Source organism: Pogona vitticeps, chromosome 1 (genome assembly GCF_051106095.1).
Source record: "Pogona vitticeps strain Pit_001003342236 chromosome 1, PviZW2.1, whole genome shotgun sequence".
Taxonomy (NCBI): Eukaryota; Metazoa; Chordata; class Lepidosauria; order Squamata; family Agamidae; genus Pogona; species Pogona vitticeps.
Window position 1 is genome coordinate 48,193,135 of NC_135783.1, and position 72,089 is coordinate 48,265,223.

At 41.9% G+C, this 72,089-nt stretch overlaps 1 long non-coding RNA gene and 1 pseudogene across 1 annotated transcript in view; both read left to right on the forward strand.

The window, feature by feature from the left end:
- Positions 1-36,349: 36,349 nt before the first annotated feature.
- Positions 36,350-42,253, forward strand: LOC140705839 (formin-binding protein 1-like; annotated as a pseudogene).
- A 27,400-nt stretch (positions 42,254-69,653) lies between these two features.
- Positions 69,654-72,089, forward strand: part of LOC144585849 (uncharacterized) — an 8,708-nt gene continuing 6,272 nt past the window's right edge. Inside the window, exon 1 of the long non-coding RNA XR_013540434.1 lies at positions 69,654-69,804. This is a non-coding gene — a long non-coding RNA (uncharacterized LOC144585849). The remainder of the gene's footprint in view (positions 69,805-72,089) is intronic.

Sequence of the window (72,089 nt, forward strand, 5' to 3'; positions counted from 1 at the left end):
ATGTAAATATATAGGTGAACAGATCTCCACATCCATCCATAAAGATCACTTGAAGTAACAACAAATTTGAATAATAAACAGAGATAGAAAATTTTGCTTTTTTGGACACATCTCCCAGAATTTCATAGCCAGCATTTCGCACTGTTGAACACTTATTTTGTCATACTAGAAATGCAGAGCCCTCTCTGTGGGCACGTGAGCCATGCCAATACCGCAAGGCCCCTGTCTAAATTGGGGGGAGGGGAAAAAGGCACCCCCTGACCGCCCTCCAGAGGACACCCACTGATTTGGGCAGTTGGGCTCAAAAAGGTTTGCCATCACTGGACTATAGTAATGTGTTCTGAATAGAGGTCTTGGAACGAAATCTGGTGTGGCTGAGAACGCCACTTCAAGAGTGACTATCCCTTCCACACTGAAGACAAATACAATCTGTCCCCTGTCCAGCTCCCTGATTTTGCTGGCTTCAGGACTGCCTCTTTGCCTTGGCCTGCTGAACAAGTGTCTTCAAATTGGGAGAGCCCATGCTGCACCGCCTGTCTCCAGGCTGAATGTTCAGATGTCAAAATTTCCAATCTGTTGAGGTCCATTCCTAAGGCCTTCAGATCCCGCTTGCAGATATCCTTGTATCGCAACTGTGGTCTCCCTCTGGGGTACTCTCTCTGCACTAAGGGTCCAGGACACACTGCAGTACATGAGTGTGCTCAGGATACAGGTTCTATAGACCTGGATCCTGGTATATGCCGTCAGCTTCTTATTAACCCATACTCTCTTTGTGAGACTAGAGAACATGGTAGCTGCTTTGCCAATGCGTTTATCCAGCTCGACATCTAGGGAAAGCGTGTCAAAAGATCACTGAGACAAGGTACACAAAGTCATGAACAACCTCCAATTCTTGTGTGGAGATGGTAATAGAGGGAGATGAGTCCACGCCCTGGCTTGTGTTTCTTCAGGCTGATGGTTAATCTTGGCAGGCCTTGTTAAAGCGATTCATAAGTTGTTGGAGCTCTTCAGCAGAATGGATGACAACAGCTTTGGTTAAGTCCCGCATGCATCTCAGCTGGACTTTGGTCTTCACTCTCAATCTAGAGAGATTAAAGAGCTTCCTATTTTATCTAGTCCAGAGATAGACACCTTCTGTTGTAGTTCCAAAGGCGTACTTCAGCATGACAGCAAAAAAGATACCAAACAGCAAGGACACAGACCTGTTTCACTCTGCTTCGGATGTCAAAGGGATCTGATGTTGAGCCATCAAAAACTACAGTGCCCTTCATTTCCTCATGAAAGGACCAGATGATGTTAAGGAGTCAAGGTGGACATCAAATCTTGGGAAGGATTTTAAAAAGGCCGTCCCTGCTAACCAAATCAAAGGCCTTTGTGAGATCTATGAAGGCCACAAAGAGTGGCTGTTGTTGTTTCCTACATTTCTCCTGCAACTGTCTGAGGGAAAATACCATGCCAGTGGTGGATCTATTAGTTCGGAATCCACACTGTGATTCTGGATAGACACTGTCTGCAAGCACCTGGAGTCTCTCCAGTACAACACGGGCAAGCAGCTTTACTACAACGCTAAGAAGAGAGATGGCACGGTAATTATTGCAATCGCCCCTGTCTCCTTTGTTCTTATGCAATGTGACGATATTTGTGGTCATGTCCTGTGGTACTCCATCTTCATGTCCTGTGGTACTCCACCTTCTCTCCAGCAAAGACAAAAGATTTCATAGAGCTCAGTGGTGGTGATCTAACTTCTATGCCAGGACAATAAGATGAAATCCAGGGAAAGCAGCCATCATCTGGAAACAGTGGAAATGAAACAGGGAATTTGAGAAACAAATGCATGAAGACTTCAAATATGGTGACTTTGAGCAGAGAGGAAGTTGTGTCGGTGACACTGAATACACAACTTTATCTCCAGATGGTCATTCTGTCCTACAACCATAAATTTAAAAATGAAAGAAAATAATCAGATACATTTAACATATCAAATGTGTTCCTTGATCATCATTCTTCTTTTTCTTTTAGCCTCAATTCTTTATTTTATTTGCTTTTTTCTTTTGTATGTTTTTAGTACATAGATACAGTGCCTGATTATCCATTGCTACCTCACTTAGTCTACCACCTGGATGTGGAAATCTGTTCTCCATCTATATCTTTCCAAGTTTTTAAAAAAGGGAGAAAATCTGTGATTTTACTCTTCTTTTCACAATGAGTGGAGGCAAGTTTTCCAACGAACACAGGTCATCTTGAGAATTAAGAGACTGTGCAATGAAAGAAAAGAAAATCTTCTGTGTATCATATTCATAAGCAGCATATACTTGTAGATCATGTGACAAATGTGCATGCATAAGATGGGGAGAACGAGTAGAGTGGCCTCACCCAATTAGTGATGTGGGCCAAACAACATTGGTGTACAATGCACATGCTATCCAGCATCTTTCCAAAGGTGAAAGATGCTGGGTGTGAGCATGCCTTACAGCAGGGCCCTACCTGCCTACTTGGAAGGCATGCTCACATTGACATTCCCTCCATACACAAACAACTTGAGTTATGCCATCTTTCAGCTTTCTTCCTTTGTTATATCACCTGTAATAAGAATTAATGGACGAAGTGCTAGTTATTTCCACTTTTGTGCTTCTGAGCTGTGTCTGCAGTTCCAAAGCTGAACCTCATGGCTATTCATTAATAATGAATTACACATAGTACAAATCACACTTTGAAATTGGAAGGACTTCCTTTCCATAAATGCCTTGAAATTCACTTGAACTATTACATCATGATGATTTGCACAAAAAGAAAAATATATTCACCCATCAAGCTGTGTTCCCAGCCAACATCCTCTGTGGTCAGATTTTGTTTCCTATTACATGCTACAGTGAGGTGAGTCACAGGCCCAAGAAGCTGTCAGAGAGACCTGAACTTTCATCATCTTCCCCTCCCACTTGCTCTTTAAGAAGTCACAGAGTCTTGGCTCCTGCTTAAATTGTCTTGTTTGAAAACTGAGTAGCACTGGCAGTGCCTAGCATCAGACCAGGAAGGAAGGGAAAGGTTAATGACATGTGCAATCACAGAAACACATTCCCAGTCATTGCTTACAGAGAAATGGTGGTGGTGGTGATAAGCATGCTAGTCTGGAACAATCTATACTTCTTCTTTTAACTTAGTTTTCCATATTCTAATATCTCTTAAAACTTTTTGACCATCAGGAACATGGCAGTCAGATATAAATTACCAACATAGGAATGGCTATTGACTGCAATAAGAAACAGATTTATTTTTGTTTGTTTAATTGGTTGGTTGGAGATGTTCACATTTTTCATAGATGGCCTTACTTTTTTACCCTAATATCCTGCCCATGCTCAATCCTGTTGAGTCAATTGTTCTGAAAAAAATAGGCCATGAGTACTCCCATTCCCTATAGTCCCAGCACTTTAATTCTAACACTTTAAACGGCGCACATTGTTTGAATGCATTCTGCTCCATTGATTAAAGCAAAGGAGGGAACTGCAAGGCATGTGGGTCATCAGTGTGCCTCCACACACAGACCCCAAACCTCTCCACCATCAGGAAAATATTGGCTTAAAAAATAGGTAATCGTGCCACCAGAATCCTGTAACAGAATTTTTTTTAACTTTCATTCTAAGTTGCTGGCACGCACCAAAAACTGGATCCAGTATGTGGTGGTTTCTAGGTATATATCCTTGAATGCTATGAAAGGAATCTTCTTGGTTTTCCATCTTTCAGTGGTGTGATTCAGTATGTGGCCCAACTCCTCCCACCCATGATTATAGACGGGCATGAATTAAAAAATGAATTGCCAAATTTGTTCAAAAATAACTAATTTGTACTCATAGAAATCAATGCCCAACAAATCATAAATCAATGAATTTTAGTGATTTTTTAAAAATTTGTTGATTTGTTTGGCTACAAAACAACCCCTCACGCACCAATATTGCAGGAAACTTTCCTCTGAGTCTCTTCTACAATCCTTCCAAGTTTGCTGAAAATTGGTTTCAGATGTCTGAGTTATACACTCACAAGGAGGACCCCCCAGGAAACTTCACCCCAGGAACCTAGATACACCAATGCTACAGAGAAGCTTCTCATGGCTCTCCTCTACAATCCCTCCAAATTTGGAGAACATTGGGTTTCCCCAATCCAGCTGCTAAAGGGCACTTTCCTGTGGGGGTCGACTTTGTGGGTGTATACCTTGGATGTCTGAAACCCAATCTTTACCAAACGCCGAGGGATTGTAGAGGAGAGTCAGTAGAACTATGTGATATTGGTGTACCTATGTCCCTGTGGGGAACATTCCTGGGGGTGGATCTTTGTTGGTTTTTCACTCGGGCATCTGAAATTTAAACTTCACTAAACTTGCAGTGCTAGTAGAGTCGAGTCGGGGGAAGCTTCCCTGTGAATTTGGTGTCTCTAGGTGCTTGGAGGGACATTTTATAGGGTTTTAAAGTAAAAAAAAATGGCAAATTGATTCATCAATTTATCAGAAACAAAAATCATAAATTTGTAATCCATGAATGATCCATCAACCTTGACAAATCACAAATCAAAACAAACCACATTTTTTCTGATTTGTTACCATCTCTATCCATGATCCTTCTTTGAACGCTGCTTCTCTCCTGGTCTAATAATTTCTTTTTGGCCTTCTTCAGTGGTTGTATGAAAGGCCTACCACAAGATGCACACACTGGATGGTTGTGAAGCCTCACCTCATTTAAAAACTAAATGTGGTTGTAATGTTTTGGCTTATGGAGGGAGTGACTGTCTGCTGTGTAAATGGGATATGTCTGATGCAAGTGTCTCCTCTCCATCAACTCTCAGTATGCATTCCTCTTTCACACACACAGGTAGCTAAAAGGTGGATACAATGTACAGGTGAAAACTTATACAGAAAGGATAGCAGGGTTTTAGGAGGATGCTGAGCACTAGCTAGCTAGATAACTTATACACATATGTGGTAAGTATCTAATGCCACAGAATTTTACCTGTGTCACCCGTGCGAGCCAGGAGGTGAGGCTGAGGAGCCCGACGCTGAGGGAGGCCCGGAAAGAAAGAACTAGAAAATGGGCTTTCTCGGCGGTGGCTCCTCGTCTCTGGAATAACCTACCTCCGGAGATTCGCGCTGCACCCTCGCTGGGTACTTTTAAGAACCAACTAAAAATATGGATATATAGGCAGGCCTTCCCTTCCTGTTAATTCCTGTCCTCTTTCCTTTTTTTTCCTCTTTATTTGATTTATTTTTATTCTTCCCATCTTATAGAATCATTTAATTAATTAATTGTTATAATTTTTTTTAGAACTTATCCTTATGTTGTAAGCCACCTAGAGTGGTCGAAATGACTAGATAGGCGGGGTATAAATACAGTAAATAAATAAATAAAATAAAAATTTATTTAGCTCCATTAAAACCATTAATACTTGCATTTAAAGAAAAATCCCAATGACACAAAATAGAAACGCTGTCTAAGAAGAACAGACAAATAAAGAAAAAATGATAGATAAAATTCTTTGGACCTGTTTCAGAACTGGCCTTGAGATGCTAGGCCTTTTCAAATATATTTCTGTTTAGCAGCTGAAGTCTGAATTCTATCATGCTTTCAGTGACGTCACTGGAGCCTCCCTTATAATCTTCTCATCTCATCCACTGCTAAAAACTACCTGTATCCTATTCACTATTTCCTTCATCTGGACTAATGCAAGTGTCAATGGCAGAAGAGGAAGCCCTACTCAAGGTCTCTCTGTGAAAAGACTCAATTCCTCCTTAGTATATTGAAAGCTGCATGTGAAGTAATCTGGGCACCACAAATCCTGGGAAATACAATGTTCCTAAGGTATTTGCCAGTGTAGATATTTGGATGCTCTGGAAGTTACAAGTCCAGGATTCCTTGAACCTACTATGCTTCTGAGCAAACAGACCAAACTATGATTGTCCATCTATTGCTTTACTATTGTGAGAAAGGGGGGTGGAAAGGCAACATCTTCCACCCAAGTGCTGTCTCCTCTCCCATGGAAAGTGGAGGGAGCCCAAGCCAACAATCTGGTAGTAAGAGAAAGGGAAGAAAGGGGGAATCTCCCTGTTGAAAGTGAGGAGAAAAGGCAGGAAAAGAGAGGGAGAGGAAAGATGAAAGGGAGACTGATATAAATGGGGGGGGGGAGGAACAGAGGAGAGAGAAGGGAGAAAGACAAGAGAGCTAGAAGCCAGGATAGTTGAAATGAGAAAGGAGGAACCTGTTTTGCCAGAGAGATGGGAATAGATTTGGATGGAAAACCTCTGTATTCATGAGTGGGAAAAGCTGATGTTGCCAAGAAAAGAAACAGAGAGCAGAATACATTATTGCCCACTTAGAAAACCTTCATGCGGGGGGGGGGGAGCATGAAAAAAGAAAATGGAAGAGAGGAATAAGATAATAAAGAGATCACAGAAATACAGAGGAGGGAAAGGGCAGAATGGAAAACCCTCACCCAAGGGTGATCACTCTCCCACAAGATGGTGGGGAGTCAGACAGACTCAGAAGAGGGAAAGAGACACAGTAGAGAGGCAGGGCTCTCTTTGAATTCAGAGGCAGGGAAGGAACAATTGGTTAGTGCTAGATAGACTGACAGTCACCACACCCAGAAAGGTCCCTCACAGCGAAACCTTCTAAAGGCAGCAGCATGTGAGGCTGCAAAAACTCCCAACATATTGCATACCAACTATGAAAGAAATTGTCAGCCACTTTTAAGTATTTTAAAGGGCACATGTCTAATATTATATGAATGTGCCCTTCAAAAGTGACGCAACACTTTTGTACTCAAATGTCAGCTGTGAATCGCCCCTAAGATTAAAATTTATTATACCAGCATCTGGGCCATACAGATCTTTTGAACTTGAAGGCCAACTAGCCCAACAGTAATCATGCCACCTTTTAAGGACACTTAACATGATTAATCTATCTTCATCCCATATATTCCGACTTCCCTTTGAGCAGAAAATAGATTTACAGAAAAAGTAAATAAATTTTTAGTTAACATTATGTACTATTGTTTCCCATGAAAGCAATTTCCAACTATTTGTTACTACAGCCATAATGTCTAAAGACAAAGAATAAGAGCATCAACTGACATAGAGTCCATATGTTTCATATATATTCGATTTTAAATTCACTGCAATTGATTTGCACAACTTTTTCAAAAAGCACACAGAAGTTCACATTTATTTAGATATATAACTTCCCCAAACATACACAATTTGTACACAATAGATGCTTGCTTGTGTGCAGCTTTCCCTATATGCTCCTATCTCTCTTTTTTTGGTGAGAATTTATCTACTATTAGCATTTGTATATATGCCGAGATGTGCTTTGCAAAATTCAGGGAAGTGCAGAACCTGAACAATACTCATATTCTTAAGTGCATATTACTCTAGGAACTACACGCTGAGTTGGCTCACTCAAAAAAGTGTTTCCCCCCCCCCAAAAAAATTCTCTTCTGTCCCTAGGTAAGGGGCACATAGATAAGAGAATAGGAAAGGGGATGGCATGTTAGGCATAAGCAGACCTTGGAAAAATCAGTTTTTGGAGTGACAACTCCTAGGATCCTTCCTCCCAAGCAACATGGCACCCATTCTGACTGGTAAGCTCCAGAAGCTGGGTTTGAAGACCATGAACAGTTCTGAAATTCCAAGGAGTTCCTTTGTGCCTGTTTTGCTTATGTTGTGGCTGTGATCTTAGCCTTTCACCTTTATGAGTAAGAGACTCATTCAGTCATTTCCATCTCAAGAATAATTATAAGGCAGCTGAGAAACCTGAGGCAATGGAGCGGGGCAACCATAGTAGCTTCCCTCATGTGCTCTGTAAAATAAGGAGCCAGGATATGCACCTTTCAACTTTCTGGACATGTTGCATCAGGTTATGCAAAGTTCAGTTGCATCATCTTCTTTATAACAATTAAACAATTTTATTCCACACCCTGATGCAATGCCAGAATATGCATGCATCCATAAAATCTCATCAAAGAAGAATCATAGTGCCAAAAAATCTCTATATAAAGCAGAAAGGGATCACAGGCAGAAGAAAGTATCAGTAGATGGTGACCTGTATAGTTATCAGAGGAAAGCAGTTTATTTGAAAGCCCACATGGCTGAACTGCCAACAAGTATCTGCCACATTTACCACAAATGTACTATTAACCCACAGCTTATTCTCAGGTATGAGCAGAGGAAGACCAGTAGACCCAGTATATTCCAACCTAGTTTTCCCATGTGGAAAGCTAAAGAGGAAGTCAGACTATATTTATGGCCAGTTGTGTGGAGGTTCCCCTTTCATGCAGACTGCTCTTTGCTTCAGCTTTAGCTCTCCACACAAAAAAGTGCAGTTGAAGTGGTCGGGCTAGTATGCCTCCTCTGCCAGCTGGTCAAATAGCCCATTTACTAAAAGCCTGAACAGGCATCTGTTACAGTAAAAAGTTAGAATAGGTTATTCTTAGGTTATTAATCATTATGGTGTATTTTCATCAAAAATTGTATGAGGTGGATGGAGAAGCACCCCAGCAACTGGATAACAAGGGACAAGTGGTCATGCTGGCTTGATTTGGAAAACTATAATTGAAAAAGTAATTTTCTCAAGCTTTTTTATGTGACTAGTATGAGACTAGTATGAGAACAAGGTCTTACACAGAGGTGACTCCATACAACTGTAGGAGCACTTCAGAGTCCAGTTGTGAAATAATGCCACCATATATGTGTTGTCTCCCCCAATATCCATCATCCACCCATGACTGCAGCAGCACCAAAAATGTCAAATTGATAGCAACTTTCAATCTGTACCACCCACATGAAGGTGCTGGTTCATGTCAATGCCGTCGCAAGCATAGTGTAAAATATTTCAGGGAGATGATGTTAAAATGAAGCATGCAACCAGCATCTTATTAGCTGAAATTTGCTACCATGATATTTGAAATTTTACTTACTATGAAGTAAAATCGAATCTGATTCTGGCTTGGGATGTCAACAATAATCCTTACTCCATCCAAACTCTGTACCTGAATTCTGGTTGTGTATCTGGGCTGTTGGAGGTTTGGGTCTCATATTGGTTGGGTCCTCTCTTGCTCTTCTTCTGCAACACCTTTCTGGCTTTTATGGTGGCAGATCTTAGCCAGCAAAACAGTTCTGCCAGAAGACTGTTCTCAGAAATGAAGCAACAGAGGAAGGATTTCTGCTGCCAGAAGAGGTTTGTGCCAAATCCTAACACCTATGGCCAATGCATCTTTGACTCGGGATTACAATGTTAGTGATATATAAAGTGGAAATACTTTGATCCAGGTTGTCTATTCATGCCTTACCTGTAGCATAAGAAATTCAGAGATGCTTCATTCATCTTTTTCCTTTAAAGAGAATTTTTGTAAAAAGGATTTCTTCTATTTTTGCTGCTCTTTTCTTCATCATGGTTTGTTTTGTATTGTTTACATCCTTTATACTATAATAATCCTCAAATGCCATATGATTAGTATTGTAGTTAACAGATGCTGGAGATTATAATTCCTCACAAGGACGTTTATTTTTAGTCAGTGTGTACTCCCTTCTGTAATCAGTTTAAATGTTAGTTATTACCCCTGAAATTTCATCAGCTAATTTCATCTAGGTAATTAGTACCCGGAGGTATATGTCATCAACTGCTATCAGATTTGCATCTCCTTTACTGTCACAGACTCCTGATTTACACAAGTTATCTAAATAGCTTTTTCATTCTTCTTCTAATTTATGCCATACTCTTCTTTTTGTTAGTACTAATTATGGTAACAATGTGGCCAACACCAATTTCCTGAAGAATGAGGCACTGTTTTCCACTAACAAATTCTGCCTTCTCTGTACCCGTCAGTTCCATTTAGACCTTGGAAAACTTATATTTTGGACTACGATTCTCAAAATGTCCAAGGCTTTGAACCATGTTGATTGGAGAATTCAGTGACTTTGATTCTAAAATGTCACTTTTCCAAGCTCTCCAAAACAGACAATTGCTCTACTATCCCACCTAATTTTGTTCATTTTAAAACTCAAAATCTCTGCTTCTGTTGTTGTGGTTGTTTTAATGTGCTGTATCAATATACTGTATCTGTGAAGATTCTCAGTTATCCAGGTGAGGTTATCTAGAAGTTGAGTCACGGCAACTGGACTTGTTTCTTATTAGATTGAATCGTGTTGCTACTCATCCAAGTAGCTTCTTCAGTCAGAGGAGAGTAGGTAGGAGACCCTTGATATATCCTCCACATTGGTTTCACTTCCCCCTGGCCTTAATAGGCTTGTTAGATGGACAAAGTACTGGGGGTGAGGGATAATCCCACCTCTCTACTCTTTCTCCAACTATTATCATGGGTCGTTAACAGTAGTAATACTGGTGTGAGGTCCTGATCTTTCTCATCATGGATGAAAGGGCAGCATGATAGATAGGAGATAGATTGTATCTAAGGCCATCACCCCTGTTGAGTGAGGGATTTTCTGTATGCTCATGTATGGCCCTCCTGACCCCTCTCTCAAACCACCTATCTTCTTGGTCCAAAATGAGTATAACTTGGTCATCAAATGAGTTTGTCCTTCAAATGAAGGAACACTGCTGATTGTGATCCTGAGCCTCCTCTACTAGGCCATTCTCCTGTTTAGTGGCTGTTTGGTTTCTCCAATGTAGAGCTCCGAACACTCCTCTTTGCATTGGACCACATATACTACTATTGCTCCTATTGTGTTTTGGTGTCCAGTCTTTTGGGTGGACGGGTCTCTGCTTTAGTGTGTTTGTGGGTTTGAAGTGTTCGGGTATGTGGTGTTTACCAAAAAACCTTTAGAGTTTTTCAGATATACCTGCCATGTAAGGAATGACCAGGTTCTCAGGCTGTTCTATTGTCCTGCTGGGACACTGTCCTTGTAAAGGCCCATTTTGGATATCTACAGGTCTTAAGGGCTGTCTTCAATGTCCACAGTGGGTGGAGAAGGATTGCAGAAGTGGGATTGTCACTCACCCTCAGTCCTTTTTCCATCTAATAACCTTATTCAGACCAGGAGGAAGTAAAACCAGTGTGGAGGATATATCAGGAATCTCCTACCAACTCTCCTCAGACTGAAGAAGCTACTTGGATGAGTAGTGAAACGGTTCAACCCAATAAGAAAGAACTCCACTTGCTGTGCTGTGTGAAGTTTTATCTTTCAATGCAGCAGCTGATGGCAGATTTGGGGAATGTACTCTTAAGAAGAATGAATATATTCTCAAGCTAAACCCATCCTTAACTCAGTCCCAGAGAATCATCTTGCCACTGCTCAGTGATGGATGGATGGCCATGCTCAAGTGTTGTTGAGACAGTCCAAGGAGTAAAATTTAATCCATTGTTTTTCAATGTTCCTCACAAGTCATGCTGAATAAAAATATCTGCTCAATTTGGCACCTGCTCAATTTGGGCAAGAACAGTACCCCTTTGGCTGATCCTTCGACTCCATAAGCACCATTGGTTTGATTCAGACCTGAATGAAGAAGAATTTTTTGCTGCCTCCTGTCATCCACTATTTGCCCACCACAACATTTTTTCACATAGCATCATCCCCTGAGGTATTTGGACGGAAAACAGTACTATTAGGAGTACAAGAGGAAGAGGAGGAGAGGGGGCTACCATCACCAGTGTAATCCCATAAACAGGCCTGGCCCATAGGATACATTTGCTCATTGCTGAAATCATCCTTCCAAATCCCCACTTCCAATCTGCCTATCTCTAGACCTTAGGACTGAGAAAAATTTGACAATGTTTATGACATAAACATTTAGAGCATAACAATGGATACCTATATCAAAATGTATTGTAGAGCACTCCAGTTTCACCTGGCCAACCATTGAATATTCTAGGATACTCCATTGCACTACCTCCATTCCACCCCCACATAATTCATAAGACATTTTTTGCCCAACCACACAGACAACAATCAATAAGCACTCATGTCAGCTGATGATGCTAAATCTTCATTGGGGCATTGGCCGTCTCTTAGTGATGTTGGCCAGCATCTAGATTTTATTCCAGATTAAGAGAAATCATGAAAGTCACAGCAGCAAGTCCAGCTAGTTAACAAGGCGTCAGTCCTATGCCAGTTGTGTGACTCACACATAGCCAAATACGTGACTAAACACACAACTACTGCTTTGACTTACACAATTACTGTATGTCTAATCCACAGTACCATGCTGATAGGATCATGAGCAGCAACTAGACATGCAGGTGCACTGGGAAATTCTCCTGTCAAATTTGAACTTCCTTCCAAGTCTGGTGATGCCTTCCTTTTGAGGCTAGTGCTGTTTGTGTAAATAAGCATCCAAGCATGTAGAATGAGTAAGCTACACTGGATCAGAGCAATTATATATTCTAGAGCACTGGATTATAAGATTTTCTTAATTCTCAAAACGTCCAACACTCATTCCCCTTTTCCCTTAGTCCTCCACCCCAATAACAAATTAAGCAGAGCAATACACTGCCTAGAATGCACAAACTACTACTACTATTACTACATTTACCACTGCTGCTGTTGCTCCTGTACTATTGGTACTAGCAATTTGATTAGAAATTCTGCTCAGTAGCACCTTCAGTTTTTATTTCTCCAGCTTTCCCTACATGTTTTGCGTGTTCTGTTTGTGGTCCTAGGGGCTAGAACCATGGACTTAAAAAAACAAAACACGAAAGTGCATGTTCTCCAGATCCTAAATCCTGCTCTCAAGCAAACTCTCCCAAGACTGACCTTATTACAAACATTCAAACTGGAAACAGCTCTGCCTGACTCGACATTGCATGCCCTTTCAAGAATAACTAATTTCTGCAAAAACAAACCTTGCCATCAGAACCAATTATAAAATACAGTATTTCATAAGTGGATGTCTGAATTTGTGTGCACGTGTGTGTGTGTCTACGTGCGTGTGTACATGCACGTGCACGCACACAGCTGGCATAATTTATTCTCACTGTTGAAAATGATCTGAGATGGTACCGTTTTCTGGAGCCCCGCTGTCTAGCTGCAAAGTAGATACTTAGCAGAAGCCCCTCACAGTAGCCAGGTCCTAAATCAGCAGCACTAAAGCATTCACAAGCCTTCCTGTCTTCTTTTAGAAAAAGAAAGAAAGTACCCAGGGCCAGGGAGGAGGAGGGAGGGTTTGACTGACTTATGATTCTTAAGTTAACTATCTGTGGGAAGTCATTTGGAAGCTAGTCAAACAGTGGCAATACACTTAGCATATGAAAAAAGATGCCTGTGTTATAAGGATGGCACCAGGATTTTGTCAGAGATAGAATGACCTCTACTGGCCATCTGTAAAGTGGTGTGTATGCTACTATCTGTCATTTGTTCTCCCGATCCCTCTGCATAAATATAAGAAAAATGGCAAAACAAACAAACAAACTTGTGACACCTTAAAGATTATTACACTTTGTTTGACCTGAGGTTTCATAGACTGTAGCCCACTTATCAAAGGCAAGAGTTCCACCTGGTGAAGTGGGCTGCAGTCTACAAAAGCTAAATTATGCTAAATAAAAGCTCTCAGTCTTTGTGAAGCCACAAGGTTCTTAGTTGGTTTTGCTACAACAGACTAATCCGGCTACCACTCCCCACCCACCCCCCAGGCATTTCTTCAAAGATAACAGCAACCAGATCTTTACAAAGAACTAGCCATGTGGCTGGAGATTGTGGATGCTATTGGACTGTCAAGAGTAGTTCACATCTGCAGTCTGTGTGCTTGTGAACAGATTTCTACTATAAGGGTTGGTTCTCATTTCATTCAAGAAAATGTGGCAATGTATGCCTATCTCCTTCTTTCCCCATCTGTGAGGATGGACAAAGACTCTTCTGTAATGATGACGATCTCTTGACGTGTCTCGTTAATCATTGTAGTCAAAACCAACACTGCAAAAAGATTTAACTTCCCAGGAAGATATGATATTTGAACAACAGACCTTCAGAGCTGCCTGGTGTTCTGTGGGAAATGATTTTGGATCAATAGTTTGAATGGCATATTATTAATCTTAATGTCCTTGTGAATCCAAAGGGTGCATCCATGGAATTTTGGAAGGTACAAACAACATTCGTTGTTAAAGCTCCACAACAAATGTTTCCCAATAACCTACAGAGAAAGATGTCAAGAACACATATCTATTGACAAGAAACTCTGCAGACAGGTCTGGCATCAGCTTCTTGTTTTCTTCAGACAGCCTTGGCATCAGCAGCCTCTGATATTTTGAGGCATCTACCAAGACCCACATACCCTGGCCAGAATAGCCACATCGCCCGCCTTTTAAAAAAAACAAAAAGAGGTCAAAACAGGATACTGGTTTGCATACAATTGTGTGCACTGATTTATATGTTTAAAGATATAACATTTAACAAAATATTTTTATTTAACACAAGCACTTGTGACTGAGATCAGGGGATAACATTAAACTGCCTGCTGTATCTGCTGCTCCGATGTTAAACTGGTGATGGGTAAGATTTCCTCTGAGTGTTTAGTATTATATTAAAGTTCTTTTATACATATGGTAACTACGTGGATCTGACCCTAATGTTCCAGAGGCAGAGGAAAAACCTGGGAGGACTGCTCAGAATGGAGGGAGGTGAGTTCTCAGCAAACAGGTTCGTGACCAGGAAAAAAAAAATACAGATCAGCTAAAAAGTCTATTGCCCTCAGAGAAGAACTCCTACCCCTAGTAATGACAGTAATACCCCCCACACACTCCATGATAAACATTCCCCACATGGAGATGGTTTGGGGTAGTATCTTTACAATGGGTTTAATATGCACAAACAGAGAGGTGCCTTAACTCACATCAGTTCAGTTCCATGACAATTCACCACATGTGGGGAACAGAACCGGAAACTGTGTTGACAGAACCAGAAATAATGCTAAGAGTTTAGTCATTTAGTTCACTGATTACATCTTGTTACTTCAGTCTTCATCCCAAACATTCTATAAAAATTGATAACCAAGTCCTGATCCTCAGACTTACAATGTAAAAGAGATGGCACAAGGATGGGAGGGAGGACAGAGAGAAAAATCAGACTCATGGTCTGAGCACAGGAAGGCACCTCAAACCACAATTTTGGTTATTTCAGGCACTTTCTAATGATGGCTGATATTGGATTGAGTGATACAGTCACCACAGATGGCAGACTTGGAGTGCTGTGAATAGATATCAGATTGCTAGTTGTTTAATTATTTATTGTATTTTTGCAGCCTTGGTTAGGAAAATGTGGTCATGGGGTTTTCCACCTCATAAACCAAAATAGCTTGGCTGCTTTGGATACTATACATGACTGACTCAGCTGGGGTGGTGCCATTTGTTGCTCTGCTTCAGGAAGCAAAATCTCTTAGGTTGTCCCTACACCAGAATGTGCCACCCTCCAGAATATTCTGAAATCCCATGGCAACTCCAGAAGACATTCTCCAACAGTGTGCATTCTAAGACTGTATACTTCTGTTATTTTTTTTTTAAAAATCTAGACTTGAATGAAAGCACATAGAGAAAACTATCATGTCTGGGAGAAGGGAGTGGGAGGAGGGAGAAATGGTGACAGTGATAGATTACAACACTACAAAAACAAATTGATAGAGCTCTCCATGTTACAAATGTAAAAATTTGAAAGTGGGAAACAAACTGAAAGAACCAGTAGAACTTTGGACCAAGAGTTTCAAAATAATTTGAGGAAAAGCAGAGAAAGGGAAGAAGCCATAGGCTTTAGCAAAGCCTACACAACTGACTCCCTTGGGTCTACATCATGGCTGGAAACTACCCTTTAATGTCCTGATAAATATTTTGGAAACTTATTTTTGAATCTGTGCTTGCTTTTCTACTTGAAATATATTTAGCTTGGCCCAATGAAAACATTACTTATGCAAACGGAGACGGTAGATGTTTCCCACACTGGGAAAAGTTTCCTTTGTGATTCTATAAAGAATAGGAAAAAGTCTGTTTTCTCCCAGAAGAACCCACCTCCCAGCCGAGTTTTTCATTTGATGTCCTTCTAAACTGATGGTGGTTGAGCAGGTGTGGCAACTGGGTGAGTTAGGGCCTCTTCTGTGGTTGCACCTTTTTCATGGAGCATTCCTGGGATAGTATAAGAATGTGCATTATCACAGTTGAGCTCATCACAAGCAGATAAGGAGCACTGCACAACAAACAGGGCAAGATTCACACCATTACCAAAATAAGGACTGGAATCCTGTTTGCACAGCTATGCCATGTAAGACTGATGGAGTTACCAGCTGAGATTTTTTTTTTCCAGAAAAAAGTATTTCTGATTTCACCCCAGCCCCAAAGGTCCCCGTCATCATGAGGAAGTCACTGGAAACTCTGAGATGGGGGGGGGAGTTTTCTTTTCCAAAAATCACCTTCACTGACATGACTTTACCACCAGTGATAATTTTTGGAATTTAAAGACTCCACACACATGGTCTCGAACAATTTTCCCATGATGAAAGGATTGTACAGGAGCCTTAGCATCTTCATGGGGCTGGAGGGAAGAGGGGTCATTTATTTCTGAAAAATCACTGCAGCTGATATCATCAGCCTTATGTGGCATAGCTGCACAAACAGGATTTCAGCCACTGTGTATTATGTCACATTTGAATTTGCACATGTGTGTGTGTGCCCATGCATTTAAACGTCTAGCATAACCTAAGCATGTGCATACATCCGGCACCAAGATGACAACATAAGTTTAATTGTTGTAAGCCACCCAGGGGCCCTTGGGTAGAGTGGGCAGCATATAAGTTAAATAAATAAATACAATAAATAAATAAATGATTGTGCTACAATTTATGACAGAGACTCCAAAAATTAGTGCAAACTACCACTGATGTTCAATAACAACAACAATAAAAAACATTACAATTTTGGTCTGCAACTCTCAGTGATCATGCTAGTTGGTGGAATCTTCCAGCAGCCATGCTGGCCTGGGGATTCTTGTAGTTGTAGTCTTAAAAGTTCTGTTTCTAAGCTGAGGTTGAAACATCAAGGGCTGGACAGAAATTGGAATATAACTGTTTGGCAAGCTGGAATGACAGCGTGACAGATTATCTAGATTCTCAGCAAAAAAAAAAAATGAATGGACAAAGACAAACAGACAGTATTAAGTGTGTTCATCTTTTCAGGCTATAATCTTGCCCAAAAAGCTCTTTTCAGACTAAAAAAGAAACACAAGACACATGGGCCATGACCAAGATCCAAGATCAAGCGTGGGTAATATTAGACCACTGGCAGCCCTCCCTCCATCTATAACTATGGAGGGAGTCTACTGATCTTATGTTCCCTGAGGTGAAGCTTGATACCATCACATCTCAGTCTGATTCTTCATGTTTGTTGTCTCCATCCTGGAACTTTAATTTGATTATACTGTAGTTCCTGTGGCCTCAAAATCTAGCCAAAGTGCTTTGGAGGCTTTTTTTTTCAGACACCCCCCCAAAAAAGCTCTCTAATTCCTAATCTAATGAAGTCCTGGAGAATTTGAAAACACTCCTTTTTAATAAGATCTTAGTGGTCTGACAAGGGTGTAACCAGTCCAGATTATGGTGTTTCCCTTGAAGGTATTACCAGACACAAAAGAGAGAAAGTGTTTAAAAAAACACACACACATCCCATCATGCAACAGTCCCAGTCTTGCCCCACACCAGTTCTAGCTTTGCTACATGCCTTTCTCAGAGCTTACACATACTTAGCATCACATGGTCTTCCTTCATTTCTTCCCAAATTCACTAGTAGTTCTGTGGGTTTTATGCAGACATGGAAAATAAGACCAATATTATACTTTCATTCTGAATAAACTTCCTGGAAATGATGCTATACAGTAATAATGACGAGTCATAAATCCTAGAATGTAATGCCTCAAGGGTCAGTTTTTGTCATCTTATCTCTTACACACCACAGGCCAACAGCCTTCAGTAAATACATATATTTTACTGATGTTCTCCTGAAGCAAGTAATGTTTTCCCTTTTCCCTTTGGATTGTAGCTTGTAGCTTGATTGAGTTTCTGGAAAGGTTTCTGAAGTCTTTCCACCACTGTCTGAGTGGCTGAAGTGGTTTTCTACTCAGTTCTAAGAAAAGGATGTCTGCCTAAATGTCCTTCCCAGAAAAAAATATCCCTGCCATTTCCCAGTCCTGCCTCACTCTGGATCTGCAGAAATTGTGTATGCTAGTTCAGAAATCTGACCTAGTGCTTTAACCTGTCCTATTCACAGGAGTTCTCAAGGGAACTGAAAATCATTTCAGAAGATACTTATAAATGTGACTTTAAGGTGTTTTTATGGGGAGAGGAGGGAACACTGCTACATCAGAGCATGGCTGGAGAAGCTGTGTCCCTCCAGTTGCAATTGGACTACAGCAGTGATGGTGAACCTTTTCGAGCCCGAGTGCCCACACTGCAACACAAAATCAGCTTATTTATTTCAAAGTGCCAATACTGCAATTAAAACCCGAATGCTGAGGTTTTAGTTTAGAAAAAACAACTGCTTCTGCACTGCAAGGGTTAAATGCTTGTTTCCTCCCCCCCATGGGCGGTATCAACAAATAAATACTTACTGGTCCTTCAATCCCCCATTGGGCTAGACCAGTAATGGTTGCCAGTGCACCCCTCTGCTGGACCACTGCACCAGCAGAGGGGAGTGCCGAAGTCCGGGATCGGAGGACGGGTAAGTATTTATACATGGCGACTTATGGCTCGTGTGCCCGCAGAGAGGTCTCAGTGTGCCAGCTGTGGCACGTGTGCCATGGGTTCGCCATCACTGGACTACAGCTTCCTTCCACTCAAGTCTTTGAGGGAAGGGAGCTAGTGTTAGTCAGGACAAACTGAAGGGCAAACATGGGAAGACAAAATAAGGCAGCATGCAGCTTCAGTTTCTCAGGCAACTGAATGTCCCCTAGGACCTTGCTTGCATCCATCGTTGAGGTAAGCCTTCCCCAGAGGACAAGACAAAGCTTTGGAGTTTTTTTGACTTTTTAAAATGGAGTACATCAGGTTGACTCCCTGTCAGTCTCAGCTTAAGACAGTTCGTTGCCTGAGGCAGAACAGCAAACAGTGCTCCCCCGGGCACCTACTACCCAAAGCCAGGCAAATAAATTATTTTGGCATGTGAGGCAAGAATTCCAAGAATAAACTTCTTCCTTCCCTCTTAGTTTTTTTTTAAACATCCAGTCAATAACCATTTGCTGCTGTTTCATTGCAGTCTAATGATAGAGCCAACTCTGATTCTAGTGCCCATTGCCCAAGCTGCTTTTTAAAAAATTGTACACAATGCGATATGCAGATCACCATGTCCTACAATGGAATATTAGCAAAAGGTACCATACAGGGGGAGAATTCCCACCAAGAAGATCGATGTTCAGTGGTATGATCCTCATGGAATGTGTCACCTTAAAGGCTAACTGCTATATTTTAATGTGAGCTTTTGTGGACAAGTCCACTTCTTCAGATGTCTTTACAGAGCCACAACAGTTTTGTCTTCTTCGTTTTTCATTTTGTTTTGTTTTTGCCTGCCATGCCAGACTAACACAGCTACTTCTTCTGAAACACAAATCACTGAGATTACATTGCCATGCATGTGTGCTGTAACCACCATTCAGACAGTACTTTGTGCAAAGGAGAAAGCAGAATTGCACACATGCATGCTTCCAACCCCATGCACTATTTGAAAACAGTGCAAAAAAGAACCTCTGTTGAGTGGATTGATCCACCTGATAGGAAACCTTTGAATTTTGGAATATAATTAGAAGGAGCCTGACCATGTAAGCATCCCGCACCTCTCCTACCTCTGCATAATCTCACTCTAGTATATGACTAATCCCACAAAGAGAAGCCTGCAGGACAGGAAAGAGACCTAATCAATTGTCCTTATGTACTCAGTTTTTCTCTGATTAGTTTTGGGGCATGGGTGCAGCATCAATACTCAAACGCTACCCTTAACAAAGTAGATAGCTTCATAAAGGGAACTAGTCACAGGTCTTAATCATATCATCTAGTTTGTTCTTCAGATCACCAACAAGTTTAAAAGCAAGACAATATGATGATAATAGGGTCATTCAGAGTTAATTGAGAAGGAGTATTATGTACTGTTATTGTGCTGGCAGAGCAAATCAACATTTTACAAAGCAGTTCTAAAAATGGGAGCAGCCCGAACAGGAAATTGTAATTTTGAAACTAGACTTTGGATCAGCACTGAATTTGGCACAAATGTAGCAGGCAGCCTGCTCTTGTGCAGAGCCAAATTTGGGGAAATTTGGGCAAAGGGTTTCAAGTTCTGATTTTTCAAAAGTATGACTACTCCCCCATTCAGAAACAAGTGACCTTGAATGTCCCCAGCTTTAAATGAGATCAAATAAATTGAAAAGATCAGTCTTGCTTATCTTGAAAGTAAATTACTGGCCCCCCACACACTATTTTTTTATTTGAAGGAATCCAGGCTGCAGGGGCTGATATGTTAATTCTCAAAAAAAGGCCTTTCAAAAGTGTGAAACTGTGACTTTCTTATAAACTGAGCATGCATGGAATGGACATATTCCCAAGACCATTCCACAGTAATACATTGTTGCAGTTTTGTGTCCCTGGAAAGATGTTTGGAGAGCAATGAAAGTTCAAGGAAACAATCAAAAGACAGTTCTCTTTTAAGAACAAAAAAAAGAGGTTTGCTTTAACGAAAGTAATAGAGTGACAGTCCTCCAGAAGGGGATATGTTGCCATGTATCTCCTGGGAATCAGCATACAATTTTAAAGGCATATTCAAAGTATTCCTGCACTACCTTTGGAAGGGTGCAGGGCCTGAAATAGTAATCCTCCAAAAGGACCTTTCAAAAGGGAAAAACAGCCACTTTGTTATAAACTGAGCATGTGTAGATCATGCTGTCCAGAAAGAGCACTGCAAATTAGATACAATGTTGCAGCTTTGTAGCTCAGGAAGGGAGATATTTGGAGGGCTATTAAAGGTGATAGAAATAGTCAAAAGACATATTTCTTTGAAGAGTAAAAAACCCAACTTTCTTTAAAGAAAGTGACACAGTGAAAGTCCTCTACAAAAGGGCATTTTGCCATGCATCTCCAGGGAGTTAGCAAAATATTTCTGCATTACAAAAACATAGAGCAGTCATGTTTTTCCAGTTCTGAGTGTTTTCAGTAAACATTTCTGAAGCCACGCTCCTGACAGCAGTCTTCAAAGGGGAACTTTTGACCCTGTCAATCAGGACACAATTAGTTGATTTTCAGAAGGATAACTTTTTAATTCCTTTCTGGCCAAACAGACATTGGTGTTGGGAAAGTGATTCTGTGTCTGGTTGTAAAAACATTATAAAAATAGAGAACAAATCTGCAAAAGCGCACTCATTTAAGCTGTGAAATTACAGTACTGCTTTTTGCTTTGTGGCTGGGGATGATCTTGCTTGATGCAGAGCTTTGATGCTGATATCCTGTCATATTTCAACCATTTCACCTATCTTGTCACTATACAATTGTCTGGTAATTAAGAAAAAAATTCTGTTGTTTTAAGTGACACCAGTGGATTTATATCAGCGTAGTTATTCAGTTCAGAAAACAAGATTTGCTGGAGGGGGCAGTAGTGCCAGGAAAAGCTGAGAGCAGCAGGAAGAGGTAAATTGTTTAATGATCATGATATTTTTATTGTATTTTATGATATTTTATGACATTTGCAAACCGACCCGAGTAGACGCTGTCTAGGGGGGTGGGGTAGAAATCTAATAGATAAATAAACAAACAAACCAACCAAATAGGAGATGGATTGACTCCATAAAGGAAGTAACAGCCTTGGGTTTACAGGGGCTGAACTGGACTGTTGAGGACAGTACATTGGAGGCCACTCATCCATAGGGTCACCATACATCAGAAGTGTCTTGACAGTACATAACAACAACAAAGGTTACTTAGTTGGATTCTGGCCAGCTGGGGTTTAAATAATTTACCAAAAATAAATAATTCTGTCTTGCATATTCAAGACAAAGAGCTTAAGGCTTCAAAAAATTACGTGTGAGAAAGCAAAAATGACAAAACTTTCCATCCCTCAGTACGAAATCTAGATGACTTCCAGAATTGTTGTGCTGCTGTTCACCACATAATTGCCAGGGTACAATATATCTCTCATGGATTGTCTATCTAATTAAGAACAGGGGGCACATGCAGTGCAGGAACAGCTTTAATTGGTCTCCTATTGCTTGAAAGTGCAAGTGAAATCTAAACCCAGGCAATTAACCACTAGGTTTCTAGTGGGCGCTGAAGCCAGCAGTTCTCTAGAGAAGGCGATTTACATGTGTACCCATGCCCTTGTCCTCCCATCCTTGTCTGTCTTGTTCCTTCTTTCAGAGAGCTGACTTTGTTTTCTCAATTTTTAAAAGTCACTCCCATTCAAAGCAAATATTTCTCTAATCCTTCATGAGATCCTCCACAGTGCTCATCCTTTTCCAGGGGAGCCATAATGGCAAGGAAGACAAACATTACTTCTGAATGAGGGTTGGGGTATAAATAGGCCCCATGCATTCCCCCCCAGCTTCCGCCCTTTCCTATAGCAACCCTGCTGGGTGCAAGCAGATCACACAGCCCTTCTGTTCTGTGATGCACCTTGTCACCTACCTTTCTTGGAATGGGGAGGAGGAAGGAAGAGTCTCCTAAAATGAGACTAATTGCTCATTTATTTAAAATATTGACAGTATTTAAGATTAGTAGCAATGAATATACAATACAAAAATGTTCTGTGAATATAATACTTAAAAATATAAAACACATTCAATGCAATAAGGTACAACAATCCATTTTAAAAATCCCATTTGGCAGCCAGTCACTGAAGGAAAGCTTGCCTGAAGAGAAAGGTTTTCACCTGCTTGCAGAAGGATAGTAAAGATGGGTCCCGTCTAGCCTTCTGTGCGAGAGAGTTCTAAAGTTTGGAAGCAGCAACAGAGAACACTCTCTCCTGTGGTGTGCTCCCCATTTCCCTAGCTGATGCAGAGATCTGATGGTTCAGCCTTTTCACAGAATTCAGTTCCTTAAGAAGGAGGGATACGCAGAAATGTGGAATATTTCTGTCATATTTGAGCTTATTGTCAAAATAGAGAAATTGACCGTAAGAGGAAGTAGTAGAGATATAGAAGTCTGTAAGTCTCATTTTTCTTGCATTGCTCAGTGTTTGCCTAGCTTGCCATGATGGATCGCTAAAAAGGTTGTGGAGGATCTCTTGAGGGGTCTATGTAAAGGTATGAACAGTGTTCCCCAACCGCTGCACATTTTTCTGCCCTCATTTGATTTTCTCCCACATTGCAATGTTTTCAGCCCAACACTTGTATTTTAAAATGTTTATTTATTTAATTCATCCATTACTTCTGTGTGTGTCCAAAAGCAAAGAGTGGTGATTTAGTGCTACGGTGTTTCTCTAGTCTATGGGGAGAAAGAACCCGAAAAACAAAACGGGAGAGAAGGTGCTAGGTGACAGTGGGGAAAGACAGAAAAGCTGTAGAAGCAGCTGGAGTGAGCGCACAGCCCCAGCGCTATCTGCCGATGAGGCAGCAAAGCACCCACACAAGAGGAGACGAGACGAGATTGTTTAAACTGACTTGGGAGCTAAAAGGCCCCCTTTCCCTCAAATTTGAGTTTAGCAAATCCTGGTAAATCTAGATATACTGTGGGCTCAGAGGGTTAGGGTGGGGGGAGAACAAAGCAGTAAAATGTTCCACCTGCAAGAGCCCTAAGAGAAGCAGGAGAATACACCACATTAAATTCTACACTGTGCTCATCGCTTCCTGTTTATTGTGCCCAAAGGAAGAGGGTATATATTATATTGGAATTGGTACCCTCGAAGTCTCTGCAATGTATCATTCTGTTTTGCTCTTAATAAATACTGTTTATTTTTTTTCATTACGACTAATGAAAAGATAGAAGAATATACTGTAGCATTTAATTAAATTAAATCTGTAAAAGAGATGGCAGGTCCATCTTTGTTAAAGGCCTCTTTTCACATATCTTCTTGTGCCAAGTCTGAGTTCCAGACAGCCTACTTCTGGATTAAGACAACCTGCTATTGTACTGGAGCCTGAAACCCCATCATTTCATATTACTTCGTATCCAGGGCACTCTTGGTGGTGTACTGGTGAAGTATTACAAGCCCAACTTTCTCTTTTATCTGTAACAATCTCTTCAGGTTTTTTTTTAAAAATCTGCTCTCATCACAGCTTGGAACTTTTTTTTTAACTACAACTCCCAAAATCCCCCAGCCAGCAAGGTCTGGCCACTTTGGCAGCAGGATTCTGAGAATTCTAGTCCAAGCAGATAACATTTCCAAGTTCCACATCTCAGAAAAAGAAAGGTCTGCGCAAAGGTCATGAGAAGAGAGAAATCACCAAGACCTCTTCTACGGACTGTACGGCTTAGCTCCTTTTCACCTTTCACCTCACCACTGGCAAAACAAATGAGGGATTTTCTTAACGTTATTCATCCCAGAAGGATGAGCCCTGTGTGCTGCCTGTCAAGTCTCCTTCTGAACTTTTTTGCCTCAGCAAGATCCAGACCTTATTTTCCTGTGGTGCATATCCAGTAACTGAACTTCAAGGACTCTTACAGTAAGAAAAACATGTCAGAGTGTTCCTCCCCGCTTTCAGAGGTTGTTGGGTTCTAAATCACAGCATGGACTTCATTTTTCTTAAATTCAACTTGATTTCTATTTCAGCTCATCAGATATATCTCAGATTGCGTTTTTTTTCCACAACAGATTTCAACTCAGGGCTCATCTGCACTAGCTCTTTTGGAGCGAGCTGGTGCTGTCTAAATGGGGTCACTTGAGGTCATTTAGTGCAATCCTCACATCCAAATGAGTCAATCATACCTCTGTTCACAGTCTGAATTCAATCCTGATGGGGTTCAAGTAGCCAGCTCAAGATTGACTCAGCTTTCTATCCTTCCAAGGTCACTAAAATTAGTATCCAGCTTTACAGGGGACAAGTTATTCTTTGTACAATTGTGTGGTAAATTGCCGAGAAAGTGCTCTAAGCGCTATGAGGCTGAATATAAGTCAAAAGAACAACAACAGAAATGACAACAAATGGCATATAGACCTCAAGCGACGTCTATATGCCATTTACTCTGGCTTCTTCCACTGTTAATTTCTAGTGTCATGAAGTGACTTAATAAGCAAGCCCCTTCAAGATATTGGCAAATTGAACCCTTACCCTTCTCTTTAATGGCGGGGCAGGGGAATTTTTTTAAAAAATGATTTCACTAGACCATCACTGATACACTGTGTCAGTTCAGAGAGATCCACACTAACTACTAAGTCACACTACCTTAATTTTCATGGTGTAGGTAAAATCCAGGAAGGCCAAATAGATGAGGGAAATCTTCCTGCCCAGTAGCTTCCCAATACCTTCGTCGTCTAGTCGTTTAGTCGTGTCCAACTCTTCATGACCCCATGGACCATAGCACGCCAGGCCCTCCTATCTTCCACTGCCTCCCGGAGTTCTGCCAATTTCATGTTGGTTGCTTCGCAGACACTGTCCAGCCATCTCATCCTCGGTCGTCCCCTTCTCCTCTTGCCTTCACATTTTCCCAACATCAAGGTCTTTTCCAGGGAGTCTTCTCTTCTCATGAGATGGCCAAAGTACTGGAGCCTCAGCTTCAGGATCTGTCCTTCCAGTGAGCACTCAGGGTTGATTTCCTTTAGAACTGATAGGTTTGTTCTCCTTGCAGTCCAGGGGACTCTCAAGAGCCTCCTCCAGCACCACAATTCAAAGGCATCAATTCTTCGGCGGTCTGCTTTCTTTATGGTCCAGCTCTCACTTCCATACATCACGACAGGAAAAACCATAGCTTTGACTATTCGGACTTTTGTTGGCAAGGTGATGTCTCTGCTTTTTAAGATGCTGTCAAGGTTTTTGATCGCTTTCCTCCCAAGGAGCAGGTGTCTTTTAATTTTGTGGCTGCTGTCTCCATCTGCAGTGATCATAGAGCCCAAGAAAGCAAAATCTGTCACTGCCTCGATATCTTCCCCTTCAATTTCCCAGGAGGTGATGGGACCAGTGGCTATGATCTTAGTTTTTTTGATGTTGAGTTTCAGGCCGTTTTTTGCACTCTCCTCTTTCACCCTCATTACAAGGTTCTTTAATTCCTCCTCACTTTCTGCCACCAGAGTGGTATCATCTGCATATTGGAGGCTGTTGATATTTCTTCCGGCAATCTTAATTCCAGTTTGGAATTCATCCAGTCCAGCCTTCCGCATGATGTATTCTGCATATAAATTAAATAAGCCGGGGGACAATATACAGCCTTGTCGTACTCCTTTCCCAATTTTGAACCAATCAGTTGTTCCATATCCCGTTCTAACTGTTGCTTCCTGTCCCACGTATAGGTTTTTCAGGAGATAGATAAGGTGGTCAGGCACTCCCATTTCTTTAAGGACTTGCCATAGTTTGCTGTGGTCGACACAGTCAAAGGCTTTTGCATAGTCAATGAAGCAGAAATAGATATTTTTCTGGAACTCTCTGGCTTTCTCCATAATCCAGCGCATATTAGCAATTTGGTCTCGAGTTCCTCTGCCCCTTCGGAATCCAGCTTGTACTTCTGGGAGTTCCCAATACCTTAGCCCACTTCAATTAAGCAGTGCTTCCAAGGTGTTACCACAATTTACAAGGTTAAGTTCTTTGACTCATAAGCTAACCCTGCAATATAGGAATATCAGGGAAAAAACTCCACAAATCATAGATAGATGGTTGAGGCAAACCTACTTTTAATACCTCCAAACCTCTTATTTCTAAATAACTATAATGTTATATTTTACTGAGGGTCATCTCAGTAAAGTCAAAAGAGCATAACTTCAAAAGCAATTTCAGTAATAACAGCATAGTTAAAGAATTGTGGAGCAGAAATAAGCAATGAAAACTTTGAGGCAAGAACAATTCCAGAACAATCCCACAAGAAAATAAGGAAGTCAGATGACCTATGGCAATTATTTCATTCTGACATAGCTTCAGCATAGTTCTAAAGCACATAAAGTGTGTAAGTAATGTAGCAAAGCAGCATATGAGCATAGCATTCTCATAAGAGATAACTATGATAAACTACTGTAAGTAACTCCTCTCTACAGAATCCAGAAAATTTCAGTTCCCAGCCTTGCCAGAAAATCCACCAATCAGGCATCAAGTTTCCCTTAATGTTCATGAATAAGAGACTAACTTTCCCCTGCTCCCATCACTGAGCTGAAACCATTCCTCCTAAATAATTTTGCACTAAGGACTGAGCTCAGTCTGGCCTTAAAGTTTCCATTGTCAAGGAAATAAGGCACAGATGGTTGCTGCCGTCCAATTGACAGAGGGCACTTTCTCCCTCTTCTCCCAGTCAGCTTGTCCTAGGCATGAATTACAAGACTCAATTTTCAGGAAGAGCAACAGAATCTCTGAGCCCTTGTTTTCCAATTTCTTGACATGAAAAAGCAAAAGCAAGCAAAAGCAAAGCGTGCTGCTTATATACCGCCCCATAGCGCTTCAAGCACTCTCTGGGCGGTTTACAATTTAATTATGCAGGCTACACATTGCCCCCCCAGTGAGCTGGGTACTCATTTTACCGACCTCGGAAGGATAGAAGGCTGAGTCAACCTTGAGCCGGCTACCTGGGATTTGAACCCCAGGTCGTGAGCACAGTTTTAGCTGCAGTACAGCGATTTCACCACTGCGCCACGAGGCTCATATCCAAAAGTTGGAAAACTAGAGATCTCTGGTATAAGATCCAACAAATCAAAATTTAAAATAAATCCACATTCAAGATGCTGAAAGATCAACAGGGGTATGTATTAACTGAAAAGAATAAAATGAAGAGAAGGTGGAAACAATATATTGAAGAACTGTACAAAACAGATGCAGATTATTTCACAGAAGAATCCTGTTATAAAGAACCTTGAATTTTAGAAAGCAAAGTGATAACTGTTTTCAGTGCACCTGAGAGAAATAAATCCCAGCACGCAGAAAGGATATTTCAAGCTATGAAGAACAAGAATATGCAAAGACATGGAAAACAAAATAGTGGCAATGAAGAAAGGAGATAGGAAAAATATATAATCATTTGAAACACTGTGTTAGAGGAAAGCTTTACAGATTCTATGCACCATCAAAAAGACAAATAAGTGGGTTCTAGTTCCAGTCAAACCTGAACACTCGTCAGAAGCTAAGATGACTAAACTGAAATGATTGTAATTTGGACTTCCTAGAAAAGACAATACAAATGGATGGCAAGAGGAAAAACATTAAGTCAGAAGTGACTTGATGCCATATAACAACATTGATACTCTGTGTGCTCTGGCCATCAAGCTGGAACTGACGGCCAAGTGGGGATTTGCACCCTATTCTCCAGAGTCCTAGTCTGTCACTCTATCCACTTACACCACACTGGGAATCCTAGTGTATTCTAGAGACCCTAATCTCCTGTTTCATTCTTCCTTTTCCCACATGGGTGTCTTTAGATTAAAAATCCTAGTACAACTGATGATCCTGACTGTTGGATTCTGGGAGTCGTAGACCAAAAAGTGACATGTTCAGAGCTGTCTTGGATGCCAATATTGGGGAAAGAGCAGGATAGAAATTAAATAAATACACACATGCTTCACGTACTCTGATTTCAGAGAGAAGTGGGTGTCTTCTTAATTGGAGAAAGTATTCACATTAGTAGCCTATGTAAAAAGTTATCTTTCTCTGCTATGCCAGACTGGAGATAGGTGAGTGGTAGAGAGGAAAAAGAAAAGTCATATTTTTGTTTATGTGAGCCTCAGCATGAGTGTGGTTTGAACAAAATGGATCAGAGTCACGGTGGGCCCCAGAATATTCCTCAAAAGACCCCCCTTTTTTCTGGCTGTTGTCCTGACTCTAAGTCCCTCTCTTGAGATGCGGTTTTGAGCTCCCCTCCATCCTTCTACAGATCCAAGCTGGCTTGGAATTCTCTCTGAATGACAGAGAAAAGGAAATGAATTCTCAAGACGCAAAGCTTTAGAAGAATCTAATCAGAGAACTTTATGAAAAAATAATAATGTTGATGAAAAAAGAAACACTTGGAGTCAGTTCAAACTGTGCAGGATAGCCACAGGAGACCCTTTCAAAAGCAAAGGAGAATAAGCTTTGTCTCAGGTCAGGCTCACAGTGCCTCAGGCGGCAGTAGATCATACCTAGTAATGCTGAGAGCCAGGTCCTAATTATTTATGAGGAAAGCCAAATTCTCGTTGGCTTAAAGAGAAAATGGGAGAGAGAGAGAGAGAGAGAGAGAGAGAGAGAGAGAGAGAGAGAGAGAGAGAGAGAGAACACCAGCAGTTCTTTCTCAGGATTGTTTCTCGTCTAGTGAAAATTTTACTCAGTTAGTTGTGCCTCTTTCCTGATAAGTACCGCCCAGGTGATTCCACTGAACTGTAAGAAGAGTTTCTCCTTTACCCCATTGCACAATCCTACGTGAAAAGAAGAACAAAAGATTTTGCTTGTTTTATCGGAACAGACATTCTGTCCATGGACCTAGGAAGAGAACACATGAACCTGTGTTCTCCAGATGTTACTAAACCTCTGGCAGTCCCATCCAGCATGTCAAAGAGAAAGGCAGTTGTATTCAAATATCTTTGGGAACCCCACAAGTATCCCTTGTTTGCTTCATGATTTATCTCAGTCATGTCCTACTACCAGACCTTTCTGTTTCTCCCTTCCCTGCTTCCTGTATCCTCTTCTCTCCTCTTCCCTCATATGGGGGAGCACACATTTGCTACCTTCTTTCTGCCCATGTTCTAGACTTCCTCATGTAGGAAGTCAATGACCTCATGTAGCATAGCAAGTCACAACTAGAGTAGGCCTGTTAAAATTAACAGAAGTTACAGAGGAGCTGACTTACTGATTCAGTGGGCCTACCCTAGTGTGACTTACTATGCTAAGCAACAAAATTGCTGGTAGTAAGTTATAAATGAATAGAGTAAGGAGATGAGAATATGAAAGAGGGAAAGAGGAATGAGTGAAGACGTAAGGGGAGGGATACGTTTTTCAAAAATTCATGTAGATATTGGTGCAATTTTCCTGATTTCTTGGGGTAAGGCTTTATTGTTGTCATCTAAAGACACTAAAAAAAGTTCTTATCTTTAGTGCAATCTATTTTATCTATCAATTGAGTGATCCTTCCATTGACAATAATCATTGTTTCCTCTATCACTTTAACAACTAAACCCTTAATATCAGGGCACTTGGATGGAATTTTATAATTTCCAGGGGTTGAAAAGATGCCAAAAGGACAAACTAAGCTACAGAATGTACTCCTTATGGGGTTTAGTTGTTAAGTTGTGTCCGACTCTTCATGACCCCATGGACCAGAGCACACCAGGCCTTCCTGTCTTCCACTGCCTCCCAGAGTTTGGTGAAATTCATGTTGGTAGCTTCATTGACACTGTCCAACCATCTTGTCCTCTGTCGTTCCCTTCTCCTCTTGTCTTCACACTTTCCCAACATCAGGGTCCTTTCCAGAGAGTCCTCATGAGATGGCCAAAGTATTGGAGCCCGAGCTTCAGAACCTGTCCTTCCAGCGAGCATTCAGGGTTGATTTCCTTCAGAACAGATAGGTTTGTTCTCTTTGCAGTCCAGGGGACTCTCAAGAGTTTCCTCCAGCACCACAATTCAAAAGCATCAAGTCTTCGGCGGTCAGCCCTCTTTATGGTCCAGCTCTCAGTTCCATACATCACTACTGGAAAAAACATAGCTTTGACTATGCGAACCTCTGTCGGCAAGGTGATGTCTCTGCTTTTTAAGATGCTGTCTAGGTTTGTCATCACTTTCCTCCCAAGAAGCAGGCATCTGCAGTGATCATGGAGTCCAAGAAAGTAAATGCTGTCACTGCCTCCTTTCTTCCAGCGACCTTAATTGGGATTCATCCAATCCTGCCTTTTACATGATGTATTCTGCATATAAGTTAAATAAGCAGGGGACAATATACAGCCTTGTCATACTCCTTTCCCAATTTTGAACCAATCAGTTGTTCCATATCCAGTTCTAACTGTTGCTTCCTGTCCCACATATAGATTTTTCAGGAGATAGATAAGCTGGTCAGGCGCTCCCATTTCTTTAAGAACTTGCCAACGTTTGCTGTGGTCCATACAGTCAAAGGCTTTTGCGTATTCAGTGAAGCAGAAGTAGATGTTTTGCTGAAACTCTCTGGCTTTCTCCATGATCCAGCGCATGTTAGCAATTTGGTCTCTAGTTCCTCTGCCCCTTTGAAATCCAGCTTATATTTCTGGGAGTTCTCAGCCCACATACTGCTGAAGCCTGCCTTGTAGGATTTTGAGCATGACTTTGCTAGCGCGTGAAATGAGTGCAATTGTATGGTAGTTGGAGCATTCTTTGGCACTGCCGTTCTTTGGGACTGGGATGTAGGCTGATCTTTTTCAGTCCTCTAGCCACTGCTGAGTTTTCCAAACTTGCTGGAATACTGAGTCTAGCACCTTAACAGCGTCATCTTTTAAGATTTTAAAGAGTTCAACTAGAATGCCGTCACCTCCACTGGCCTTGTTGTTAGCCATGCTTTCTAAGGCCCACTTGACTTCACTCTCCAGGATGTCTGGCTAAAGTCAGCAACCACACTATTTGGGTTGTCCTGGACATTCAGATCTTTCTGGTATAATTCCTCTGTGTATTCTTGCCACATCTTCTTGGTGTCTTCTGCTTCTGTGAGGTCCCTACCATTTTTGTCCTTTATCATGTCCATCTTTGCACAAAAGGGTCCTTTAATATCTCCAATTTTCTTGAACAGATCTCTGTTTTTTTCCTTTTCTATTATTTTCATGTATATCTTTTCACTGTTCATTTAAGAAGGCCCTCTTGTCTCTCCTTGCTATTCTTTGGAAGTCTGCGTTCAATTTTCTGTACCTTTCCCTATCTCCCTTGCATTTTGTTTCTCTTCTCTTCTCTGCTATTTGTAAGGCCTCATTGGACAGCCACTTTGCTTTCTTGCATGTCCTTTTTTGGGGAGATGGTTTTTGTTGCTGCCTCCTGTACAATGTTACGAACCTCCATCCATAGTTCTTCAGGCACTCTGACCACCAAATCTAGTTCCTTGAATCTGTTCTTCACTTGCACTGTGTATCCCTAAGGGATTTGGTTTAGATTATACCTGACTAGCCCAGTGGTTTTTCCTACTTTCTTCAGTTTAAACTTGAGTTTTGCTTCAAGAAGCTGATGATCAGAGCCACAATCAGCTCCAGGTCTTGTTTTTGCTGACTGTATAGAGCTTCTCCATCACCAGATGGGCAATACCGTTATCAGATTGCTTATATTCTCTGCAGCCAGAGAATATAAGCAATCTGATAACAGTATTGCCCATCTGGTGATGTCCATGTGTGGAGTTGCCTCTTGTGTTGTTGGATTATGGGGTATATACAGTATATTATGTCCTGTCTAAGAGGCGTGAAGGCTTTCTTTAATGGCAGGGCTATATTATTACTCAAATGAATGTGAGCAAGTATTCCTGAAGGGACACAGATCCTCTGAAGCATCTGAACTAGATCTTCAAAGTCTCAGGGAGATAGCTGGAATCTTTGGATTGATATACTTCTCTGGATCTCCAAGTAGTGAAACAAATTTCAGAGCAAGAAGCATTGGAGAAGAGAGAAAAAAGACAGATATTTGTATATGGTTGTTATAAAGCCTCTGCCTGCTAGCTGGCCCTAAGGTACATTTTCCCACTTATCTGGCAGCCCAACAGAAGTAGCTTATTTCCTCCTTGGCTTTAAGCAACCATGTGACCTCATTATCTGGATTTTATTGAGATTCTGGAACTCTGTACTTGGATTCCACCATAATTGGCTAGTCCATAACTAGTTCTGACCTCTTTCCTGCCCCACCCTGGGACACCACAAAGGCCTGCATTCTGGTCATGTGTTGGCCTTGACATTTCAGTGAATCAGATGCTGCTGATCTGGCAACACTATCTGATTTCTTGAATCTTATGCCAGGGATGTCCCATGAGAAGAATCCAGACAGGTCTTTGGGTTACTCCAATTTTTCCCCCTTTCGACTGAATACACTCCCCTTCCCACCCCCTTCCCTGACTTTTCCTGTTGGCCATTATTCAGTGGACTACAGCAACTTTCCTCTTTTTTTGAAGAATCTGAAAGAACACTTGAAGAATAGGTTGCTAAACTCAACTGACTATGAATCGGAAGAACTATGAAATGAAAGCACAGATATTATCAAAAGGATGCAAAAAGGCTATTCTGATCATTAAAAGAAAAGTCTGTTGAAACTCTCAAAATTCTAAGCAACAAATGAGAAGCAAGACTAAAATGTGACAGAAACAGGAAAAGAATCCTAAATGCAGCATTTCAGTAACTGCCATGTAGGAACAAATAAAACTATTATCATAAATACTTGCCAAGAAATAGACAAGAAAAAAAAGATCTGTACATTCAAGGGACTCCAAGTGTGTTACATCATGTAGGTGCATTGTAACTACACTATCTGAGGGTGTCTTTGTTAACGGAAGTCATACCCAGCCATCACCCTGGGCATTTATTTTGTATCCTCCCTAGGTGAATGGTTCCCTCTGTGGCCTGGAATCCTCTGTAAACGCGCAGAGCAAAATCTCTGTCTGGCAGCTGTTTTGTTCACCATATCTGAACCCACAATGGCTATGCTGTGGTGTCAACATGACACAAAATATCCACTGTGCCTTAATTTGAATCGAACCAAACAGCATCAAAAGTGATCCAAATAGGAAGCTTTATGTCTGTCTGGATGTACTCCCACTTAAAAGGCAGTTTAGCATCAGCTCTAACTGTTAAAAATTGGCCCTCTCCCACTTACACTTATTTGAATTAGATATTTGAGCTAATAGTTAACCTGCCCTTTGGGTTGCATGTCATAATGTACTAAGGTGGTTTAAGTGTGCTGAAAGTGATATCATCAGGAGGCTGGATGATATGACCAGTTGAGCTCCAAGCAGAGCCATCCAAGGCAAAATTGTAAAAACTGAGACATCAGACCAAAATGCATCCATTGTCTTCAGAATTAATAGTCACATCAGCAGAAAAGACTAGATAGTTCTAGTTGTTGTTACGTGCCATGGAGTCGTCCCCAACTATGAAGGAGTGATCTCCAAAATATCCTGTCCTCAACTGCCCTATTCAGATCTTGCAAACTCAAACCTGTGGCTTCCTTTACGGAGCCAATCCATTTCATATTTGGTCCTCCTCTTTTCCTGCTGCCTTCAACGTTTTCTAGCATTATCATCTTTTCCAGAAAACCTTGCCTTCCCATGGTGTGCCCAATGTGTGACAGTTCTGTCAGTTTTGCCTCCAAAGATAGTTCAGGCTTGATTTGCTCTAGAACCTCACTTCTTTGTCTTTCTGGCAGTCCAGGGTATCTACAAAACTGTCCTCCAGCACCATATTTCATATGAATCAATTTTTTTCCTATCAGCTTTCTTAATTGTCCAGCTTTCACACCTGTACATAGCAATTGGGAGTACAAGAGTGTGGATGATTCCAATGACACATCTTATGATCTTTTCCAATTCCTTCCTTCCTAGTCTCACTCTCTTCTGATTTCTTGACTGCACTCTCCATTTCGATTGATGGTTGAACCAAGACATACAAAACCCTGAACTATTTCAGTGTCTTTATTGTCAACAATAAAGCTGTATAGTTCTTCTGTAGTCATGATTTTTGTCTTCTTATTGTTCAACTGCAGTTCTGCTTTGGCACTTTCTTCTTGCACTTTCATTTAAAATCGCTTTAAAGCCATTGCTGTTTTCTGCCTGTAATATTATGTCATCTGCTTATCTTAAATTATCAATATTTCTTTCACCTTTTTTCATTTTCCGCCTTCATTGTCCATATGATATGTTCTGTGTACAGATTAAACAAACAGAAAGATAAAATGCACCCTTGTCTGACACCTTGCCTATAGAAAATCATTCTGCCTCTACATATTCTGTCCTTAATGGTACAACGAAATTCTTGTCCAAGATAAAGGTCACATGTCACACTCATTTCTTTTAGAACAATCTATGGGTTCTCATGAACCATACAGCCAAAGGCTTTGCTGTATTCTATAGAGTACAAACTAATTTTCTTCAGAAATTCTTTGGTGCACTCCAGCAGCCAGAGGATATTTGCAATAGTTAAAGTGTCTCTTCCTTTTTGGAATTCAACTTTAATATCTGGCATTTCTCACCAAAGGAAATATCTTTGTTGTCACACCTTGACCAACACTTTGTTTGCATGGTGAATTAGAGCAATGGTCCTATAGTTACCGCACTTCTTTATTGGGGATTGGAATGTATATTTAATGTTTCCAGTCAGTGGACCGTTGCTTTGTTTTCCATATTTGTTAGCATATTCTTGTTAGGATTTTGACAGGTTCAGTCTCTGTGGCTTTTAATAGTTATATCAGTATTCCATATACTCCAGTGATTTAGTTCTTTCCAGTACTTTCAGAGTAGCTTTTACTTCATTTTCTAAAATTGCAGGTTCTCCATCCTAGGATTCCTCTTCAAAGGAATCTGTCATCTTTTTATCTCCTCTGTATAGCTCTTCAGTATATTGTTTCCATCTTCTCTTTACTTTATCTTGGTCAGGTAATATGCTTCCCTCCTGGTGATGGGGAAAGGGAAATTCTAGAAGAGACATTACTGGGTGGCAGCAGTAATGGAAGGTAACATTGGTGGAGCTAATTCATTGACAATGACAGTGACACTTAAATTTATTAGTATTGTACAGAAGGAGACAATGGTAAATAACTTCTGAATATTTTATACAGTGAAAACACTATGATGACACAATCCACAATGAAACAAGAGAGAGTGCTGGAATGTGAGAGTGAGGTCAAAAGGCATTCAATCAGCTACTGGGAAAGATCTCAGAATATGTAGCACTGTGCTTAATGAAACAACTGGACTAAAACGAAAAGGATGCTCAACATCTGACATGCAGAGGGAAGAAAAGGAAATCCAAAGCTTCATGACATATCTAATTGGATCTTGATATGTAAGAAGTATGAATTAAGGTACAACTAAACCTCTGAAACAAGTCATGGAGTGTATAAATATCACAATGCTTGATGTGGGTGAATTAAAGGGGCTGGAATAGCATGTTTTCATTCAGATAATTACAACGTGTTTTACTCTGGGAATGATTAATAGAGAAGAAAATGGTTGATTCTAATTGTGGTACAAGAAGACATAGAGCTAGTAGTTAGCAGCTGTAATGCAATGTCTGACTGCTTTCAATTAGATTTCATGGAAAGCCTATCAACAAATAATGTGCTTGGCAGCATCATTTGATCCCACATGTATCAGAAATAAGAGGTGATGGTCCATTCGGCTTTATGAATCTTGATAAGGTCTCTGTCATGTCTGGATCTTGGTGCCAGAGGGACAATTACAACTCCCAAGACATCCTGTCAGGTAAGTGAACACCTTCCTTTGTTTCCATCAGGAGGGAGTAACTACCCTGCTACCCCACCCATTTTCCCCTGTTCTGGCAAGTGGTGAGAATACTTCCATCCAGAAATGGAAGTATTCTTGCCACTTGCCAGAACAGGCCACTTTCATGGTCTCTACTGCTGGGAACTACAACTTGGAGCTTCCCAGGATCCAGTCCAACCCTCTTACCATGTTGGCTGTCTACTATTTTCAGCTGGGTTATGTATCCGTTTCATTCTCCCACAGAGACACTACTGTGTATATGGTCATCATTGTTCCAAGCCATACTCAACTGAAACTTTTATTTTTACAATCTGAATGTCTGTTACTGGAATCCAGTGCTTGCTTGAAAGGAGATAAAGGCCCTGTGCTGAACTGGTTTGGACCATGAGAGGCATATGGAATGCAGTATGCATTCTGTTTTGCCTGTACAGAGGTTGCAGGCCCACACCCTGTCAGGTGGCAGGTTTACGGTATCCTGCTAATATCACACTGAAAATCTAAGAATATTAAAGGGTACAGTTGTTCGGCTTCTCAGGCTCAGCTGGCTAATACTACTCTACATTCCCACACTAGAAACTTGGCTGTTGGTCATCTATTTTTCAAATGAGTTCCTGGCTGTGATCCAAGCCAAACAGAACAAGGAACTCCCCATTCCACCCCATAGTGTTCTAGTGAAGCTAGTCAAAACTCTGGGATTTTCTGATTAGGAGGAAAATGGCATCTTCTGTTCCTACCACTTCTCAGCTTCTGTGGTTGCCAGATGATTGTGAGCTTAGACGCAATTCTTACAACAGCTGAGTGGAAAATTACATATTTCCCCTATGAAATATATTATATCGTTGTGAACAATTCCTGTCACACTGGTACTATTTTGTGATGGCTTGGTAGTAAACGGGCACTTCAGACCCATTAGCTTTACAAAATACCAGTTTCTCAGTAGAAATGAAAATTGTTAGAACTAGACTGTTGACTTTGATCCAACACTAGCACAACACTCACACAATTCCTAGGGATATGGAGTGATTGTATATTTTCCATGCTCATACAAGGAAGTTCCTAAATAGTTCCCACTATTACATAAAGCTTGGGTGGCATGATAGAGCAAGCTAATGTGCAGATCCAGCCATTATCAGGTGCTCAAACATAGTTCCACCTTCCATGAGCCTTTGCCAGATGCTGTCACTGTTCACCATGTTTGCTGGATACATCTGCAATCTCTACTTGGATTCCATGGAACTATGCCAATCAGTCTTTTTGCTCCAACAATGCAGAGCTGAATGTTCAGACAAATGTTTCTCCCTGGTGTATACAGAAAGAAACTGCTGGATTATCTTAAACTATTGGCAAGATGATGATATCTGAGGACACATGTCCTTCTTTTTCTTTTGTTGTAAATTTCAGATCACTGCAACCAAAGCTGAACATGCTGACCTTTACACTGCTGTTTGCCCATTCACTCTTCTACGGTTGTTAGATGAGCCTAATAAATTGGGCATTATGTTATATACTGCTTTCCTTTCATGTGTGCACATATATGTCTCTGTGCAATGCCTGCATCTTTTGATCTGTGCAATGGAGCCATGACTCTCTGGTGAATGTTACTTTGAGTACAGTACTTACACTTCATAATATGCCACCCCACTATTGCTTCCTTTCTATTACCAGTCACAGATGTCCAATTTCTACTCTTGAGTTAATGTCATGATTCATTTCCAAGAGCTTAAAAGTAATGAGTTATGAAACTTCCGGCTTGATGCTGCAACAAGACAGCAGCAGGAGGACAGAGCTCCATTCCTTTGGTTTAATTCTGACCTGTTTGGGACCCCCCCATCGGGTTAAAACCACCTCAAAGAGGTGGTGAAATGGGGGACAAGCCTGTTGATCACTGGAGGAATGGTGGTTACCCATGTTTGATCTGGGGAACTCCCCAATCAACAGTAGGCTGAAACAAGCAGCTGAACTAGCTTGCTTGCAAGTCGTCAGCAGCCGGCAATGCAGAAGTGATAAATCAGCCTGATTAACATTGTGTTACCACTGAGTGAGAAACATTTTTTAACTGTATTATTTTACTATCCCTGGATGAGACAATCTCTATGGCAGAAATAGCGTCTCCTGTCCCCCACCACTGATTGAGCAGTGGTGAATCTGGAGAGAGGAGGAGTGCAGGGAGACACAAGGAAAATAAATTGGACATTAATTAGACATTTAATTATACTTTAGGGAAGGAAGTTTGGTATTATTTTGTCATTATAAACTTAAGAATCTTTCTCTTGAAAACATCATTGGCAACAATTCTGGGGAACTAAACTAAATTTTGGGATGAAACAAAATCTATGCTTCAAGCAATTTTAGAAATAGTGAGATCCTACAACAAAGAGGTGAAATTATTCATGAAGCAGTTGAAGAAGAACTATAGTCAACAGGAGACAGGGAATAATGAACAAGGAAATGAGAGGGTGGTGGATGATGTATACCAGTGGTTCTTAACCTTTTTGAAAGAAACGCCCCCTTGAGCCATTGAGGAAGTTATCACCGCCCCCCTCCCCATGGTGATGATATTTTTCTTATTTATGTATTTATTTATTTATTTATTACACTTAAATCCAATGACCCCTGAAAACAAAATTCAATTCCAAGAAAATGAAATGCCCCCAAAAACATTTAATGATTTGGTTGCAATCGAATTTTAAGATGCAAAAAGAAATATAAAAAGGGCATAAAAACAAACCACAATGCAGGAACTAAAAATTTCAAGATGAAAACTCTGAAACTAAATTAAGATTGGAGGAAAATATATATTCATGCACACTGTAAAAAGGCTGCAGCCATCTTAACAGGTTTGGCTTGCTCCAGGGCCCCCCTACCGCCCCCTTCTGCTCCAGCGCCCCCACACCGCCCCTTTTCATTCTATTGCCCCCCTGAAAAATGAAATCGCCCCCTGGGGGGCATTATCGCCCACGTTAAGAACCACTGATGTATACCAATCAAAAGTGGAGCTAGAGGAAATTACAGGAAAAAAACTAGGAGATTTAATTCTAACCCTGGAGGCAAAGAGAATTTTAGGTGTGCTAAGGGGAGATAAGAGGAGAGAATCAGCAGATCTAATTAAAAAGAGCCTGGAAGATCTATTGGAGATAAATCAAATGTATAAAGTGTTAAAAAGACCCTGGGGTATGAATAAGTCCATAAATCACAAAAATAAATTGTCCCATAACAACAACAACCCTACAGACTTTCAGGGCCATCATGCCATTTTAGCTTCTCCAGCATTTGTCTGTTTCATAGTGCTCCAGGGTTCAGCACCCACTTCCCTGCCTCTTAACCCACAGGTCCATGTTACTAGTCCTTTCTGCTCCTCCAGCAAGGGCTCTGGGAGTGGTTTATGGCACATATATACCCCAGTACAGCCAAAGTCTGAAGTGGCTGCAGGTTCATCAGGGACAGAGGGCCCTCTCCCCCAGGGATTTCATGGATGGGTTGGGATCTTCCTCTCACTCCAGCTGGTCCCAGTGCCAATACTGGGGCCACCAGATCCTCTCCTTTTACTGCATGTGAGGTGCCAAGGTCACCATGACATGTGCAAATAATTCTTTGCATCCTTTAACAATATATCAATTCAGTTAATATGGCAATGTTCCACATATGGTGGCTTCCATAAATGACTGGGTTAACCATATGTGGAATATTGCCCTATTAACTAAACTGACATATTGTCAAAGGATGCAAAGAAATAATTCACAAATATTTTCCAGATACTTTCCTGTTTTTTTGAAAATAATTAAACAGAAGTATTTTAGCTACCTTTGAGAAACATGGGAGCAATGAGTTACTTTTTAAAATCACAACTAAAACAGTAGCTACTTTGCATTCATCATGCTGAGCTATCCTAGCCACTCTGAGTGACATGAATGGCTATGCTGGTCAACATGGGGTTATTTCACAGAATGTGACCTCCCTGATTGACTGATTGACTGATTGACTGATTGACTGATTGACTGATTGACTGACTGATTGACTGATTGACTGATTGACTGGTTGGTTGGTTGGTTGGTTGGTTGGTTGGTTGGTTGGTTGGTTGGTTGGTTGGTTGGTTGGTTGGTTGGTTGGTTGGTTGGTTTCAGACATTTATAGACCATTTGACTTAGTTCTGAGCACTACTCTAAGTGGCTTACATCAATGAATAATCACCCCACATAAACCAAAATACATGTCTGCAAATAAACAGATATTGCATTACACTCAAATAGTGGTGGCAACAGGAAACATATACATTAACTTAAACAAGGATGTCTTTAAATCACCATCAACTTAGCCGATAATGTGCAAGTTGAAACGAGCAAAAAACCACACTTTCACAATGGATGAAAAGCACAGCAGCACACTGAAACCAGTGAGAAACAGCCTGAATCAAGTTAACAAAGATTTGAATTGCACTGGAAAGAAGCTGAGAGTGCACAAGAGTATTTCAAAAAGATGGATGCCAAAATCAATGTAACAGAAACATATGTTGAAAAGGCCCTGCAGCAAGTCCAGTTCTGTCACTGGATGGCTGGAGAAGCAAAGTGAAACACATATTCACATTACAGAAATGCAACAAGTAGCATAAACATTATCACACACACATACCCTACATGCATATGTGATATATGGGAAATGGAATAGAGTGGTGCCTCGCTTAACAATTTTAATTGGTTCCAAAAAAATCATCGCTATGGGAAAACATTGCTAAGCGAAACACGGTTTCCCATAGAAATGCATTGAAAACCGGATAATCCATTCCATTGGGAACAGATTGCCGTCCTTAAGCGAAAATCGCTATAGGAAACATAGCTAAGCGAAACACGGTTCCCCAATTAAAATGCATTGAAACCTATTCAATGCATCTCAATGGGGGGAAAAATTACAACAAATTTAAAAAGAGTCGGAACAAAGTCAAATTAGTTTAACAAAGGGTTTATTAAGTGCACTTATGATTTCAAGCATTCTAAACATTTTTAAACATTTTTAAACATTTTTAAACATATAAAAAACAGCCAACATGAGGCTGTCAAAACCATCGTTAAGCGAAACAGGGGGACCCAAACTGTCACCGCTATGTGAAGCATGGTCCCAAACATCGCTATGTGAAAATCGCCCCTAGGGAACATCGTTAAACGGAACGCAAGATCGCTCCGAAAAAGTCATCGCTAAGCAAATTTGTCGTTACACGAAGTGCTCGTTAAGTGAGGCACCACTGTATAAGAAATGGAAGAGCACCAGATAATGATAGGCAAATCCATGAAAGTCTTTGCAGAGGTTGACCACCAGGTGATTCCCCAACATTAGAAAGTATCTGGATGAGATAATAAAAGCAGCCTAATCCATTGATCAGAAGAAAGATTCACAGTTGGCCATAGAAACCATGTTTTGTTTCAAATGACTGATGGCATTGATTTTGAAAATTTCACCTTCCCAATAAAGGCATCATTTCTGAATTCAGCCTTTCAAACTCAAGACAGATCAAATCAAAATTCTGGTTCAGTAGCAACTTGAAAGGCAAATTATAGCCCTTGATCAAGAAGAATAAGGGTGGTGGATCAGAAAACTTCAATAATCTCCCTTCCCCAACTCCAAACAAAGAAGGAAGAAGCTCCAACAAAAGGTGGGCAAACTCAAAGTGACATACAAAAAGAGGTGGTTCAACGAGATGACTTAACAAAAATAAAAAAGTCTACATCCAGAATCCATAAATAGGAGATGTAGCCACCAAGGGAAGAACCCAGGGAAGCACAGAAGGCCAAAGGCCAATTAGCAGTATGAACTGAGCCAACATACCACCAAAGAAGGATTATGGATTTTAAAGAATACTCTTATGAATAATTCTCAAAGCTCTGTTCATCCTCTTTGGAGAGGGTGCAAACTATCCCCACAAAGTGTTTACCTTAACCTTTTTAATTCAGATATTTAAACTTTTGCTACTGTCAGTTCTTCTCTAGCATACAAACTCTACTAGACGTATATAAACTATCCACACTGAAGTTCTACACTGTGTAAATCTGCTTTGAGCATTTTATCCACAACAAAGAGTAGATGGAATAACAATACTAAATTCTCTTCATATATAATATTACACATATTGATCCATGAATATTCATGGGATGCTTGGTTTGTGGTAGTATAAGTAGTGTTCTTGTTTTGTTTTTAAAGGATAAAGAAATACATAGAAAACAGAATACTGTAATATCAAGTTCTCAATGCTTTCTATCCATGGGAACCCATCTGTATTTCCCTGTGGGCAACTGACAGAGGTTTTTGTATCACGACCTTCCCAGTAATTACTAAATCTTAATAACAATCCATGCCCCCATTGCATCCTGCTTCAATGTGTGCCAAGAGAAAAAAAAATCCAATGAGGGGCCCTTCCAGATGGTCATTTTATTTAAAATGGAAATAGATATTTATAAATGTTTGAAATGTGCCAAAATAAAGACCATTCAGTCTTATATTCAACCCCTCTCTGAGTACCAGCACTTGTATGCCATCAAGCATCTGGCAACAAGAAAAAAGGCGTATTTCATTGTGGTGCTCTGAATATATTAGGCCTTCGAGAAGTTGCTGCACTTCAATTCCCAGGAATGCCAATGGGGAAGGTACGTATGAGTATTGTGTCTCTCCCCCCCCCCCCCCGCTGCCGCCCACTGAGAGACAGGGTGCTGGGCAAAGTCTTCTCAGCCAGGATCTCCATAAACTTGAGATTTGTAGGACTCCTTGAACTAGATTTTATTAGTGTTGAGGAGCAGGGAACAAAGGAAGAAGAGGCATAGGTCACCTCCCAATCAGTCAGTTCTTTGTGGGAGCTGAGTGCCTGTCACTAACACACACAGCCCAAATGGTTCAGTCTATATCCAACCACAAATTATTGCTACTGGGGTCAGGGAGTCAGGCTGCTTGATGCCCCTTTGTCGTGCCAGCTCCCAGCCAAGGTCTGTGGGTACCTGTCCCTTGTTGGAGGTGCTGCTGCCACTTCTTCTGCCTCTTGCACCTTCAGCACCTCCTCGGGTCCAGGACAGAGGCCTTGATGCCCTGCCAGATGCTGAGGCCTCCACTGGCTTGCAGGTCGAGGGGGTGGGCTTGGCGGCTTCAGGTTGAGGGCACATCTAACGTGTCCCCTTCCTTCAGGGAGTCTTACCTGGACCAGGAACCCAGTGTTGGTTTCTGTCTCCATCTCTGTCCCCCTTCCAGCCCCCTTCCTTATCTTCCTATCCTCCCTTTAAACCTCTTAACTGCACACTAGTGCTGACATCTCACGCTTCACCCAGCTGGGTTCTGTCCTCCACTGCCTCCTCTCCACTCAAGGCTTGCTGACTCACAAATGCTCCCACCTGAGACATAAATCCCACAACTTCCAGCTGGTCCGCTAGGGGGTGCAGGGCAAGGGCACACAGCCAACTAGAGCAGTGGTTCTTAACCTTTTTGAAAGAAATGTCCTTTGAACCATTGAGGCAGTTATCATCACCCCCTCCCCGTGGCAGCAGTGGTGCCACTGCGGGGAGGAGGGGCAATGATAACTTCCTCAATGGCGGCGGCGCTGGTGGCACCACATCCGCTGCCAGCACCAGCTGCTCTGCATCTGGCACTGTGGCATCGCTGCACCGCCGCTGCGGGGGGGGGCGATGATAACTTCCTCAATGGCGGTGGTGGCAGCGCTGGTGGCAGCATATCTGCTGCCAGCACCAGCTGTTCTGCATCTGGTGGCATGGGAGCGCTGCACCGCCATCATGGGGAGGGGGGGTGATTATAACTTCCTCAATGGTGGTGGCAGTGCCAGTGCTGCTGCAGCACCACATCTGCTGCCAGCAGCAGCTGCTCTGGATCTGGCAGCGCAGAGGGGGTCAATGATAACTTCCCCAATGGCAGCAGTGGCTCCATCACCCCCCTATCACCACCCTTCTGTACCTTTGCCCCGCGTCAGCCCTTTTGTTCCACCGCCCCCCCGAAAAACAAAATCGCCCCCTGGGGGGCGATATTGCCCAGGTTAAGAACCACTGAAATAGAGCACTGGTAGTCCTCACTGAGGGACACCAGGAGTTGCAGCCCAGCAGACTCCAATTGGTTGTATGTCCACCCACAGACTATAAACAGCCCTCCACAATGAAGCCTGCCTGGCATTCACACTGCTTTTTTTTTTTAATGTGCCAAGCAAAACCCTTTTTGCTTACTTTATTACCAAGGAAACCTTTTACCATGGTCCACTCCCCAAAGACTAATAAATCCAATTGGTTTCCAAAGTGACCTAGGGAATTTTCTGGTTGATATAGTTGATGCTCCTGTTGACATTCTGGTTACCCATTGGTACTCAGGGGTGACCCAAGCTGTAGACACGATTGTCCCTAAAGTTCCTCATCATTGTAGACCGTGTCTGTCTCCATGGGTTAAGGAGGAGTTCATAATGATGAAGCAACAACAAAAAAAGCTAGAGAGTGGATGGAGGACAGTTCCTACAGAATTCAACTTGGTAGCTATCAGGGAAGCATCTAGAAGGTATTGGAATAAACACACACTTTTCATGTGCCATGTTCCAATTATATGTGTTTTACAGCTTTGGATTTCCCTTCATTTTCGTGCACATCAGCCACTAGACATCATCATAGGGTTTTCATGGCAAGGAAAGTTCAGCAGGGGTTCACCATTATCATCTTCTGTGCAGCACTAACAACAATTAGCTTGAGTATCACTGCTGCTGCCACCAATGTCATTTTCAGCTACTGCTGCTAACCGGTATCTGTCTTGAAGAGGGTGAATGCATCTTAGTCTAGTGTCTCAGCAGTCTGCAGATTTGAAAAACAATGAGGAGACTTTGAATCTGCTGATCCAATCCCATCCCAGTCCCACTCTATGTCCCATATGCAGGCCCACAGAATATTCCCTGCCACCAATGGGAATTCTATCAGTGGTATGCTTGCAAGTCTTTCTGCAGGGGTCATGAGTGGCTTCCAAGGTATAAGTGCTGACCCTAAGGCAGACTGATTTCTCCGTCATAAGAGCACCAGTTCCATTGCATTTTATGGCTTCTTTGCTGGCTTTAATTGGACTGGGTTTAGAAAGGCTTCTCTTCTATTTTTCTTATATATTTGTGTTTCTGAGGAGTATGCATAGGGAAAAAAGGTTACTTTGGAATTTTCTTTAGATAAGGGCCCCTTTCAGTGTTAGCCATTTCTGCACTTTACATGGGATTCTGGACACAGTCCAAGTTCACTTTTCTGAACACTTTATATTCGTATTTATTTATTTATTTATTGAATTTATATCCCGCCCATCTAGACAGGGTCTACTCTGGGCGGTTTACAACAAAGTAGGATGAAAACAATTCAAACACTCTATACACCACAATTTAAACATAGTAATAATAATGTAGCTCAAGATGGAAAAATGATTCAATAAAAAAAAATGAAAAATAAAGACAGAAAATTAAAATAAAAGATTAAAACTCAAGCAGTGACAAAGGGGAAGGCCTGCCTAAAGAGCCAGGTCTTAAGTTGGCTCTGGAAAACACCCAGGGAGGGAGCCTGGCGAATCACAGACTTTGATGTCTCTCCATAGATTAGGAAGGGAATCACACTTCTTCAAGACAATTTCTGCAGCCTCCCTGAGGCATGCATGAAAACACAGACATGCATACACGTGCATCCTGTTGAAAACACTTGTTTGGGCCCAAATGGAGAATCACTGCTCCTGGAAGCCTAATAGAGCTCATCTAGCATCATATCCACTATTGTGGGCAAGAGTCCCGTAGAAGAAATGGAGTAGCCCTTGTAGTCAACAAAAGAGTGGGAAAAGCTGTACTGAGATACAATCTAAAAAATGATAGAATGATTTCAATATGAATCCAAGGCAGACCTTTCGACATCACAGTTATCCAAGTGGCGTATGCACCAACCACCAATGCTGAAGACGCTGAAATTGACCAATTCTATGAAGACTTACACCTTCTAGAACTGACACCAAAGAAAGATGTTCTTGTCATTATATGGGACTGGAATGCTAAAGTAGGGAGTCAAGAGATAAAAGGAACAACAGGGAAATTTGGCCTTGGAGTTCAAAACGAATCGGGGCAAAGGCTAATAGAGTTTTGTCAAGAGAACAAGCTCGTCATCACAAACACTCTTTTCCAACAACACAAGAACAGATTTAAGGAACTAGATTTGGTGGACAGAGTGCCTGAAGAACTATGGATGGAGGCTCACAACAATGTATAGGAGGCAGCAATAAAAACTATCCTAAAGAAAAGGAAATGCAAGAAAGCAAAGTGGCTGTCCAACGAGGCCTTACAAAAAGCAGAGAAGAGAAGAGAAACAAAATGCAAGGGAGACAGGGAAAGGTACAGAAAACTGAACGCAGACTTCCAAAGAATAGAAAGGAGAGACAAGAGGGCCTTTTTAAATGAACAATGTAAAGAAATAGAGGAAAATAATAGAAAGGGGAAAACCAGAAATCTGTTCAAGAATATCGGAGATATTAAAGGAACATTTTGTGCAAAGATGGACATGATAAAGGACAAAAATGGTAGGAACCTAACAGAAGCAGAAGACATCAAGAAGAGGTGGCAAGAAAACACAGAGGAATTATACCAGAAAGATCTGGATGTCCCGGACAACCCAAATAGTGTGGTTGTTGATCCTGAGCCAGACATCCTGGAGAGTGAAGTCAAGTGGGCCTTAGAAAGCATGGCTAACAACAAGGCCAGTGGAGGTGACGGCATTCCAGTTGAACTCTTTAAAATCTTAAAAGATGACACTGTTAAGGTGCTACACTCAATATGACAGCAAGTTTGGAAAACTCAGCAGTGGCCAGAGTACTGGAAAAGATCAGTCTACATCCCAATCCCAAAGAAGGGGAATGCCAAAGAATGCTCCAGCTACCATACAATTGCACTCATTTCACATGCTAGCAAGGTTATGCTCAAAATCCTCCCAGACAGGCTTCAGCAGCATGTGGACCGAGAACTCTCAGAAGTACAAGTTGGATTTCGAAGGGGCAGAGGAACTAGAGATAGAGCAATGGAAGAGTGGCAGCTGGGCAACTTTAGTTCAAAGCCTACTAAAATCTAAATCCCTCTCCACAGATATTTTCATTTTTTCTCGGGTTAAAAGAATGTTGAGAGACTGGTTCTTCTATAAACTGGATAACAACTTCAGGTTTCGCTCACTCTTCGCTCACTGGTACCATGTGCTGAAAACAAACCACTAAATGGCGCAATACTTACATACCCTTACTTTTGCCTCCCTGAGAACTGCTTTCACAGAACTCCACTTCCAAACCATGCCAACCGCTATCCTAGATGGCAGGTATATTAGTGTCCCTAAACATCTAAGGCTGTGTATCTGCAGAGCAGGTGAGATAGAGGATGTTCCCCATTATTTACTCTACTGTCAGCTATATCAGAACCCCCAAGAAGAGCTCCTGGGTAACATTTTGGCTGCTCTACAGGAGGAAAGCCCTCAGATAAAGGTGGTCAGGTTACTCTTTGACTGTGACCCTTATGTTACATATAGAACAGCGCTGTTCGCAAAAGCGGCCAGAAATATTCAAGCTAATTTTCTCCTATTATTTTATATGTCTTTGATTTTATCATGATTTTATGTGACCAGATCTGTATTTTAAACAATTCTGATGGCTTTTAGCTAATACAATAAACTTGAACTACGAAAGAGACCAAATTGCTAACATGCGCTGGATCATGGAGAAAACTAGAGAGTTCCAGAAAAACATCTACTTCTGCTTCACTGAATACGCAAAAGCCTTTGACTGTGTGGACCACAGCAAATTATGGCAAGTTCTTAAAGAAATGGGAGTGCCTGGTCACCTTATCCATCTCCTGAGAAATCTTTATGTGGGACAGGAAGCAACAGTTAGAACTGGATATGGAACAACTGATTGGTTCAAAATTGGGAAAGGAGTATGACAAGGCTGTATATTGTCAACCCTGCTTATTTAACTTATATGCAGAATACATCAGGCGAAAGGCTGGACTGGATGAATCCCAAGCCGAATTAAGATAGCTGGAAGAAATGTCAAGAACCTCCAATATGCAGATGATACCACTCTGATGGCAGAAAGTGAGGAGGAATTAAGGAACCTTGTAATGAGGGTGAAAGAGGAGAGGGCAAAAAATGGTCTGAAGCTCAACATCAAAAAAACTAAGATCATGGCCACAGGTCCCATCACCTCCTGGCAAATAGAAAGGGATGATATGGAGGCAGTGACAGATTTTACTTTCTTGGGCTCCATGATCACTGCAGATGGTGACAGCAGCGACAAAATTAAAAGACCCAAGCTTCTTGGGAGGAAAGTGATGACAAACCTAGACAGCATCTTAAAAAGCGGAGATATCACTTTGCCGACAAAGGTTCGCATATTTATTTATTTATTTACAATATTTTTTAGCCGCACCATTGCTATGGTTTTTCCAGTAGTGATGTATGGAAGTGAGAGCTGGACCGTAAAGAGGGCTGACCAACGAAGACTTGTTGCTTTTGAACTGTGGTGTTGGAGGAGACTCTTGAGAGTCCCCTGGACTGCAAGGAGATCAAACTTATCCGTTCTGAATAAAATCAACTCTGAGCGCTCACTGGAAGGACAGATCCTGAAGCTGAGGCTCTAGTACTTTGGCCATCTCATGAGAAGAGAAGACTCCCTGGAATAGACCCTGATGCTGGGAAAATGTGAAGCCAAGAGGAGAAGGGGACAACAGAGGATGTGATAGTTGAACAGTGTCAATGAAGCTACCAACATGAATTTGACCAAACTCCAGGAGGCAGTAGAAGACAGGAGGGCCTGGCATGCTCTGGTCCATGGGGTGATGAAGAGTCGGACACGACTAAACAACAATAAGAAGTGCAAAAAACAGAGCCTTGCTTTAGTCTAGAGTATGGGCAGTGGGGCATATCTATCATGTTTTTCAAAGCTCGGTGTGAAGTTCTGGCATGTCTAGTTCTGGGGGGAAGTGCAGGAAAACATATTTTGAGAGGTGTGATGCAGTCTGGAGCAAGTCCCAAAGAGACAACATTGGCCACAGCATAAAACTGTGCTAGAAAACCAGAAGCTGAAATGACTTTGGATATATCATGAGAAGGAAAGATCATGGAGCAGTCAGTTATGCAAGAAAAATGGAAACGGTATGAAATAAAAGAAAGACTTAACAGGAACTGGATTGAGTCAATGGAAATTGTGACCTTTAGCCTAGAATGCCTCAGCAAGAGCTGTTAATAACAGGACCTTGGGGAGGGGAAGTCATTACTTCATAGGGTATTTGTGGGGGTATTTGTGGGGGTGACATGAATTAGCAGTATAAACCTGACAATATCAAATGTCCTACAGCAAAAACAAAAATTAAAGTCAAATACTGAAGTCAGAAATTACTAGGTATAAATTGTTTGGTGAATTAATTTATGTGGCGTGTGACCATATAGAAAATATCTGATGAATCTTCAGCATAAAATTTTGTGGAGATGAATTTATTTCAGCAAAAATGTACTAAATCTACAGCTGTTATTCAGTTCCTGCCAAGGATCCAACTGCCTTCCTCCAGCTGCAGCATCTATTGGCATAAGATTTCTTTTTCCATCACTCAGACACCGATATTCTGGCACTAGAAAATGCAGTTTCCTTTGCCTGCCTAGTGCACTAGTTGTTGCAGTAGCTACTGACATGCAGAATGAGGGAAAACTGAAGTTGTTTTATTAGAATACACTTCACAGAATCACAAGACAGGTTCTTGATACTTGGCAGATTATGGAAGCTGCAGTTTGAAAAAGTAACTTTTTCAAGTTCTGATCATGTGACTGTTGAGTTTCATAAACAGTACATTCTCTCTTATGCCTGCAGTGTTTTGAGAAATCTTATCAGATTTCTTCTAATCAGAATTTTAATCAGATTTCTTTTAAAACTATAGCATATTTTTATGGCTGTTCTGAAAGATGGACCACTGTGTCATACTGTTCTAATAAACAATACTTTTCAGATATTTTTGTATTTATCTGTCTGTATTGATGACAGATATATACGTTTGGCCAACATGAGCAAGACTGCTCCCCAACCTTAGGAATTCCATTTTGGTTAATAGAGTCTCTTCCCCCATCCCCACTGTCCCCATCAACCCTAAGGCAGGGTTTCATCCAGACTTAAAACCAAAGTGCCAATACAATTGTCACAACATTAGACACAGAGTTCCCTTAAGGAACAAAAGACTGCTTACTGTAACAAAAGCTTGCCTTAAATTAGCTTCTTTCTGTTTTGTAATTGGTCACCAGCATGACTTCATTTACATGTTTGATTGTGAAGGCACTAGCTTTAAAAGATGTGCATGGTGGGCAGGAAAACATTATAAGAGGAAATACACATTTCCTTTAATGTGTGATCTAACCCTGAAGCCATACTGAAAGTAGAACCAGTGTTACAGAGACATAAGTGATGGCTAAATTAAATCCTGTGAATCTGCTGTAAACATTACTAATCTGAATCCATTAAATTGGTTTGGTCTTCTTGGCTATATACTATCCTGTCTCAGGCTTTTAATTTATGTCAGTTTTAAATATATATATAATATCAGCATAATTAGATCCTGATACAGAAAAGATGCTGCCCTCCATTCTTTGGGTGGTATGGGGATTTTGCACCATAAGTATTGGACTTTGACACACACATGCATTAAAACAAACAAACCTTATGTCTTATTGTCTGCAGTTCTCCTGACTCTGCTGTGGACAAGGAGAAGTGTGAGAGAAAGTGAGTGGAGCCTATCCCTGGCACCAGTGATCACGGACCGAAAGGTCATTGGCACTTACATTCAGGTGATGATGATGCCACTTATGTTTCATCGACAATATGATGAAAACTAGATCCATCTGAAATTGGTTCTGGAGTATATCAGCCTGAGTCACATCCTGGATTGATGCATCATGATTCTGTCATCCCCTCTAGTCTGATCAGCTCACTAACAGGAATCGAGCCAAACAATACACAGATAAGACCTACGTCCGAGTCATATTTGAAAAAGGCAGGGAGAAATGTCCCCAGGATGCAGTGATGGTGCATGAGGCATTTTCACCTCATCTTTCTAAGATCCACGTTTTTCTCTGTCTCAGCTTTCTGAGCATTGGCATTCAGTAACCACAGTTACGTTATCAACCCCACCTTCCTATATGCCTGTTTGCTCTCCACCCTCTGCAGCCAATAGTCTTTTACACACGTCAAAAGGCTGCCAACTCTTTATTCTGATTTCTTCCTGACTAGAGCTGCTGATGGGTTCATGTTATCCTAGCTGCTCGTAAGCAAAAAGAATTATCAGGCCTCACCCTTTTCTAAGTACAAGTACAGAGAAAACCACAATGAATAAGACTTCCTTACACTTTTGGATAGAAAGACAGTAACAACCATATTAGTAATCATAACCATAATATATTAATACTGTATCTGTTTCACAATTCATAAGTACAGTGGATTAAAAAAACTAAGTAAACAACATCTTGTAAGATCTAGGTAAAAGCTGCCTTCAAAAAGCCACTGTGATCTCACCAAGTGTTGTGGTGAAAGTTATTATAGTAATTTTTTCAAACAGCTAAGTTCCTCAGGACATTGACAATGTTATATTTTGTGCAGTAACTACATGGAAAAGTATGAGAGAAAATATGGATAAATGGAAACGTAATCGCCAAAGAACAAGAGTGGTAAACTTTCGTACATATGAAGTAAGAGAGAAATGGAGTGGGGTGGGGGAAGGTATCTATAGAAAAAAAAGTATACGTTCCTTTGCCTTCTTTGGACCCTGGGTCCACCCACTGCTGATATGCATCCCACAATATCCTCCCTTAATGGTAGTGCTGCTCTCAGGCCAATATCATCATGTGACAACTTTTAAAAATGTGTAATGGTGACTAGAATCTAATGGTGTGCTTCTGCAAATAGAAGCTTCTGTGAATAGAAGGTGGAGAGAGATCAAGCAGTTAACAACAATCCTACACATTCATTCATTCATTCATTCATTCATTCATTCATTAATTCATTCATTCATTCATTTCACTCCACCTTTATCTATAAAAGGAACCAAGACATAATGGGATCTCTCCATAACTATAATAAAGTTAATAATTATTTCACATTTGTGTGTGTCACACAATACAAATGACAATTTGCGACATTAACTGTTCAAAGCATGTGCTGTCTCTCATAAGCAGTATTGAGGTCTAGATATTGTATCCACATGAAACTTCCCAGAGAAGTTCTTTCATGGTTCTGCCAGTGGCCATTTCGGGTGGTGTAAAGTTACCGAGAACAGTATGTTTTCTGGCACTTGAAAGAATTAGTGGCAATTTGGTTAATACTGTTATCACTAAACTCAATACTTTTAAAAGAATAAGATCATCTTTCTCGCAGTTCAAGTTTATTATATTAGCTAACATCTTTCTCATAATGACAACAACCTTAAATAATAAAAGTAGGGGAAGTGGTCCTTTATTGTCAGCTCCAGCTCCACAGTGCTGCTTCTGAGGCCTGGAAGATCTCTCCACTGACATCTGATGAAATTGATTTCCATGGGAGACTGGCCAGATTCCCACCTAAGCATCCTGTTGATTTAAGTCTAGCAACTAGTTCAGGCCTTTTCTGAAGACACATTCTAAGATTCTGCTTCATTACAGTCTGGTCTGCCCTTCTTATCTTCCTACATTAATATGTGTTCCTGTTGCCTCTCTGTTGAGTGGGAGTGCTTCTGCTGTCTTTTTATTTGTATGAATCTCTTCTCCTTGTAAGCTGCATTTACAGCATGAGCATGTCACAGTTTAAGTCTTTTCTGAAGTCGTAGTTATTACCCAGCTGGACAGCCTAATGATAAAAATGTTTCCTGCAGATAAATTGAACTAACTGCCACATAACTTCTTTAAACTTTTGCACTTTTTAGAGTGAGAACCCAAAGAAACTTCTGCTATTTGCATGAAAAAATGTCCATTTATTTTCATTATTCAGAGGACTTTTCTAGTAGGGGGGGACCCTAATTCAGGTCTTTTCCTGGCATTGCGTGCAGGGATTGTAACTGCAACCCATCAGCAAAAGAAAATAATCCCTTTGGAGAGGAAATGAAAAAATGTTGATTTGCTAGAAATGGAAGCTGAAGTCAGATTTGATTGGGAGTCCTAAATTCTTTTGCAAAGTTAAACACAACAGGAGATAAAACAAGTACAATTTGGCATAAAAGAATAGATGAGGTATCACTCCTTTAGGGCATGCAGAAAGTTAGCTGCCTTGGGTCCTTTTTAAGGAGAAAGGTGGGGGGATATTTTAAACAAACCAATAAATAATAAATAGCTGCTATACTTGTGATGAACACAGAACCACTAACCATTGGCCATACTCGCTGAGGTTATTCGGAGTTGTAGTCCAAAACTGCAGCTGCATATTCCAGAGAGAATTACACCAACCCAACTTGGCCTTCCTCTACTTGATGTACTCCAGTTCTGTAGACTAAAAATCCTACCATTCTGAGTCAGCAGCTTGATATTTCAGTGCACAAGAAGCAGACTAGGATGCGTGTGTTCCAAAGGACCTCCCATGATCGCTATAAATCAGGGGTCAACTGACAGCTCTTGCAATAGCCGATTTTTTAAAAAGCAGATCACATGGCCCTTGGGTGTCTCTTAAAATTGAAATTAAGATGGCATAAAAGTGAAAGAATAACTAGCCTGTGATGCATGGTTCTGACACATAGTATGGCCAGCAATACTGTTAGATACATGAGAAATCTGCCCCATGCAGCAGAAGCTGAGGATCAGCAGCCCTTCGGCCATTCTCATGAGCTTTCTGACTGCCACCCCATTGAAGAGTATGAGCCACAGAACCCATCTTGAGACTCTTAAAACAGCCTGTTGACTCAGGCATAGCAGTAAATGCTATCTCATCACCCATGTAGAAGTACATACTAGTGCAGTCAATTTGTATATATGGAGCAGGGAAAGGGGGCTCTCTTGTCTTTCTCTTTGGGAAACAAAATATTTTGGGCCAGCTTTGATATGCACTCTTTCTTAAGATGGGGGGGGTGACTACCTTTCTAGATAACCCTCTTAATCTGCATAGTCCTTCCACACAATCCAAGAATAGGTGATATCTTTATTAGGTAACTAGAAGTCACAAACAAATGCAGGCTTTTGACTGTATCAGGTCTTCATCAGTCTGGACATCATAGTATTATGGATGTTTTTTTTTAAAAAAAACATATGAAGGTTCCAAAAATCATGGCAGATGTCCATGCCACGTCTCTTTCTTAAAAGGGACAGTCTAAATACAGGCTGCAATGCAAGTTAGGAGTATAGGTTTCAGACTTCACCTGTGGTGGTCACTGAGTGGATTATCTGCCCCAACTTGCCAAACAAAGGGATGCCAGGTACTTAGTGTTCCGTTGCCTTACACGGAAACTCAACATTCCTTTTTGGTTGGCGTTAATGCAGAAATGCAGCAAGCACCTTATCAGAATTTGGAATAAAATTTAGTCTACCTGCTAGGTTAGCCAACTGCAGCCATAGTAACAGTATTGCCTAGCAGTTGAAGGAAGTTGTAAACAACAGAAATTGGCCAGTGGACCATTTTTGCAACAAAACTGCTAATATCAATACACCATTCCTAAACACTTTAGGTTCACTTTTATCTTTCTTGCATGCTAATCTCTAATGTAGCAACTTTCTATATACTTCTGTTACATGGACAAATAATCTGTTACTTTTCATATTCTGGCTGCGATAGATCCTCAGGGTAGCATTTTGGCCTGATTTGCTTTTGGCTTCCCTATGAAGCTTGCAATTCCATGCTTGTTTAATTTATTTTTCATGCAATTGTCCACAGAAGTACAGTATTATAATAACCTCTGTTTTTTTCCCACTCCTCCCTTTCCTCTCATTGTTTGCTCTAATTTTGTCAATGTTTGTATTTTATTGTTTGTCTGGTTCCTGAGTTTATGATCATGGGCCTCCATAATTCTCTTAATTTTAAAAGTGTGGTATATGTAAGCAGTAGATGTCTTCCATTCAGATTGTGCAAAAAAAAATGGGTTCTTTGCCTTAAACAATTACATGGCAGAAAATATTCTCTTTGTGAGGATACAGTGGTGCCTCGACTTACGAACATTCCGACTTACAACCATTTCAAGTTGTGACCCTTCCGGACGCAAAATTTTGCTTTGACTTGCGGCCGGAGCGTCGAGTTGCGACTGGAAAAAGGCAGGGGAAAAAGGCAGGGAATTCAAATTGCTAACAGTTGGTAGGCGAAGAGGCTGCTTCTTTGTAGCTCTTTTGCCTCAATGGTTAGAGTGAGTGCAATCAGAGGAGGCTTCAGACTGCCTGGAGCTGCTTTCTGCTCCTGAGTAAGTACATTTATTTTGTTTTGCAGGGTGGGTTTGGGGAGGGGGTTATGTTTCTGTACTGTGATTTTTGTGTGTGTGTTTTGGTTGTTGTTTTTTAAAGCAGGAGCTCCTTCCGATGGGGCTTGCTCTGTTGTTTATTTTTGGTTATTTTTTATTAAGCCTCAGCGCCTTCCAATGGGGCTTGCTGTGTGGTTTTTTGTTTGTTTGTTTGTTTTGGCCATAACAGATTAATCGTGTTCCAATGCATTCCTATGGGGCTGCTTTAACTTACAACCATTTCGAGTTACGTTCATCTTCTAGAACAGATTATGGTCGTAAGTCAAGGCACCACTGTACTGTTACAGCAGTATGGCAATGAAACCAATTACCTCAAGAGCTGCTGAGTTTTCCAGCACTTAGAGGCATTGAAGATAAATTTGGACAACCACCTGGCAGATATTCTTTAATTTGTATTCCCGCACTGAGCAGGGGGTTGGACTCGAGGGCCTTGCAGGCCCCTCCCAACTTCATTATTCTATGATTCTATGATTCAAAAACTAAACGTAAGTTGTAGACAGCATTTAAATCATATTATAATCTTGTTACAAAATTGCAAGAGCATATATTCGAAAAAGGCAGGAGTTTATTGCCTAAAAGGGAACACTGAAAAGCAGAGAAAACAACTCTAAACCATACTATTAAAAAATAAAAGGCATTACAGCTTTAAGCATATTACAAACACACACAAAAAAGCCAGTTTGCATCTATGGAGAAAAATCCATGTTGTCTTCATCCGTTCCAAGGGGGTGCTGCGAATTATGTTGTACATGGTGCTGCCCTTTGATGCCTGGTGTCCAGTATCAGTATTGCTGGTATCTGGTGTGTGCATGGCACAGTGTAGTGTTACATCATATTCCCCATGTGCCCATTTTAATTTCTCTTTGATTTCTTGATGTTACAGAAAATATCTCTTGTTTTACCTATTTTGTTGTTCTATTTCTTGGCATTGATTATTTCAATAGTTTTCTTTGTCTCTATTAAGACATCACTTGAAAGTTGTACTTAGGATTCTTACTCTTCTTCTATCACTTTTCCTTCTCATGTCATTAACAATTTTCAATTTCATCAGTTATCCTCAAGTTTTTTCTTTTGATTACAGGAACATATTTTTGTCTTCATGCCTGATACTTGTTCTCATTTTAATCCACAATTCATGTGGTTTGCAGTCATTATTTATTTATTTATTGAACTTGTATGCCGCCCTTCTAGACATAGTCTACTCTGGGTGGCTCACAGAACACAAAGTAAAACAATAGAAATAAATTAGCAGTTAACAACACATAGATAGTAATTCAAGATGGAGAGAATAAAAAGAAAATTAAGTAGTGCCCGGAGGGAAGGCCTGTCTGAATAACCAGCTCTTAAGTTGGTTTTTTAAAATGCCCAGCAAGGGAGCCAAACGGATCTCGGATGGGAGTTTGTTCCAGAGACAGGGAGACCCAGCCAAGAAAGCCCAGTGTCTCTTTCTTTTTTTCTGGACCTCCCTCGGCATTAGGCTCCTCATTCACCCCTCCTGACTAGAACGGGTGATACGAGTAGATCTAGGTGGGAGGAGGTGTTCCGCCAAGTATCGAGGTCCTAAACCGTTTAGGGCTTTGTATGTAATCATTAATACTTTGAAATCAATGTGGAACCGGACGGGCAGCCAGTGCAAGGCGGCCAGGGTGGGTGTGATATGTTGGTGTTTTCTCACTCCACTAAGAAGTCTGGCCGCCGCATTCTACACCATTTGGAGTTTCCGCATCAATCTCAAAGGTAGCCCCACATAGTGGTCTAATCTCAAGATTACGAGGGCATGGACTACAGTGGCGGGTGACCCAACATCAGGATAGAGATGCAGCTGGGCAATCTGCCAAAGATGGAAATAGGCGGAGCAGACCACTGATGCCACATGTGTTTCCATGGTGAGTGCCTGGTCCAGATGGATCCCCAAGCTGCAAACCACTCTTCGCAGTAAGAGTCACCCAAAACGCTGATGGTGGGTCCGCCCACCCTCAGGACCTACATCTTGTGTGGACTCAACCTCAGCCCATTTTTCAGCATCCATTGCAATACTGTACAGACCCCAAACAGTGTTGCAGGAATAGAACAGCATCCACTCTAGTTGGAAAAAAGGAGATGTAGAGCTGCCAATGTCATCCACCGCCAGATTCAGTTTCTTTCAAATGGGCCTAATGAGTGTCTCCTTGAGGGTGTCTCCCGGAAAGACCCATTAATTATCGCTGTGGCCCATTCAGTTGTTATGGGCCTGGCTGCTTTGATTAGCCAGGCCAGGCAAGGGTCAAGGGAGGAGGTGGTGGCCCAAGAGCGAACTAGCGCCTTGTCCACAATGTCTGGTGTCATAGGCTGAAAATGATCAAAACTCACCAGGCAAGGCGGAGCGCTGGACATCTCTGCTCAATCTACCATCTCGAAAAAAGGAGACAGCTCCCAGCGAATGGCCTCCACTTTAGATTTTAAAGATGCTGCAAATTGGTCAGGTGAGATACTAGAAGGAGGCCTATCACCCTGACCAATTCCGGATAGGTTGCGAACTATACGGAAAAGTTCCGCCTGCTGATTTGAAACCTCGCTTATCTGGTCAGCAAGGTGAGCTCGATTAGCAGCCCTTATCTTAGCAAGATAAAGGTTAGTCACGGCCCTGACAGCTTCCTTATTGTAATCCGTCGGTTTCTTTCTTCATTTGCTTTCTAGTCTTCTCCTAGTTTGCTTCATCGCTCGTAGTTCCTGATTAAAGCAGGGTGCAGGCCGAGCTCTGCGTTGGAGAGGATGTTTAGGAGCGATCATGTCTACAGCCCTGGAGGCAGCAGCAAACCAGCCTTCAACTAGAGCCTCGACAGAAGCACCAGCCAGGTCTTCCGGAATCCCTCTCATGGAATCCTGGAATCCTACAGGATCCAGTAGCCTTCGAGGGCGGACCATTAAAATAGATCCTTGCTCCTTGCGAGGTGGGAGGGCCATTGAGAGGTTACATTTTATTAGGGTTTAGTAATGCAAATCTGTTATTTATATAAACACTAAATATATTTGATGGTTTTTGTAGGTTTTTTGGGCTGTTTGGCTGTGTTCCGAAGGTTTTTCTTCCTAACGTTTTGCCAGTCTCTGTGGCTAGCATCTTCAGAGGACAGGAGTTCGAACTCGGTCTGTGTTCTGGTGTAGGATAGTGAAGTATTTGTAGCTGTGGGATCAGCTTTTTCAGGAGATTGGGTGACCATGGTGACCAGAGTGTTTTTTGTTATGGGTGTATCGTTGTGATAAGGGGGGGAGATGGTCTGTCACTGTAATTGATGGGTGTCATTAGCTAGTCTTTTGTGTGCAGTGATCACCGGTCCTTGTGGCTGAGTAGAGTTTGCTGACCTTTTGCAGGATGTATTTTTCAGTGCTGGGAGCCAGGCTTTGCTGAATTTTAGACTTGCTTCTTTTTTGTTGAAGCTCTGCTGGTGTTTGTGGATTTCAATGGCTTCCCTGTTTAGTCTAACATAATGATTGCTGGCTGTAGCATTCCCCTTTATTGTCAATGGTTCATGTTCTGTTATATTAATCGTTCATGCATATTCATATTGCTGAGAGGTGGAGCTGAGAGAGATGTGATAAGAGGCGGAGCCTGAGAGAAACTGGAGACAGTCAGAGTCAGAGAATAAGAGTCAGAGAGAGTGAGAAAGTGGAGAAGGAGATGGTGTGTGAAGTTTGGGGAAATGTGAGAGGTGATTAGAGTTAGGAGTGTATTATCAAATAGAAGATTGTTGTTAGTAATAAATTTACCTAAAGAAGATATTCATGAATTACCAAAAGGGAATTCCTAAGGTTGGGGAGTCTTGCTCATGTTGGCCAGAGGTATACATCTATCATCAACAGTAGACATCTGTCACATACAGCACTGATGGTACCTGTCTGTCATGGGTTTGGAGGGAAAGTTCCATCCTATGGGGAGTGGAAGGCGGGACATCAGGGGGGAGGAGCTGTACTGTATATATATTTGGAGCTTGTGTGGAGAGTGAAGAGTTGGAGTCTGTGTGTCAGACTGGGTACAACTGTTGGTCAGTTAGTACATACCTGATAGGTTCAGGTTTCTTTCTAGGTAGCCAGAACTGATAGGTTCAGGGTCTGTGCGTTACCTTAAAGGGTTCAGTGGGAACCAAGCTGTTGTATGTGTGTGGTTGGGGTTATGCCGCGTTACATTATCCTATTTACCGGATTCTTTTATTTACCCTGTTTGTTATTTCAATAAACCTTGTTCTTTTATTTATTAAAATCCATTCCTGGTCTGTGTGACTCCTTACAGGGAATGGTTGGTGGCAGCATAAATACATGGTGGCATACTCCAGTAGGTCTGGGGTTGTCACATTGATTGGTGTCCAGCGTGTGGGATACGACTGGTCCAGTTGTCCAGTGGTCCAGCAAAGCCTTGGCAAGTGTGCCCAGAGCAAGGGGGGTCTAGTCAGGGACAATCTGAGGGCGCGTAGGTAATCTTCTAGGCTTACCTCACGGGGAGGTAGGCTAGTGGAAGAACGTGCACACTCAGATTGGGGGGGACTAGATTAGGGAGCTCTGAGGCAACCCGTTTTGGCGGGAAAGGGCTGAGGCAAAGCTGCGTGAGGTAACAGTGATCTAGCCTGTCTGCTGAGAGGCCTAGCAGAGGGGGTGGATTCTGCCTGGCAACAGTTGCAAGTTGGTGCTGAAGGAACAGCAGCAGTCTATAGAAGGCTGTTTCTGAGGCAAAAGAAAAAAAGTCGTCGTTTTATTTTGAGGCTTGACTTTTGAAGGCAGCCTGTTCTGGGGGGATTATGCCCTTGACTAGAAGCCAGATGGCAGAAATGGGGAAAGTGAGAGAACCACAGGGAGACCAAGGTTCTGAGGAGGAATTTGGCTCAGTGCAGGATGAGAGCGCGGGAGAACTGACCTCAGAACTCAGAAGAATGCTCCTAGCCCAACAGCATGAGCTTAGGGTGAGGGAAATGGAGGAAAGGGAAAGAGAGAAGCAGAGAAGATTTGAAATAGAGAGAGAGAAAATAGAAAAAGAAGAAAGATTAGAGAGAGAAAGAATGGAGGAAAAGGAAAGGGAGAAACAAAGACGATTTGAGATGGAACAGGAAGAGAAACAGAGACAATTTGAGTTAGAAAAAATGGCGTTTGAGCTGAAGAAGCTGGAGATAATGAGTAGAAATGGGAATAACAATAATAATGAGGGGAACCCAGGGAATGGGGAAGGCAGCCTGTCTAAAACTGACCTGAAGAAATTCCCTGTGTACCACAAGGGAGATTGCCCTGAGGTGTTCTTTTCCCTCGTGGAAAGAGCGTTTGTGGACTTCTCAGTAAGGGAAACTGAGAAGATGACCATTATGCGATCTTTAATCAGTGGCAGCCTGGCAGAAGTCTATGCAGAGATGCCAGTAGAACTGCTGAAAGACTTCGCTGAGTTTAAAAAACTGGTGTTTGCCCGACATGGGATAAATGCGGAACAGCTGAGGCAAAGATTCAGGTCACTCACAAAAAAACCAGAGCAGACTTTTACCCAAGTGGGGGCCCAACTGGTGAGGTTGCTAGAGAAATGGCTGTCTCAGGAGGGGACAGAGACCTTCCAGCAGCTCAAAGACCTGATAGCGCTGGAACAATTTTATTCAGTCCTGCATGGGGAACTAAAGTTCCATGTGAGGGAGAGGAAACCTAAATCGGTGACGGAAGCAGCAGAGATCGCAGATTTTATTTACCAAATAAGGAAGCCCTTAGGTGCTGAGGGGAAAACTGTGGGTAAGCCCAAAGAAACCTACAGCAGGTACTCTCAGGGACCAGGGAAAAACCAGCAAGGGGGAGGGGCCCATGTTGAAGGGAAGCCCTCAGACATGAAACCACCAAGACATCAGATTTTGGAGGGAAAACCAAAACCAGATGAGAAGGACTCCAAGTACAGCAGAAAATGTTATTTCTGTCAAGGAAAGGGCCATCTAATCTCAGAGTGTGAGAAATTAAAGCAGCTAAAGGGAAATTTGCCTCATGATTTGAGTGGAACCAAGCCAAAAGCTGTGTTCTGTGTCCAGACAGAGCAAAGCTCCTTGCCACTGAGGGAGCCTGTTGCCATGGCGACTCACTCTGGACCTGTTACATCTGCTGATCAAGGCTGAGGAAAATGGTCCTCTTGTGGAGGTCAAGCGCTGCTTACTGGTTAGGACAGATTCGCAATTGTTTGAGACCGCAGGGGTGGACGTAGGAATACTTGACCATCAGTATAGGGGGCTAAGGGATACTTGTTCTCAGGTGACCCTGTGCCATCCAGACATTATTCCTAGGAAGTATATAATCCCAAATGAGAGCCTGAAGGTGGCAGGGATTGAGGGGCAGGTGATCTCACTGCCAGTAGCTGAGGTACCTGTGAGCTTTCAAGGCTGGAGGGGAGTTTGGCGGCTAGCGATTTCATCGACTCTGCCAGCAGCCGTGCTCGTGGGAAATGACCTGGCTGAACATGTGAAACGGGTGCTAATGATTACACGCTCACAAGCTACCACGGGGACAGTTCAGGGGGGTACTGAAGAGCCCGAGGTTGAAGCAGATGAGGGTAGTCCCGAAGCCGTGGCAGAAACCTTAGCCACGGACAGCAAATTTGGCCAAGAGCAAAAGGCAGACGCCACTCTCCGAAAGTGTTTTGAAAAGGTGACAGACACCCAGCTAACACCTGAAACCCCAGCGAGATTTCGCAAGAAAAAGGGAATTTTATATAGAGAGACCCTGATGAATATCTCAAAAGGGGGAGATGGGATCAGAAGTCAGCTAGTTGTACCTGAAAGTATCGCCCCATGATCTTACAAAGGGGGCACTCTGACATGTTTGCTGCGCACTTAGGGGTGAACAAAACACAGCAGAGAATCACACAAAATTTTTACTGGCCTGAAATAGGGAAGCAGATCAAGGAGTTCTGTAAACAATGTGATGTGTGTCAGAGGCAGGGGAATAACCGTGACAGGACCAAAGCGAAGTTGTGCCCTTTGCCTGTGATTGACACCCCGTTCAAATGTATAGGAGTGGATATTGTGGGTCCTTTGCCCAAGGCCACAAAGAGGGAGAACCGGTTCATTCTCACCATTGTGGACCATGCCACGAGGTACCCCGAAGCCATTCCCTTGACTAACATCGAAACTAACACAGTGGCAGATGCCTTGGTGGGGTATATGTCCAGGATGGGATTTGCCTCAGAAATAATCACAGATTTGGGCACATCGTTTACATCAAAGCTCATGAAACGGTTATGGCAAATCTGTGGAATTAAACACAAGGAAACCACTGCCTATCACCCCGAAAGTAATGGGTTAACGGAGAAGTTCAATGGGACTCTGATGCGCATGATTAGGGCTTACTTGGCAGAGAATCCAAACAATTGGGACCAGAAGCTGCAATCCCTTTTGTTTGCTTACCGATCAGTGCCCCAAGCCAGTACCAGGTTCAGTCCGTTTGAACTTTTGTTTGGGAGAAAAGTAAAAGGTCCACTTGATTTAATCAAACAAAATTGGGAGCAGATCACCCAGGATGACCCACAAGATGTTGTGACGTACATAGACACTTTAATGAATGACCTGAAGAGAAACCTAGAGCTAGCAGCAGAAAACCTGCAAGCTCAGAAGGTCAGGCAGAAAACCTGGTATGACCAGAAAGCCAGGGAGAGGCGCTTTAACCCAGGGGAGGAAGTGCTTTGGCTTAGGCCCTGCAAAGAGAACAAACTGCAGCTCAAATGGGCAGGACCATACAGGGTCATTTCCAAGATGTCAGATCTGAACTACCTTATAGAACAGGAGGAATACCATACACGAAGGGTGGTACATGTGAATGCCCTGAAACCCTACTACAGAGGGGAACAGAGGGTTTTATTTGCGATAAAAGCAGCTGAGAGTGAGGAAGCTGAATTACCCTTCTGGGAGGGTAGAGGGGAAGTGAAATACAACCCAGATGAGGTGAAGATCAGTCCTGCACTCACCCAAGACCAGCAGCAAGAACTAAAAGTGCTGCTCACTAAATATCATAAGGTTTTTTCGAATAAGCCGGGGATAGTGAAGGGAGTGATGCATCGGATCCACACAGGGGATGCACCCCCGCAAGCAGTATCCCCATACCGAGTGACGGGACCCTATAGGGACAAGGTGCGGAAGGAGCTGGACGAGATGCTTAGGGAGAACATAATCGTCCCCTCTTCTAGTCCTTGGTCCTCTCCGATAGTCCTGGTGGACAAGCCTGATGGGAGCATTAGGTTTTGTGTAGATTACCGGAAATTAAACCGCGTAACCACTCCTGATGCCTACCCAATGCCCAGGCTAGACAACCTGATTGAAACCATAGGGGGTTGTCGGTTCATTTCATCGTTGGACCTAGTAAAGGGTTACTGGCAATTAAGGATTGATCCCAGGGATCAGGAAAAGACCGCATTTTGCAGCCCTTTCGGTCTATATGAGTTTAGAGTCCTTAGTTTTGGTCTCAGAAATGCACCAGCCACATTCCAAAGGCTGATGGACCAGACCTTAGCAGGGCTCAGTGACTTTACTGTGGCCTACATTGACGATATAGGGATCTTCAGCAATACCTGGGAAGATCACCTGAAACACCTGGAGATAGTGCTGCAGAGGTTAAGTGCAGCAGGGCTAACAGTAAAGGCAAGCAAGTGTCAGCTGGGTAGCCCAGAAATAAAATACTTGGGTCACATAGTAGGGGGAGGAATGATCAAACCCCTAGAGGCCAAGATAGAAGCCGTTCGTGATTGGCCCAGACCCAACACCAAGAAAAAAGTCAAATCATTTCTTGGGTTGGTGGGCTACTACAGAAAGTTCATCCCGAGGTTTAGCGAGATGGCGACTCCGCTGACCGATCTGACGCGGAAGAAGACTGATGACCGCATCCCGTGGACCAGCGACTGTGAGGAGGCATTCCAGAGGTTGAAGCAGGCGCTCATCCATTATCCAGTGTTGCGTGCTCCCGACTTCGACCGGGAGTTCATCATCTACACCGATGCGTCTAACAGCGGGGTAGGAGCAGTTCTTTGCCAGGAGGATGAAAATGGTGACCAGCATCCAGTGTCCTACCTGAGTAGGAAACTCCAGAAAGGTGAGAGACATTTGGCAACCGTGGAAAAGGAGTGCCTGGCCATAGTGTACGCGATTCAGAAGGCCAAACCTTACATCTGGGGAAGACATTTTGTTCTGTGCACTGACCACTCACCACTGCAGTGGTTAAAGACAATGAAAACCCATAATAGTAAACTTATGAGGTGGGCTTTAAACCTGCAAGATTTTGACTTCGAAGTGAAGGTGGTCAGAGGGTCAATGAACTGTGTAGCTGACGCCTTGTCAAGAAGACCCGACGAGTGAAGACGGCGAAGAAACCATGGACTATGTATATTTTGGTGACCAAAAGTTAAATGTACCTGTTTATTGAACAGGCTTGGTTTGTATTAATAAAGGTAACTTAATGTATTGTAAATATTAATGTTTAAAGTAAGTATGGGATTGTGTTATAATGTATAACTGTTGTTGTGTTTTGATCCTGGTTGTTTTTTTGGAGAAAAGCACTTTACCTCTTCCCCTGCAAAACAACTTATAAAGAGGGGAGGTGTCACATACAGCACTAATGGTACCTGTCTGTCATGGGTTTGGAGGGAAAGTTCCATCCTATGGGGAGTGGAAGGCGGGACATCAGGGGGGAGGAGCTGTACTGTATATATATTTGGAGCTTGTGTGGAGAGTGAAGAGTTGGAGTCTGTGTGTCAGACTGGGTACAACTGTTGGTCAGTTAGTACATACCTGATAGGTTCAGGTTTCTTTCTAGGTAGCCAGAACTGATAGGTTCAGGGTCTGTGCGTTACCTTAAAGGGTTCAGTGGGAACCAAGCTGTTGTATGTGTGTGATTGGGGTTATGCCGCGTTACATTATCCTATTTACCGGATTCTTTTATTTACCCTGTTTGTTATTTCAATAAACCTTGTTCTTTTATTTATTAAAATCCATTCCTGGTCTGTGTGACTCCTTACAGGGAATGGTTGGTGGCAGCATAAATACATGGTGGCATACTCCAGTAGGTCTGGGGTTGTCACAACATCTTTCAGTCTCGAAAGACTATGGTAACGTGCTCTGTATGGAGGATTTGGAACAGTGTCTAGTGTGGCTGAGGAGGCCAATTCGCGAGTGACAATCTCTTCCACACTGAAGACAAATCCAATCTGTCCCCTGTCCAGCTCCCTGGTTTTGCTGCTTTTGTGACTGCCTCTTTGCCTCAGCCTGCTGGACAAGGATCTCTTTGAATTGGGAGAGGCTGTGATGCACCGCCTGCCTCCAGGCTGAACGCTCATATGTCAGGGTTTCCCATCTGTTGAGGTCCATTCCTAAGGCCTTCAGATCTCGCTTGCAGATATCCTTGTATCACAGTTATGGTCTCCTCTGAGTTAAGTTCCCTGCACTAATTCTCCATACAAGAGATCTTTTGGAATCCGACCATCAGCCATTGTCACAACATGCCCAAGCCAACATAGCCGTCGCTGTTTCACTATATGCTAAAAATTCCAGCTTGTTCTAGGACTACTCTATTTGGAACTTTGTCCTGCCAGGTGATACCAAAAATCCGTTGAAGGCAACACATATGGAAGGTGTTCAGCTTCCTCTCCTGCAGTGCACAAAGGGTCTAGGACTCACTGCAGTACAGGAGTGTGCTCAGGACACAGGCTGTATAGACCTAGATTTTTGTACAGTGATGCCTCACTTGACGATGTTAATTCATTCCAGCCAAATCGCTGTAGAGCGAAAACATTGTCAAACGAAATGAAAAAATCCCATTGAAATGCATTGAAAACCCATTCAATGCATTCCAATGGGCTGAAAAACTCACCGTCCAGCGAAGAACCTCCATACGGCGGCCATTTTCGGTACCTGTAAAGCAAGGAATCCATCCTAGAAAACAGCGGGGGGGGGGATTTTGAAAGCTGGTGGCCATTTTGAAACCCGACGATCAGCTGTTTGCTGATCATCATAAAGTGAAAAATCGGTTCCCGAAGCAAAATTCCCCCATTTAAACCACTGTTTTGCAATCGCTTTTGCGATCGCAAAAACGTCAACGTAACGCAGATTCGTCGTAGAGCAGGGTAATCGTCCAGCAGGGCACGACTGTATATGCCGTCAGCTTCTTATTGAGCCATACTCTCTTTGTGAGTGTAGAGAACGTGGTAGCTCCTTTGCCAATGCATTTATCCAGCTCAATATCTAGGGAGAGAGTATCAGAGATTGTTGAGCCAAGGTACACAAAGTCATGAACAACCTCCAATTCTTGCGTAGAGATGTTAATAGAGGGAGGGGAGTCCACTCACTGGCCCATGACTTGTGTTTTCTTCAGGCTAATTGTTAGTCCAAAGTCTTGGCAGGCTAAAATGATTCATGAGTTGCTGGAGGTCTTCAGCAGAGTGGGAAACAATGGCTGCATCATCGGCGAACAGGAATTCCTGCATGCATTTCAGCTGGACTTTGGTCTTTGCTCTCAATCTAGAGAGATTAAAGAGCTTTCCATCTGATCTAGTCCAGAAATAGACACCTTCTGTTGCAGTTCCAAAGGCGTGTTTCAGCATGACAGCAAAAAAGATCCCAAAAAGGGTTGGCACGAGGACACAGCCCTGTTTCACTCCACTTCGGATGTCAAAGGTATCTGATGTTGAGCCATCAAAAACTACAGCATCCTTCACTCCCTCATGAAAGGACCTGATGATCTTAAGGAGTCGAGGTGGACATCCAATCTTGGGAAGTATTTTAAAAAGGCTGTCCCTGCTAACCAAATCAAAGGCCTTTGTGAGATTTATGAAGGCCACAAAGAGTGGCTGTTATTGTTCCCTACATTTCTCCTGCAACTGTCTGAGGGAGAATACCATGTCAGTGGTGGATCTATTAGCTAGAAATCCACACTGTGATTCTGGATAGACTCTGTCTGCAAGCACCTGGAGTTTTCAGTACAACATGGGCAACAGCTTCCCTACAACGCTGAGAAGAGAGATGCTATGATAGTTATTGCAGTTGCCCCTGTCTCCTTTGTTCTTATACAATGTGACAATGTTTGCATCCTTCATGTCCTGTGGTACTCCACCTTCCCTCCAGCAGAGATAAAAGACTTCATACAGTTCGGTGGTGATGATCTCTTTACAGCACTTCAGCAGGGATGTTATCCTTTCCAGGTGCCTTGCTGGAGGCGAGGGAATCCAAGGCTGCTTTTAATTCCACTGGTTTGCTGTCCAACTCTTCCAAAAGTTGGTTTGCTGTCCAACTCTTCCAAAACAGGCAAGCACTCAATGTTATTTAATGCTTCTTTGGTTACTACATTCTCTCTGGAATATAGCTCAGGGTAGTGCTGCACCCAGCGGTCCATCTGCTGTGCTCGGTCTTGGATGATCACGCCTGTAGCAGACTTCAAGGGAGCAGATTTCTTCTGTATTGGACCTAAAGCCTGCTTGATACCATCATACACTCCTTTGATGTTACTTGTGTCTGCTGCTATCTGTATCTGAGAGCAGAGCTGAAGCCAATAATTGCTGAAAAATATCCTGGCAGCCTGTTGGACTTGGCTACGGGCAGCTTGAAGAGCTTGCAAGTTGTACTCACTAGGACAGGCTTTGTATGCTACTAGAGCTCTTCTCTTATCCTTGATAGCTGGCATCAACTCCTCTGCATGGGCTTCCAACCAGTCAGCCGTCCTTTTGGTCTTCTTGCCAAATGTGGACAAGGCGGTGTTATACACAGTGTTCTTGAAGTGTTCCCATCGTTCAGGTGCATTTGCATCAGCCGGGCCTGGGTTTCCTCAAGCGCTTGGGCAAATTCCTCCACTTTTCTTTGATCACGAGTCTTGCTGATGTCAATACGTGGTCTTCCTTCCTTTTTCGTGTGATACAATCTCTTTGTTTGCAGTTTTACTCTACTACACACCAGGGAGTGATCAGTATCGCAATCAGCACTCTGGTAACTGTGTGTGATCGTAATACTAGGAAGGCTAGAACATCTAGTGAGGATCAAATCAAGCTGATGCCAATGTTTGGATCTTGGATGTATCCAGGAAACTCTGTGTAGAAGCTTCGTATTAAGGAATGTGTTGCTGAGACAAAAATCATAATAACAGCAAAACTCCAGCAAGCGTTGGCCATTTTCGTTCATCTTCCCAATGCCAAAACGGCCTAGACAAGTGGGCCAAGAATTGTGATCAGCAACAACTCTAGCATTAAAGTCTCCGAGAATGAACAGTGGCTCCCTCTCAGGGACTTTTTTGATAGTAGCTGCCAGATTGTTGTAGAATTTGTTTTTCACTTCTGTTGTGGATGACAGTGTTGATGCATATGCACTAATGAGGGTGACCGGTCCCACTGATGAGTGGAGTTGCAGAGACAGGATTCTTTCACTCCCCACAGTGACATCTTATAATCTTATAATTACAGTGAAACATCTTATAATTATCTATTTGAAAACATCTTATTGTGGTCTACTTTAGTTCACTCACACCAAGTGTTGCAATATTTAAATGTACTATTTCTTGCTTTATGGTTTTGAGTTTATCTTAATCCATGTGTCTTACATTATATGTTCCAATCATATAAATCATGCAGCATCAGACTTTCCTTTTGCTTCTGTGTACACTGGTAACTAAATGTCCTTTTGCTTTAATCTAGTTGCCTCCTTAGCAGCAAGGCTATTTGCACTTCTCATTTGCTTTTCCCTGGTAGCTGTCTGGGTGCTTTCCAACCTGGCAGTCTCATCTTCTAGTGCTATATGTTTCATTTTGAATTGTCTCATGATAGGGTTTTCAAGGCATAAAATGCTCATAAGCAGCTTATCACTGCTGCCTTCTGCACAGAAGAAGGGGGATCAAGACTCTGAAGTTCCCTATCAAGACAGGCTCTAGAAGAGCAGGCACAGAAGTCACCTGATCATAGTCTTCCTTGCTAAGGTGAGATGTACTGTATTTTCTATTTTATTCATAGTAAACATTTCTGAATATGCATTATTTCATACAAAACAGCTTGTTTTTTTCCTCTCTCTTTTGGATTTGTGCTTCTTATCCTTTTTGGCAATATATAAATGACAGTCTTGCTTACATCCTTTTACCTCAGTCTCATTTATTTGGTAGCAAACTTCAGTGACTGAAATAAAATGTCCTTCTGTGAAGCTGTTCTTAGAACCATTTCTTTCTATGTCAGAGACAGGAAAAAGTTAATTCAGGGCCTTACAACAACACCAGTATATCACCATAGACAGTATCGGAGTCATGATTCAGAAAGTAATCTTTTCCACCTCTGTCTTACATCAATTATGTCTACTGCCTTTATCATAGCAATGGCTAGAGTTCATTAATGCCATCTTCTACTGTCTGAAGAGAAACTTTTTTCAGTAGGCTGCTAATAGTTTGAGATGGAAACACTTACATCACAGTTTTAATGCCAGCTGTTTTGATTTTGCTTTCATATTGTCTAAACACTGTGTGTTGTTTTCCTGTATTGTTTTACTTTGATTTTCTTAATGTACTTTGTTAGGTTCTTTAAATGTCTTGATTATGACAGGAAATTGTAGGATAGAAATTTGGGGATAAATTGTAATCTACTCTAAACAAATAAACAATTTAGCCCAGGGAAAGGTAGTCAGACAGACCTCCCTCAGAATATCACCTGCCTAAGTATAATGGATGAAGTTCATGATGGCAATAGTTCTTAGACAGAGGATATCATTTATACATGCATAGGTTTATCCTGAGGGAATCCTTCAGAAACATATGTATGAAACTCTAGCATGTGACTCTACATCTGGAACGCATTAGATAAGGGGAATGCTTCAAGCTGTGTTAGCTTTATTCTGTTTCAGAGGAACAGAACAGAATGGATACTAAACAAATTTTCACTGACTGACATGAAACAGGGATTTCCCCCTGAGTTTCTCCACTGAAGTTGTTACCAAACTATCTTTTAACAGACGAAGACTGACTGAGTGTGGCTAAATGGCAAAGCCATATATAGAAGACAACGTTTTGTGGCAACTACTCTTCATATCACAACATGGTCGCCTCAGACTATTCTATGATGTGAGGGAAGCCAATCAATGTGATGCTGGTAGAAAGAACAAGAAAAGCCCCCAGGAGTTCAAAAATGTCTGAGAATCAGTAACCATTTAAAATTAGTTTGGAGTGGAGGGGCAGCCACCTATAAACCAGGAATTGTTTCAAATTTTAGGGAGTGCAAAGGGAACAGACTCAGAGGATGATTCTATGAAGAAACATGGAGGACAGGAGATATAAGGCATTTGTACCCCCATTTCATGGTCTTTTCCGTGAAGCTATGGTGTGCCCATTATCCAAGAAAACATGTACCTCCAGCTCCAGAACGGGATGCCTTCAAGTTTAATAAATGACAATTGTTGTTGCACTTCCTTCCAGAGTTACTTATATTAACACACACACATTTTATCCTTCGTATCCTTTACCCATTATATTATATAAATGGTCCAAATCAAACATGGACTGCAGTACCATCATAAGCAAATATGCTTCCCCTGTCTTGTAGTTCTTGGAGGTGCCTGAAGACTAACTCTGGTTATTTACTCAGCCTCTCCCAAGCTGGTTTTTGGATGCTCAGGCTGCAGTACGCTCTTACCTTCATCCAGTTGACCTCAGAAGGGACTCATGTCTCAGTGGACATGCATAGGGCTGCACTGCAACACTATATTCCTGAGCACTCTTATACAGGAGTAAGCTCTACAGACCTCCTCCTTCCCTTCTGAGGAAACACATAGGACTAGACTGCACCAGCATGTATGAAAGCTGTTGAATTGTTTTGTTGAAAACAGACCTAAATTGCAGAGCCGCGATTCTATGCAATTAATCACATGAAAGTAAAGGTAGGGAACAATATACATTTATTCCAAATTAATATGAATTAATCCGAAATAAACAAATACTATTCCTTGCTTTTGTTTTCACAACAGCTAACTTTACAACTTAAGTAAAAGACTGAATAATACTGTGCCAACCATATTAGGATAATAATGACATTTGTAAGCCAACTCAAACATTTAAAAAAAATGTCAGTTTTCAAGATGTCCAGGGAAAAGCAGGTGCTAATGAGGAGGCTCACATGTTGAAGCAAAAGAGACTGTTTAACAAAAAGAAAAGGGGAGAAAAGGGGAATGGAATGGAAAGGGGGGCAAGCTGTGTGGTGCTTGTACACAATCTGACAAAAACGAAGG